This window comes from Vulpes vulpes, chromosome 12, assembly GCF_048418805.1.
Source record: "Vulpes vulpes isolate BD-2025 chromosome 12, VulVul3, whole genome shotgun sequence".
NCBI classification, from domain to species: Eukaryota; Metazoa; Chordata; class Mammalia; order Carnivora; family Canidae; genus Vulpes; species Vulpes vulpes.
The window spans coordinates 24313840-24385227 of NC_132791.1; the positions used below are offsets into that span (position 1 = coordinate 24313840).

The 71388-nt window shown below is 45.8% G+C and overlaps 1 protein-coding gene across 1 annotated transcript; it reads left to right on the forward strand.

Moving 5' to 3' along the window:
• Nucleotides 1-6692: 6692 nt before the first annotated feature.
• On the forward strand, nucleotides 6693-60144 carry B4GALT1 (beta-1,4-galactosyltransferase 1). The gene is made up of 6 exons (XM_026008974.2): nucleotides 6693-7274; nucleotides 36352-36587; nucleotides 51375-51562; nucleotides 54658-54780; nucleotides 57007-57111; nucleotides 57331-60144. The coding sequence occupies exons 1-6, from the start codon at nucleotides 6857-6859 to the stop codon at nucleotides 57461-57463; spliced, it is 1203 nt and encodes a 400-aa protein (XP_025864759.1). The 5' UTR covers nucleotides 6693-6856; the 3' UTR covers nucleotides 57464-60144.
• Nucleotides 60145-71388: the final 11244 nt, after the last annotated feature.

Sequence of the window (71388 nt, forward strand, 5' to 3'; positions counted from 1 at the left end):
GGACAGATTGGAGTGATGCAGTTAAAAGCCAATGAATGCTGGGTTGTTGGGAGCCACTGGGAGTAAGAAGAGGCAAGGAAAGTGTGGAAAGCATTTACGGTGCCGGTAGCAGCGGCTTGAACAGTCTTGAAGTGGTGGTGTTGAGTATTCACCAGCAGTGGTGATCACGGCAGAGCAGGGGTGAGATTGATTATTTTGCAGCCAAAAACCTTGATTGGCACAATGACTGTATTTAAAGGATTCAAGTCAACTTGTAGAGTGTTTGCATTGTTCCAGGGCTCTATCTTCGGCCCACCCTATCGTTTAACATGAATATCAAAAAGTGAATGTTGTGTCAGAAGGCATTGATGAAAGTATGATATTTGGAACTATGAAGGCGATTGATGATCCTGCTCTCTACTGTTGCTTGCACTCCAGCTGGAATGCCGCATCCAGTCCTGGGCACTGGTCTTTTATGAAGGTAATAGGCAGACTGGAACCTAGTCAAAGAAGAATGACCAGAACAGGGCAGGAAATCAACCAAAAAGCATGAAGAATAGTAGAAATGGGAGGTATCACATTCCCTGCCTCTGGAGAAGGGGAATTTGGTGATCTGCATGCTTGGATCTCAGATTTTCTAAGGACCAATGCTTATTTTTACGTCCTTTCTAAGTGGGATTGCCTACTGTGATTTCTGTCCCTATTTTCCATTGTATATTGGATGTATAGGGGGAAAGATAACTTACAGAAAACTTGCCAGTTCAGTACAAGCACTTTTTTGGATTATTTGAGTAAACTTCTCACATGATGTCAATTACCCTCCAAATCTTATATGTATATTTCTAACATAACCACAATACAACCATCAAAATCAGGAAATTGGGCAGTCTGGGTGGCTCAGCAATTTAGTGCCGCCTTCAGCCAATGAAGATCCTGGAGACCCAGGATCGAGTCCCACATCGGGCTCCCTGAATGGAGCCTGATTCTCCCTCTGCCTGTGTCTCTGCCTCTCTCTGTGTGTGTCTTGAATGAATGAATGAATGAATGAATGAATGAATAAATAAATAAAATCAGGAAATTAATGTTGATACAATACTATCACTTTATCCTTAGTCCCCATTCAATTTCACTGGTCATCCCCAAAATATTTTACAGCAGAAGGATCCACTTCAGAATCATGGTATTGCATTTAGGTGTCATTTCTCTTTGGTCGCCTCCAATGGGGAACAGATCCCCAGTCTTTCCTTGACTCTCATGAACTTAACATTTTTTAAGATTTCAAGATTTCAGGATGGTTATTTTCTAGGATGTTTCAATATTTGGGTTTTCCTAATGTTTCCCATTGAAACTGTAAGTATTTTGTGGAGTAGGTACTTTGAAATTATGTAAATATCTTGTTACTCATCAAATGTTCATTCTTTTATTTATATCAGTATGAATTCATGGTTTCTTATTTTGTTCAATTGGCTGTAAACTGTTCCCATCAATATTTATTTTCATGCTCAAATTGTTCCAGATTTGGCCAATGGGAGCTCCTTCAAACTGATTTCTGTGTTCTTTTGACATATTCTCATTATTCTTTGACCCCTTTTTAAAGACTTTTTGGTACATGATTTTCTTCTTTTTTTTAAAAGATTTTATTTACCTATTCATGAGAGACAGAAAGAGAGAGAGGCAGAAACACAACACAGGCAGAGGGAGAAGCAGGCTCCATGCAGGGAGCCCAACGTGGGACTCGATCCCGGGTCCCCAGGATCATGACCTGAGCTGAAGGCAGTGCTAAACCACTGAGCCACCCAGGCTGCCCGGTACATGATTTTCTAGGCTCATCTTGTAATATCCCTGGTCCATTCCTGAAATCAGCCTTTTCTCCAAGAATACCTAGCTCCTTTTATTAGATAATGATAGATAGTGTTAGATATGCTCATTGCTATTGGGAAGTTTCTGCTCCCAGCACTTCTCCCAGGAATTTACTCATATTTACATGTAAATATATACACACACCCCTATATTTATTTCATTATCTATCTATATTTTTGTCTATCTATATATTGAAAATCATGAATTCACACCAATTTCTCATACATATATATCAGTATATATACTGATATATACTGATATACTCAGATATATATATGTATATGTATATGTATATACATATGTATATGTATATATAGTTACTTTTAACCAGTCTCCCTGGGTTTAACAATCCTTTTATCCCACTTGGGCTCTAACACCCTGTACTAGGCTGCCCTAATTCACAGAAACCCCTAGTACCCTAATACTCCATGTAGGTCCTCATTACTCTGCTTGGGCTTTGACACCCTGCACTAGGCTTCCATCCTCCCCACTCATCACTCCACCCTTTCTCTTTATTGGTTGGGCTTTGACACACTGTATGGTGTTTAGACTCCTACCTTGCTTATCCCTACCTAATGGTTTTTGGACTGATTTGCTCAGGGAGAGGAAGAGGAAAGGGAAGAAGGGAATTTGCTTTTTTTGATTTTGAGGAACATATCTGGACCTGATTGAGATGATGAAATTCTATACCTGGAGCCTGATCTGAAGTCTTAACAGGCTGAGCCTTTGGGGGATCTAGGAGGAGATTAATGTATTCTACATGTGGAAAGAATGTAAATAATGTGTGACCACTGGGCCAACTACAGTGGATTAAAAAAGATGGCTGCAGATTCTTTACTCCTCCACCCAACAAGAGGAGGACACATCTACTCCCTTAGAATCTAGCCTGCTCAATGAATTGTTTTAACTAAAATACCCAAATAAGTGATGCTTAAGGCTGGGCCTTATGGGATCCACATCTTCTTACCTTGTCTTGAAATGCCCCTTTTCAGAATGTACCCTACAGTTTGGGAGGAAACCCAAGTAGCTGTGTGAAAGGCCTTTATAGAGAGGTCCAAAAGGAGGAGAACCAAGACTCCTGACCCATGATCATTCTAAGCCAACCTCTAGCCCGCACAAACTGCCAGTCATGTGAGTGAAGCCATTTTGGAATTTCCAACTGTGCCAGTGCCTCAGATGACACCATGTGAAGCAGAACTGCTAGTCAACCCACACAATTGTGAGAAAGAAATTGTTGAAGATATGAATTTCTGGGGTGCTATCTTAGGCAGAAATAGATAACTGAAATAACAGTCTACCATGTGCCAGGCACTATTCCGTGTCCTTCTAATTTACTAAGGTGAAAGAGAAACGTAAACTGACAGGTGCAGATAAGGGTGCTGTGAAAGGGCAGAGCAAATACCACTAACCAGTTGAAGGCAGCCTGCAGGGAGAACCAGAGACCTGGGTGACTCTGCTTTGAACAGACAAACTACAAAACCCAGATCCCCGTTTTTGGCCAGTCAGCACTTCAACTTCCTCTCCCAGTTATCTTCTCTGATGGGGTTAGCTTCTACTTGACAAAGTGGGATGTGGAAAGAGGTAGAGAAGGTTGCCTTGGGTCTGTTTCTCATACCAGTTCATGTTTGGACAGCTGGACAATATTGCTTTGATGGCTTCTGACCTTCTGAATCTTTCTGAAGCAAAAAATTTACACATTGTAGGTACCTCTAGATGGGGGTGGAGGTACTGATAACGTGGGTGAGAGGGTCATTGGCTCTGCATGTTCCCAAGGAATAGACAGCAAGTGTTTCTTTTCCTTGCTTCCTGGCCATAAAGAGGGTCATGGAATAAGTCTGTGACCCCTAACCTCCTTCCCCTCCACCCTGTCTCCTGGCAACTACCTGGACACATACAGGATATATCTTCATCTTCCCCGCCTCTCAGTTTTCAGATGGGGGATTTAGACCCATCCTCCCTCACTGGCCAGGTCTTTTCCTTTAGGCATAGGCTGTTGGGGTCAGCTTCACACTTCACCAATTCCCTGGTGAACAACTCTTAACTTATGTGCTTAAAATAACTTAGTTGGATGGGGTGCTGGGTGGCTCATTCCATTGAGCATCCAACTCTTGATCTCCGCTCAGGTCATGAGATTGAGCCCCATGTCAGGCTCAGTGTTGGGCATGGAGTCTGCTTAAGATTCTCTTTCTCCCTCTGCTCCACCTGCCCCCCCCCCCATGCACCCTCTGAATACATACATACATACATACATACATACATAATTAATTAAAATAACTTAGCAGGATGCCTGGGTAGCTCAGTTAGTTAAGCATCTGACTCTTGATTTGGCTCAGGTCATGATCTCAGGGTAGTGAGATTGACCCCTGTATCAAGCTCTGTGCTGGCTGTGGAGCCTATTTAAGATTTTCTCTCCCTCCCCCTCTACTCCCCACCCACTTTGATCCGAGCACACTCACATGTGCTCTCTCTCTCTCTCAAAATAAAATAACTTAGCAATAGTTCTTCCTTTGTCCCCTTCCCACATAATCAAGATGATCATAAGCATTCATTAAACAGGCAGTTTAACAAATATTTATTTACTCAGTGCCAGCTATGTACTAGTTTAGTTTGAGGAGCTGAGGATACAGTAGTGAAGAAGAGAGAACGTTTCTGGACTCATGGAGCTGATTTTCTAATAAAAGAGACAGACAACAAATAAATATATTGTGTTGGGTAGTGATGCATGCTCTGAAAAAATCAAACAGGTTAAATAGATTTGGGTGGGAGATTATTCTACATAGGGGTAGTCTGAGAAGACCACTCTCTTAAGGTGACATTTGAGAGATCTGAATTAAATACGAGGGATGAGCATTTCAAACTAAGTGAATAGCAAGTACAAAGCCCTGTGGCAGGAAGAAATAAGAAAATTCAGAAAATAGCAATCAGGTTAGTGTGGCTAAAGCAGGTAGAGAGCATGGTAGAGAATGATAGATGTGGGTGGGGAAGACAGGAACCAATTAGATAGGGCTTCTATACATTTGGATTTTTGTTCTGAATAAAATGGCATGCTCTGATTTATGCTTACGAAGATCTTCCTAGATGCTGAGATGAGATGAGGGAGGGGCCATGGAGGAGGTGAAAGCAGGGTGACCAGTTAGAAAGCTAACCATTATAACTCAGGACAAGATGATGGTAGCTTGGTCCAAGATAGTTATGAGAGGATTAGTAAGTGGTTAATTCTCATGATTTAAGTGTAGCACTGAGAAGACTTGCTGAGGGACTGGAAATGGCATTTGATCATTAGAGAAGCACATCAAGGACACCTTTTAGGTTTGGGGCTCGAGGAACTGGATGAACAATGGTGCCATTCTCTGAGGTCGGTTAAGAGTGAGAGTGTAGTATAGGGAGTAGGTTGTCAGGGGCAGGATGTATTGACTTTGAGATACTGCTAAGATAGGCACTTGAGAATAAGTCTGGAGATGTAGGCCGGAGATAGAAATTCTACAGTCATCAGTGAACAGATGATTATAAATTACTCTTAGGGAATGTGTAGATAGAAAAGAGCCTCATGTGCTATGTTCCGAGGCCTTCCACAACAGGGGAAGACAGACATTTTGTATCATTAATATACAGACACCATAAGTCACTCCTAGGGAGTCCATACAGACAGAAAAGAGCATCGTGGACTATGGCCTGGGACCTTCAACAACTGGGGAAGAGGAGAAGACTACGAGGAAGACAGGAGTGACCAGTGAAGCGAGGAAGATCAGGAAAGCCTGGTATCCTAGGAAGCCAAGTGAGGAAAGTATTCTCTACGATCAAGAGTCAACTCCTGAGTCTCAGTTTCCTCACCTGTGAAATGGGGACAGTAAAAGTGCCTACTTCAAAGTGTTGTTAGGATTGAGACAATGAATTATAAAGCAGTTAAGCTTGTGCTTGACTGGCATACAGTTAACTCTCAAGCTATGTGATCTTAGGTAAGCTTCTTAACCTTCCCGAGCCTTGAACTCTGTAAAATAGGGGCCATTCCTGCTTCCTGGGATTGTGTCTGAGCTCACGCAAATTGTAAACAAAGCCGGCTGCTCTCCTGCAGGCCAGCCTGGGAGTCGCTGAGGCTCTCTGCCACCCTCCCACTCAAAGCACGGATCCTCGAGGGGCGGGCGGGATGCACCTCAAACCGAGCTGGGCGGGCCCCCGCGGTGCCCTGGGCTGGGCTGTCCCAGGCTGAGCCGGACGCGCGGAGACTCGCGCCCTCGGCGCCCCGCGGGGTGCGCGTGAGCCGCGCCTCCTGCTGGCCCCCACCGTGGTGGACGGGCCTGGCGCCGCCGGAGCCGGGGTACAGGACGCCCCAGAGAATCCCTCCGCGGCGGCCCCGCTCCTGGGCGTCGAAGGCCGTTTCCTGGACAACCTCGTCCCCCACCCCGCTTCCGGACCCAACCCGGCCTGCCCGGCCTGCCCGGGCTGCGACGCCGTCGCGGCCCCCAGCCCGTCAAGTCAGCGACCCGCCGGCTTCCTGCGCCGCCGCGCCGCGGGCCCAGGCCCACTGCCCAAGCCCGTCAGCACAGCAGGAAGCGGCGGCGCCTCTCGAGGGCCGCCAGGAGGAGGAGGAGGGGGTGGCGGCGGCCGAGCGCACACGCCGAGGGCTGGGGAGCCGGAGCGCGCAGCGCCGAGCGGGGCGGGAGGGCGCCGGCCGGCCGGGGAGCCGACTCCGCCCCCCGCAGCCCCCCGCCGCGGCCCCGCGCGCGCCCCGCGGCTCCGCCCCCGGAGGCCCCGCCCCCCGCCCCGGCCCGAAGCCCGGCTCCGACCGGCGGCCCCGCCCCCGCCCCGCCCCGCCCGCGCCGCGGGCGCACTTCTAGTCGTTGGGCGGCCGCGCGGGCCGGAGTCTCGGCGTTCCGCCGCCTGCCAGCGGGCGCTGCGTTCCCCCGCGGCCCCGCGGCCCCTCCCCCAGAGCCGCGGTCGGGCAGCCTGGCCGGCGGCCCGCGGGCGGGCCGCCCCTCCCCGCCGTAGCCCACCCGCCTCTTAAAGCGGCGGCGGGAAGATGAGGTTTCGGGAGCCGCTCCTGGGCGGCAGCGCCGCGATGCCGGGCGCGTCCCTGCAGCGGGCCTGCCGCCTGCTCGTGGCCGTCTGCGCGCTGCATCTTGGCGCCACCCTCGTCTACTACTTGGCCGGCCGCGACTTGAGCCGCCTGCCTCAGCTGGTCGGGGTCCCCACGCCGCTGCAGGGCGGCTCCAACGGCGCCGCCGCCATCGAGCAGCCCTCCGGGGAGCTCCGGCCCCGAGGGGCCCCGCCGCTGCCGCCTCGGGACGCGTCCTCCGAGCTGCGCTCGGGTCGCGACTCCAGCCCAGGCGAGGACGCCGGCCCCCGCCCCGGCTCGGCGAGCAACTGGACGTCGGCCCCGGCGCCCGCCACCACGGCGCTGCCGCTGCTCGCATGCCCCGAGGAGTCCCCACTGCTCGGTGAGTCCTCGGGGACTTTCCCGAATTTCCTCGGCAGGGTCCCTGGACGTTCGCCCGTGCGCTTTCCCGGGCTCTCCCGCCTCCCAGTTCCGGACCGCGGCGCCTCATCCCAGCCGAGGTCCCGGGCTGGGTGAGGGGAGAGGGTGGGAGCCGAGTCCTTTTGGATTCACGTTGAAGCCTGGGGTGGGGGTGGTACGAGGAAGCCGCAGGCCCCTCGGGCCCCAGAACCGGGGAAGGCCTTGGAGACTTCCGTGCCCCGGCCCACGCCTCAAGGAGTTTTGCAGTTTGGGTTTGCTTAGGGCTTGGAGCCGCCCTCGCCCTGCCGCCTCTGGGAGGGACCGGGAGGCAGCTCAGGGTGACCCACTCCAGTCTGGGAAACTGATGATGAGGCCTCCAGCGCGGAAGGAAGTTGACCTTCCAGTTCGCATCTAGCTCACATATCTGGCCTTCCCGTACAGCCGCTCTCTCCTGAGCGTGGGTGAACTTTTCCTGAGCTTTTGGGCAAATGTGTTGTTTGTTAACGTCTGGTGTCTCCTCAGTTAAATGCGGGTGTGTGTGTGGGGGAAATAAATGGAACCTCTGTCAGGATTGTTTTGGAAGATTAGATGCAACAGTATAAACAGGCATTTACGTTAATGAAGGTAAGCCCTTGGTAAACTCTGTGCAGATCCCTGCCCCTAAGTGAGCCTGAGCGAGCTGAACCCTCCCGAGGACTGAGGGAGTTTGTGGGAGCAGAGCCTGTGTAGTAGGGGCTTGGAGGGCAAAACTGTAACCAGTTCACACCGACTTGTCCCTTCCAGGGAGAAGCGTGGAGTCTCAGGTATCTTGCCCAGATAATCGGAAGGGTGGCCACCAGCCTCTGTGTCAGCATATGCGGGGAGCTTGAGTTGGTGGGTTTTGCATTCCTCCTGTTTGGAGGAGGCTGAGCCCATCCCCTCCGGCAGGATGTTTCCTGGACCTGTGTAATCCACAGGCAGTCAGGCTCAAGGCAGCCACAGGTTGTTCTCCAGATTATCATACAGGTGGCTGCTCATTTTAAATGCCAGTTTGTAGAGATTCTGGTACTGAGTAAGGGGCCCTGGCAGGAGGGCAGGCATCCTGCCAATAGGAACTCTGTCACCTTCCCGTAAAACCCTGGCAGAGCAGGCCTTCTATGTGTCTTGCTCAATTTGTCCAATAATTGCTTCAATATTTTCATATCAAGTTTGGGAAGAAGAACATGGAATTGGTCAGACATGAATTGTGGAAATAAGGGGACTTTTTTTTTTTTTTTTTTTTAAACAGAAAATTGAATCCCTTTGAACTTGGTCTAGGAAGCAGACTAGTCCTAGAAAATAAAGTTTAGGGATCCCTGGGTGGCACAGCGGTTTGGCGCCTGCCTTTGGCCCAGGGCGCGATCCTGGAGACCCAGGATCGAATCCCACATCAGGCTCCCGGTGCATGGAGCCTGCTTCCCCCTCTGCCTATGTCTCTGCCTCTCTCTCTCTCTGTGACTATCATAAATAAATAAAAATTAAAAAAAAAAAAAGAAAGTTTAAACTATTTGCTAAGTGTCTGGTCTCAGGCATCTTACAGAGTGTGTCAGAGTCTTTTTCTCGTATGTAAAATGGGGTTGTTGGTGCTTAACTCCCAGGGTTATTTTTAGGACTAAATGAGATTATGTACTTTAAGAACATGGCAAATGGGACTTGGGACTTAAAGTTCCATTTTCTCAGACTCCCAAAGAGATGGCTCTGAACACCAGAGAGAGAAAGAGGGAAGAGAGAGGTAAGTTCCCAGAACCCAGAGAGGCCAGTTTTTTTTTTTTTTTCTCTTTAATTGTTCCCTTTATGTTTATGCAGAAAAAAATAAATAACCAAATTAAAGTGCCCCAAAGTTCATTAGATAGATATTTGAGGTATATATATATATATATAAGGTCTTCTCAATGAAGCGTGAGAACCCGTGGTGCTTTGTTTTTGTTTTGTAATGGCGTTCCTCATGATTGGTGACCAGTTACTGGTATTTCTGAGCTGAATTTTGAATTGGCAGCAAGAAGGGACTTCCTGAGAGATAATATTTGGAGGGCGAGGAGAGAGACCCTGGGCATGCTCTAGCTTGGCCACTTAGTGTGACATGCATGGGATCGTGATGTTTGGGCTGCTGCTGCTGCTGTGGAGGAACCATAAAGTGAAAGCTTTTTTTTTTTTTTTTTTTTTCATTTTAATCAAGCCCTCAGTTTTGAGTGCTTAGGTGCAGCCCACCGAATGGGGGCTCCTGGCTGAGAGGGGTCCTTGAAGCTGAAAGTCTCTTTAGGAGTGTGTGGGTTGAGGGGAGTTGAACCGATCTGTTCATCTGGGCAGGTGTCAACCAAAGCCCTTGCGGGGTGGTTTTGAGGTTGATGGGAGAAAGCATCGGTGGGGTTTAGAACTGTGGCCTTTTCACTACTTGTGGTTCCTTTCCACGACTTGGCTCTACTTTCTGGTGTCCAGGGGTCTGGGCCAGATACTGTGATAAGCTCCTATGTGGTACGTGGAGGGTAATGAGCATGCCCTTCCCTGAAGGAGCCAGGCACCAGACTAGGCTGTTGATGGGCCACTGTTGGATCCCTTTTGGGTTGTCAGAGCCTTGGGATAGACTTCAGATATACTTGGGTTTGAATCCTGCCTCTGTTTACTCTATCTGTGTGATGTAAGGCAGGTTGCAGTGTTTAGAGTCATTGTAGGACTTGCCTCAGGATCCCCCATGGGGTAGTGTGAGGCCTTCAGGACTAGGGACTGCAGAGGGGACATGGGCCTTTCCTGAGAATTCCTACAAGTTCTCAGGGGAGTTCTCTCAGAAAGCTCAGGCCTGTAGGCACTGTCCTCTTGGCCCTCAGGCTGTGGCATCTAGTTCACTGAACATGATCATGAGGCTCCCTTTCCTGGCTGTCTGGGTATGTCTGAGGCGTAGTCAACCCGGGAGGAGCAGTGGTCTTACATTTTCTTTTCTTTTCCTGGAATGTTCGCCTCTGCTCAGATTTGGTGGCAGCTTAATGTGACTTAACTGGTACTGGTAGTGGAACTGCCAGCCCAGAGAGGGTCTAGGTGGGGGGCGGGCAGTATCTCAGGTTGGACTGGTTAAGGTGGACAAGACTGACCTAGGGGCTCAAATGGGGCCTGGTACAGCTGACACAGTCCCCTCAAGGGTGCATAGGGTGTGTGTGTGGGGGGGTGGGGTGAGTAGTCCTATATTGCTTAAACCCAGAGTCTTCCCTTGCCCACCTCTGCTTTAAAGAGATCCTCTTCATTTGTTCAGACGAGGACTATGATCTATAGATGGGCACCAGAGAGTCATGGGCTCCTGGGCCAGCAGACAGCCACCATAGGTAGCCAGGGTCCTGGGAAAGCATTTGTCCATGAGTCAACTTGCCCAGCTTTTGTGGGAGCTGTCAACCAAGCCTCTGTTGTGGTTTGTGCCCTTGGGAAAACAAAGCACTTTCTGCGTCTCTCCTGGGCTCTCAGCTCTCAGGTGTTTTTCCACCAGCACGCTGTCCCCTTTTACTCCCTTCTCCCATATGCACACATGTGGATGTGAGCAGGCTGCCCAGGACAGAATGTACTTGAGGACATCTGTCCTAGCCTTAGCTCGGGGAAGAGCTCTCTCTCTCCCTTTTGGGGATGAGTTTTGGAGCCTCATCACTTCCTGGCTTGGAGTAGAGCCTCATCCTCAGGGTGGTGTGAGGCATGGGGAGCCTCCCCTTGTCCAGATCTTTAAGCTTTGGGAAATTAGATAGCTAGTATTTTAAACCAGTTTGTCCTGTTGTTTTACCTTGGGAAAATAGTTTGTTGGCAAATAGAAAGATATGCCTTCTTGTCTAACAGTCTTGAGATTGAGAAATACCCTCTATGACTGTTGGGTTTGCTTTCTTCCACTCAGCCTGATGGTGGCAGGAGTGATTCCTGCCTGTTGCCATCTATCCCAGACTCTAAGCAAGCATGGAAGCCTCCACCTCCTTGGGGCATGGGGAGCAGGAGTCAAATGTGGGATTGTATTCAAACTGCAGCATCTTGGACCCATAGCATCCCAGGATGGGACTTTCTAGTTCCCTGTCCCCATCTCTCATTGTGCTGGGGCTGGAATTTGGATCCTGATTCCCAGCCCAGTGCTCTTCCTTGAGGCTATTGCCCAGTAGACACCTAGGGTAGAGGCTCAGAGCAGGCTACTATGACCTAGAATTTGGGAGGATCCTTGCTAGGTATGTCTGTGTGTCCACCTGAAAGGTCTTATGTGGCACCTGGCCTGGCTGGACTTCCTTGCTGGCTAAGGCATCTGGTAGCTTCATTCATTTATTTCCAACAATGTGCCTGTGTTGTGCTTGGTACTAGACCTGCAAAGAGGAAGATGACAAAATGCCTCCTTTCGGAACTCACAGTCCAGGCAGCGGAGGCATATTGAACTGTACTGATGTCATTTAGGAAACTAAAATATGTATGTTTAGTCTCTCCTGTCCATCCTACCTTTTCTTTCTTTTTTCGGAAACCCAGAGTTGGTATCAAAGTTCTTCAGTCCTGGTTTTGGTTGTTCCTCTAATTTCTGAAGCCTTACTTAGCTCTGCTGAGTAATCCGTACCTTGCTGCTTTATAATGACTGTAATGAGACATCAGCAGTCATATGGTCTTTGTGTAGCAACAGGGTAGGGATTTCCAGGCTGAGACTAGACTAATTTATGGGTTAGGAACGATGGGACAGTTAATGTTCAGGCTGTTCCTGCCTTTCTGTGGATTTCACCCTGGGGACCTTCTGGGCTTTGGGGGCAGGTCTGGGAGCTTATCCTCTTTGGGCTGAGCTGGGCTCTGGGTGTGTAAGAAAGGGGCCCAGTTGTCCTGTGGTCAAGTTGAACCTAGTGATTTCTCCCCTGCTTGCATACCAAGTGCCCTATGCCATCTTCACTATTCAGTGTTCCCTGCCGGCTCCTGACGACAAGAAGCAGAGATTGGAATTCTGCTTGTAATTGTATCCACCTGGAAATTCCAGTTGTTCTTATCCAGTTTAGTAGCAATCCATTTGTTTTAGGACAAGTGGTCTGCCCTTGTGGCTTAAATCCCCTGAGTACTGGCACTGTGGCCATTTTCCACTTGGCCCTGGCACTACCCAGGGTAGTCTAGGCAATGAGATCATTGTAAAGGCCAGCCAGCCAGACCCTAACTCCTGAGGAAGTTAATAAAGCCTGGGATTGTAAGGGTTCCTGGGCACCGGACTGTGGCTGTGATTGTAAAGGCCCCAGTTATGGAGGTCTGTGTTTACCTGGGCCCACTCAGGTTACATGCTTGGGGAGAGATTGCAGATCCTCTCGTAAAGGTCAGAACCTCTGGGTTCAAAGGTCATGGTGGCTTAAAGTTGGATAGAGTCTGTTTGGGAGCTGGTTCTGAGTGGACGTGGCCTAAAGGGATTCGTCCTTAGAAGGCAGAAGGGCTGAGTCACACGCTCAGTGTTTCAGGTTCCACTTTCCAGCCTGGCCTCAGCCCGCCCCTTCCCTACACAAATGAAGGCCAGGAGATATATAATTGGCTGTTGCTGAATTCTTTGGCAGTGATTTTAATGTCTGGTCTGGGTGTGTTGTGTAGCTGCTTCCCTTTCCCCTCTGCCACCTCTCCAAAGCCCCTCACAAAGCCCAGAGAGAGAACGATTTGCTTCCCTGGAATGCTACAGCTAGGGCTCTGGGTCTTTGCTTTTCCCTGTTTTTTTTTTTTTTTTTTTTTTGAGAAGTGGGTAATCTCTCCCCCCCCTTTTTTTTTTTTTTGGTAAAAGGTAATGCAGGCTTATTGAAAATAAGTTAAAAGAGGTAGGAAAGCACACCTATATTCCTTTCACCTAGAGGAAACAGGTTGGTGAATCTCCTGCTAGATCTCCTGCTAGTCTTTTTCATGTACGTACTTAAGAATACAGATGAACAGATAGATTGGTATAAATATAGATAGCCTAGTATCCAGCATTTGTCACTTAAGATTTTTTCTCATGAGCTTGGTCCTACACCTTTAAAAGCCTGTGTCGTGTCATTCTGTCAAACCAAAAGCTGTGTCGTGTCATTCTGTCAACTGAATATGCTGTAACTTGAACACACACATGTAGTTTTTGTTTTTTCTTAGTGGCCCTCTGAGGCTTCTGCATAGAACATTGCACTTTCTGGATTGTTTGGCTAGTAGAGCTTTCTAAAAAGGGGGAATAAAGGGTGAACGCTTTTTTGGGAAGAGCTAGGTTTTAAAACCAGTCTTACTAAAAGATAGACCCATTCAAAATTACAGGTTTACTTAGTGCTGGCGGAGGAGTATCATTTATTGCTGAATGAAGTATATGTCTAGAATTCTGATTAAAAAGGAAACTAGGTACAGGAAATGCCTAGGGCAGGGGCAGTGGGCCAAAGCTGTAGGACAGACACTTGAGCAGAAATCTGTTGTCAACAGAAGCAATGGGGATGATGCCCCAGGAGTCAGCTTTTTCAGTAACTTCTCCATTTGTCTCCTTAGCAGCCAAGTCCCTAGGCCTGGCTTATGTGGACTGTGGTGCTAGGGAAACACCAGCCTGTTAGCTCAGTGCAGTTGACATGAAGAACTATTTCCACAAGCTGGCAACTCAGACTGTGAAACAGACAGCATAGCATTCCCACCTCCAGGGAGTTCTGAGATCTGGGGAGGGGCTGTGAAGTGAGAACCTATATGCTTCTAGGACTTGCTTTTGAGAGAGCCTCAGAGACCATTAGAGCCCAGCATGCTCAGTCGGGGACTCTTTCAGGTGGTTTGAGCTATCTGGACTCAGGCTAGTAGGCCAGGTTCTTCCCAAGGTGTCATTCTGCTTTGAAGTTATCCCACTTTGATTGGCCTCACCGGATCTCCATTCTCCTCTTTTGAGGGACACTTTGGCTTTGGGAATCTGCCAGGGGTCATTTGGAACAGAGCCTGGGGTTCTAAGGGGAGGCTATGCTGAGGAAAGGGGCAGGGTCATGTCAGACTGGCATGACCAGTAAGGTAGGAGGTCAGGTTCCTTCCTGCCCTACCACATGGGTCAGGAGGTCATGGGGAGGGGCCCTGATAAGGGGGTTCAATAATTGGCTGGCCCCAGTGACAGGGTACATTTTCAAAATGCCTTTCAAAGTTTCTTCCTGTTTTGCATAATGTCCTTTTGCCTTTTGAAATCCTGAAAGTGCAGAGCTGTCATTAGTGTTTCAGGACACCACCACCGCCAGCTTGAAAAAAAACAGGATAGGACTCTACATTAAGGGTGGGCTTCAGGGAAACTGGGATTTGCATTATAGGAGCTTGGTGACTTGGCATTGAGGTGTTAGGTAGCTCCTGGCATTCAGATGAATATGAAGGCAGCCTGGGCAGGGTCCCTGCCTGACTGAAAATGGGTGGACCTGAGTCTTCACGCCAAGTCCGGAAGAGCCCTAAGGAAGAAGGTGAATGAAGACTGATTTGCTCACTCAGCAAGCTTTTGTTAGTAACCACACTCCCTGAGCATGGGAGATAGACATGGACAAGGGCTGGTTCCCACTCAGCAGTGGGCAGACCCTGACAATAGCGTGTAGTCAGAGAGAGGAAATATGGGTGCCCCCAGGGCACTGAGGAGGTGCAGAGAGCCAGATGGGTGATCTGGGCCAGGTCCAGAGCCAAAATGAAGGGCCTCTCTTCCAACACTGATTTTAGCATCCTTGTCTCCCTCAGTGTGTTTGCAGTCTCCCTGGTTGGGAAGAGCAGGGGTCTACTGCTAAGTGTAGCCCGTCATTTCTTCTGGTTGCTGTGACATGGGAAGAAGGCCGTGGCTGAAGTCCCAGCTCCTGCACACAGTCACCAGCAGGGCAGGAGAGGACGGGAAGTGGGAGGCAGAGTGAAAGGAAGATAATGAGAGAGAGAGAGAGAGAGAGAGAGAGAAGCTGGTGTAATGGGGACCATGCTGCATAGAGGAGAGCTGAAGATAGCTAAACCTATCTTCAGGGCCCGAAGGAAAGAAGGTGAGGGAGAGAAAGCTACAGAATGAGGGGGTTCTTGGTCTCAGGCAGTTAGGGGCAAACCTCAAAGGCCACCAGTGTGAGAATTCCAAGATCTGGTCCTCCTAACTCATTACATCATTTTGGGCAAGTCCCAACTCTGGGGGCCCCTCTTTCCCTCTGTGAAGTTTGAGCAGGCTGGACCTGTTGGCTTTGAGTGTCTTCCTTCTCTTCCTCCTAAAGTCTAGGTTGGTATGGGGGGAAATCCTGGTCACATCTGCAACACAAAAGACCTCTGAAATTCCCTGTGAAGCTCACTACCCACTGCCCATTTCAGGGATCTCCTGGTGAAACTTCTGTTGAGAATTTTGTCTTCTCTAAGGAGGCACAGATGTTTTAGCAAGATGAATGGCCTTTGAAATGGCATAGGGGATGTTTCTTTTCATCACTGTAGCTGTTTCATATGGGAGAGATGTTTTTCTTTCTGTGCCTCAGTGGTCTCCCCTGTGAAATAGGGTAACAATAGTGTCTGCCTCATTGTGAGGTGGGTTGGTAGGCATAAAAGGACCTAAAATAATGCCTAATACTGAATAAGCTCTGAATTTATGTTATCTATTATTGGTAGCACTAATAGTTATTATTTGTGATGATTTTGGTTTTTGCTTTGTAGGATTTCTTCATGTTTTTAGTTGAAAATACATCACCACATTAAATGTTTAAAAAAATATGCTTCTGTTTACTATGTAACCAAACATGTGCCTACCGCTGTAACAAAACTTGACAATACTTTCTAAGTGCATACATACTTTACTCTGTTGTAATTGTAGTGTGAAACTATTTTAGCATTCTGTTAATTTCATTCGACTCTTATCTTAAACTGTTATGTTATTCATAATTATCCTAATTATCTTTTCCGAGCTGCTATCTAAAATTCTTATGGAGGGGCGCCTGGGTGACTCAGAGGGTTAAGCATCCGACTCTTGATTTCAGTTCAGGTCATGATCTCAGGGTCATAAGATGGAGCCCTGTTGGGGCTCCCTGCATACTGGCGAGTCTGCTTGAGATTTTTTCCTTCTACGCCTCTCCTCTCAAGTAAATAAATAAATAAATCTTTAAAAAAAATTAAATCCCTGTGGCTGTTCCCTTAGCATTCAACATTCCAGGTTTTTCTGTCATAGTCTTTTTAAAAATATATATATCATAGATCATGTTGAACATTTTTGCTTATGTTTAGCTCTTTGCTTCAGTTGAATTATTTCCTTGGAATAAATTTGGAATAAATTTCTAGAGAGGAATTCTTAGGCCAGAGGAGATTGTCACCTTTATGACATTGGTTCACATTGCTAGTTTCCTTTCCAGAAAGGTTGGAATAATCCACAGGCCCTAAACTTTAAATTTCTGGACTAGGGGTATTAGCTTTTAAAGAATATAGATACCTAGGGAAGGTCAGATCTATCTGGAGTCTCATATTTACACTCCCGGCTTGTGTGTGTGTGTGTGTGTGTGTGTGTGTGTGTGTGTGAAGCTCCTTGTGTAGGGCACTACTGCCATGTTTGATATGGGCTCTTCCTATAGGCAGGCTATTGCATCTGGGCTGTCCCTGCTGAGGTGTATCCACAAAGGAGCCTTACCTGGTGGCTCTTTGAACACCTACCTCATGTGCCTTTGCCAAAGAATTAGCTTACACAAGATAAGAAATTGTCCTTCTTCCTTTATTTGTGAAGCCAAACCTGTAGAATAGAGGCAGACCCTCGCTTTAAAAGGCTGCCTTAAAAATGGTGTTGATCTAAAACTTTGCCTGGAAGTACCACATGCACCTATCCAGAAAAGCCATGTTAAGGTTCTGATGGGCTAACCCATGTGGATCTCCTCCAGTCTGATTGAGGGGATTCAGAAATGAGGCCCAAAGGAAGAAAGACTTACATTATATCAGGCAAAAATAAGTTGATCAGTAGCTATGAATTGCCAGTTCTGCCTTTATGGCCACCCCCTTCACATACCTTTTTTGTAGATGAACAGGTGCCTGCTGACGTTCATAAGTAGTAGAATGACTTTAGAACCAGTGATTTCAGTGACCAGAGGTTTACAAATTAAGCAGATGGGGTGCATTCAACTTGTGACAGCTGTTCCTTTCATCATAGCCACTCTTGTCCTCTTCTGCTGCATTCCACAGCAGTCAGCTGCGATTTAACACTTTAACACCGTACTCCCTGGAGCCATGTGTAGTCAGGCTAGAGCTCTTATCTAGCATATTGTTCCTGGGGTGCCCAGGGCAATACTTTCTTCCTTTGTAAAATGGGGAGATAGTTCTTACTTCAAGGGGTTGGTAAGAAAATTGAATGAGATGAGGTATGTGTTGATATCAGTGCTCTGTCTTTTGTTCAATGTCTAACCCTATTCCCTTGGGTGCAGAAGACCTATAATCAATATAGTAGGGTGCAGAGTAAAATTTCATCCAAATGCAGGTTTGTTTGTTTTTTCATCTGCCCTGAGGCAATTAAGTGGCTCAGGGAGAGAGGTGTGAGTATGTAACCACAACCGGAAGACAAGGTTTAGCCTGCTTAGAGACCAGAGTCTCCACTAAAGAGACCTACCCCAGGCCACAAGGAGGCCTCCGTCTTGTTGCATCTACAACACTGGGAGCTTGGAGTGTGTGTTGCCATGTGTCAGATGTGCCAGGATTCAGTGGTGTTCCACAGCCTGCCCTTCTCCAGGTGGACATTTTTCATCAGTGTCCTGGGGAGAGGCCATCATAGGATATAAATAGGTGAATGGAGGGAGCATTGGATGTTTCGTGGAGTCTCAAGAGGTGAGAAGAGATGTGTTAAGAAGAGTGGGAGTTGGGGGAGGGGGCAGCCTGGGGTGCCGAGTGACTTGGGGTTGGTGTGTTATTAGAAAGACTTAGTCTGTAGATAGCATGTCTTGTAAAAGAAAGTAAGAAATATTGATCTGTAGTTTTTTTTTTTCAGTTTTTTAAAAGTATATTAAAGATTGAAGAGAGAGAGTGCACACACGTGCACCAGCTAGGGGCTAGGGGAGGGGTAAAGGGAGGGAGGGAGGGAGGGGGAGAGAGAGAGAGAGAGAGAGAAAGTGAGTGTTGAGAGAGAAAGAGAAAACCCCAAAGCAGACTCCCCACTGAGCTTGGAGTCTGACCCTGGGCTTGATCCCTATGATGTTGACCTGAGCCGAAATCAAGAGTCAGGATGCTTAACTCACTGAGCCACCCAGGTACCTCACAGCTTTATTTTATATAATTGATAAATATCAATGATTTATAGTTTTCTTATTGTGATATCTTTGTCCAGTGTTGGTATCGAGGTGGTACTGCCTCAAGAATGAGCAGGGGAGTGTTCCCTCCTCTTCCAGTTTTAGAGAGAGTTTATCAAGGATTCGTATTCTTCAGATGTCTATAGAATTCACCATGAGCCATCTGAGCCTGGGCATTTCTTTGTGGGATGTTATTTGATTACTAATTCAATTTCTTGTTGCATGTCTATTTAGATTTTCTGTTTATTCTTGAGTCAGTTTTGGTAATTTGTGTCTTCCTAGAGATTTGTCTCCTTTATCTAAGCCACCTAATTCATTGGCATACAGTCGTTCACAGTATTCCCCTGGGATCCCTTTTATTTCTCTGAGGTTGGTAGGGGTGTTTCCTCTTTTATTCTGGTTTTGGTAATCTGAGTCTTTGCTCCTTTTTTCTAGCCAGAAGTATGTCGTTTTTGTTGATCTTTTCAAGGAACGAACTTTTGGTTCACTGATCTTCTCTATTGTTTTTCTGTTCTCTATTTCATTAATTTCTGCTCTAATCTTTATTATTTTGTTCCTTCTGCTTGCTTTTGTTTGCTCCTCTTTTTCCAGTGTCTTAAGGTGGAAAGTTAGGTTGTTGATTTGAGATCTAAAGGTCATGTAATTTTAATATTTTATTAGATGCTATCAAATTGCCCTCCAATTCATGCTCGTCAACATTGTTTGAGAAGTGCCTGTTTCCCACATCTATGCCAGTTATCAATCTTTTCTATTTGCCATCGATGATCAAACATATCTTGCTTTAATTAGTTTCTTTGATTACTGATGATGTTGAACAAACTTTCATGTGTTTGTTCATTAGCCATTTGTTTATCTTCTCTAAATTACTTGTTAATACTTTTACCTGTTTTTTTTTTTTTTTTTTAAGATTTATTTGTGAGAGAGAGAGCACGTACTTGTGTGTGAGTGAGCAGGGGAAGGGGCAGAGGGAGAGGGAGAGAGTCTCCAACTGACTCTGTGCTGAGTGTGGAGCCCAACGTGGGGCTTGATCTCACGACCCTGAGATCATGACCTGAGCTGAAACCAAGAGTCGGACAGGACACTTAACCTACTGAGCCACCCATTTTTCTATTAGTTTTTAAAACATGTTTGTAGGATATAACTCCTTTATTATATATTATTTGTAAATATGGTCTGTTACCTATATTTTAACTTTTTTTTTCTGGTATCTTTGACCATACAGAAATTTCAAATTTTTTTTGTATTTAAATCTGTCTTTTTCTTTATGGCTTCAGGTTGTTTTTACACTCAGGAAGGTCTTCATCCCAAGATTATAAATTTTTTCTATTAGTTGGTTCTTTAACATTATAGTTCTTGTCTGTGATTCTAAGCTGGTTCTTTAACATTTTAGTTCTTGTCTGTGACCATAAAAGATGAACAGAATCACTGTTTAACCTTCATGTGTTGCAAGAAACCTTATATTGTACCTAAAAGGCCCTTTGAGGTCTCAGCCTCTTCCAAATCTGGTAGATTCAGGGAAAAAGGCAAAGTAATATTTAATATCTGTTTTATTGCTAAGCATTGTGATGAGTATATACAGGTGACTCTTGAACAACATGGAGGTTAGTAGGGGTGTTGAACCCCCACCCCCTGTGCTATTGAAAATCCACGAATAACTTCTAATTCTCCAAAATTTAACTACTTTTAGCCTCTTGTTCACTGGAAGCCTTACCGATAACATATATGATGAACATGTATTTCATATGTTATATGTATTATATACTATATTCTTACCATAAAATAAGCTAGAGAAAAAAGATCATTTGTTAAGAAAATCATAAGGAAAATACATTTATGGTATGGTACTGCAAAAAACCTCTGTATAAGTGGACCCATGCCGTTCAAACCCGTGTTTAAGGGTGAACTGTATATGTGTTACCTCATTTACTGCCTGAAAAGAACACGTTATTATTCTTGTTCCTTAGAGGGGGAAATTGGAACTGATTGCATCCAAAGTCATCCTGGTACCAGAAAGGTATTATCAGCAATGTGTGGCTAGCTGACTGCCCAGATGGCCTATAGGGCAGCAGCCTCTCCATAGTTGAATGTCTGGTTTTATTTATTTATTTATTTATTTATTTATTTACTTACTTACTTACTTACTTACTTACTTACTTACTTACTTACCTACTTATGAGAGACACACAGAGAGAGGCAGAGAGAGAAGCAGGCTCCATGCAGGAAGCCCGATGTGGGACTCAATCCTGGGACCCCAGGATCATGCCCTGGGCCAAAGGGAGGTGCTCAACTGTTGAGCCACCCAGGCGTCCCAAGGCCTGGTTTTAGATGGAGAGAGGATGTATTTGTAACCAGCACTGAAGTTCCAGAAATTGAGTTAGGGCTCCAGAAGTGATCAGAGGGGCAGCTGACTCATGAATAAAGCTCCCATGAGACTTATTTACATGCTGGAATACTACATTGCTGCTTTATTGGGAAGATTAGAATTGTTGTCAGGTGGTTTAGAGTTCTCTGGCTGCTGGCAGTAGTACAAGACAAGCCATAGTATAATCAAATCAGACAGCTGGTAAGTCAGAAGTCAGAGCAGAAAAATGAATTATACTCTAATGTTGGATGGTGTCTGGCTCTTATGGCTCATGAATCCATCCCTACAGCATAGCAGACCTTTTTTCAGGGACTAGAGTTTAGTCTATTGTCAGGGCTTTTTCTCCCTTGTACAGCCCTGGAAGGACACATCCAGTTCCATTTTCACACTCTCTTTTTTGTTTCCTTCTTTCCTGTCTTTCCATCTAGCCATCAGACTTTATTTCATGGCCTGTTATCATCACCGACTCTCCTGCCTTATTTTCTTTGTTCTATTTTATTCTCATTCCTATCTCCATTTCCTAGCCCCACCATGAGCAACCATTGTAATATGTTTAATGTATATCTGGTTTTCTCTTGCCAAATTGGAGCTGCTGCTTTATATATCTATATATACACACTTTTAATTAAAAATAATTTTTTAGATTAATGTACAGTAAAGTTGGCCTTTTTTGGCATGTAGTTCTATGAACTGTAACACCGTGTATATTTGTATAACCACCACCATGATAAGGATTCAGAATAGTTTCATCACCCAAAAAATCCCCCTTGAAATCACATTTTCCTCCCACCCTTAGCCTCTGGTAACCACTGATCTATTCTCCATTACCAGTGTTGTATCCTTTTGAGAGTGTTATAAATATGTATCATACAATATATGTTCATGGATTTTTATTTTATTTTTTTAAGTTTATTTAAATTCCAGTTAGTTAACATACAGTGTTATGTTAGTTCTAGGTGTGCAATATAGTGATTAAACACTTTCATACATTGCCCCGTGCTCATCATGACAAGTTCATTCTTTAATCCCCATCCCCTATTTATTTAACCCATCCTCCACCCACTTTCCCTCTGGTAACCATCACTTCTCTATAGTTAAGAGTCTGTTTCTTGGTTTGCCACCCCCGCCCGCCTCTTTTTTCCCCCTTTGCTCATTTGTTTCTTAAATTCCATATATGAATAAAATCATATGGTATTTGTCTTTCTCTGACTTAATTCACTTAGCATAGTACTCTCTAGTTCTACCCACATTGTTGCAAATGGCAAGATTTCATGCTTTTTGATGGCTAGTATTCCATTATATATGTATATATGGAATAATTTATTCATCAGTTGATGGACACTTTGGCAGTTTCCATAATTTGGCTATTGTATATAATGCAGCTGTAAACATTGGGGTGCATGTATCCCTTTGAATTAGTATTTTTCTACTCTTTAGGTAAATACCTAGTAGTACAATTGCTGGATTGATGGGTAGTCTATTTTTAACTTTTTGAGGAACCTCCATACTGTTTTCCAGAGTGGCTGTACCAGTTTGCATTCCCACCAACAGGGCTAGAGGGTTCTCCTTTCTCTACATCCTTGACAACACCTGTTGTTTCTTGTGTTGTTGATTTTAGCCATTCTGATAGGTCTGAGGTGATATCTCATTGTCATTTTGATTTGTATTTCCCTGATAATGAGTGATTTTGAGGATCTTTTCATGTGTCTGTTGGCTGTACCTGTATTTTTAACTTATGTAAGGTGTATTATTTTGTTGTTTATTCTGATTCTAATTTTTTTACCCAGTTCCGTTTTTAATTTTTTAAAAGCTTGACATAATTTCAAACTTAAAGAAAAGTTGCTAGAATTATACAGAAAATTTCTGGATATCCTCTTGGTTCCCCTGAGTTCATTCCCCAAATATCCTTTCACTATAGTTGCAGTTGCTTTTATTTCTCCTCTTTCTCTCTCTTCATGTATATATGTGTGTCATAGGTTGTGAACTGTGCCCCTTTACCACTAAATATTCAGCATGTATTTTCTAAAAAACAATAATTTTTTTGTATAACCATAGTATAATAATCAAAATCAGGAAATCAACATAGAAAAATTCCTGTTATCTCATTGCAGACTTTATGAAGATTTTTGTCAGTTGTCCCCAGAATGTCCTTATTGAAGACCATGCATTGTATTCAGTTGTCATGTCTCTTTAGGCTCTTAATCTGGAACAATGCCCAGGTTTTCTATTATATGATACTGACATTGTTGAAGAGTATAGGCCAGTTATTTTGTAGAAGGACCCTCAATTCGGATCTGATTTTTCTTTGTGATGAGGTTCAGGTTATGTGTTTCTGACAAGAATAACATTCAAGTGATTCTAAGTTCTAATTTTTAGTGCCTCATGTCTGGATGGAAACCTGTTATCAGTTTCCTTCTTACTAGCAGTGTGAACTTTGGTCATTTCATTATGGTGGTGTTTGCTATTTCTCCATTATTAAGTTTATTATTTTGCCGCCTTTAATTAAGAAGTATCTTAAAGGCATTTGCTTGAAATTATATAAATATCTGGTTATTCTTCAAGCATGCATCCACTAGTTTTTAGCATCTATTGATGATTCTTACCTGAATCAGTTCTTATTATGGTGGTTGGTGATCCCATTCTATCATTCCTTCTGTATTTATTACTTGGTATTTTCCTGAAAGGAAGAGCTTTCCCTTCTACCCTATTCATATATGAGTTCAGACTTAGGGATTCTTACTTTATTCAATAGCTCATAATCCTTTACTAACATTATTTATTTTTTAAATTTTTTTAAAGATTCTGTTTATTCATGAGACACACACACACACAGAGAGAGAGAGAGAGAGAAAGAGAGAGAAAGAGAGGCAGAGACAGGCAGAGGGAGAAGCAGGCTCCACCATGCAGGGAGCCTGACATGGGAATTGATTCCGGGTCTCCAGGATCAGGCCCTGGGCTGAAGGTGGCACTAAACCGTTGAGCCACTGGGGCTGCCCCTCATTATTTATTTTGATGCTCAGATTATCCCAGATTGGCCAGTGAGATCCTCTTCAGGCTGGCTCCTGTCTTTTTGACATATCCCATCATTCTTTGAGCACTTTCTTTTAGGCACAGCAAGATGATGATCCAAGCTACTTTTGTTCATTCCCTGACTCAGCCCTGGAATCAGCAATTTCTCCAACAAGCCCTGGTTCTTTTTAGTAAAGAATGGTATTTAGAAACCAAGAACTGGGCCCCAGGCATTCACCCTTGTATTTATTTATTTATTTATTTATTTATTTATTTATTTATTTATTTAAAGATTTATTTATTTGAGAGAGAGAATGCGTGCATGAGAGAGAGTAGGGGGAAGGGCAGAGGGAGAGAGAGAATCCAAGCAGACTCCCCACTTAGCATGGAGCCCTCTGTGGTGCCTCAGTCTTATGACCCATAACATCATGACCTGAGCTGAAACCAAGAGTTGGTATGCTTAACTGACTGAACCACCCAGGTGCCCCTCACCCTTGTTTTTAAGGTCCATCCATGTTGCTATGTGTATATACGTCTAGTGTCCATGGTGTTCATCTCAATTTTCTTTCTCCTGTAAGGATAGTTTCCCACACTGCCTCCAACACTATCTTCACAAATACTTTTGTAAGGAACAGCCTTTTCTACATGTCCTTGATGGACCTGTGGGTATGTATTGATGCAGGAGTGCCAGATACCACTCCAGAATGGCCACTCATCATATACATTTCCACTGGTCTCTACTTCCAACAAATACTCGGCATTAACTAGCTTCCTAATTTTTGGCCAAGTGTATCAATATCCTGGGATAGGTCTCATTTTAACTTGCTTTTCTCTGATGACAAATGCTCCTATGCTTGATGACCTATTGAGTTTCTTCTTTGGTAAATTGCTTGTTCATTTTTTATTTATTTATTTATTTTTTATTTATTTATGATAGTCACAGAGAGAGAGAGAGAGGCAGAGACACAGGCAGAGGGAGAAGCAGGCTCCATGCACCGGGAGCCCGATGTGGGATTCGATCCCGGGTCTCCAGGATCGCGCCCTGGGCCAAAGGCAGGCGCCAAACCGCTGCGCCACCCAGGGATCCCAAATTGCTTGTTCATGATAATCATTAACCAGTTTTTTCTGTGGGGTTCTTACATTTTTCTTGATGATGTGCAGGAGTTCCTTATACATCCTAGGTAATAATCCCTTGCTGGTCCCAGACATTGCAGATTCTGGATTGAATCTGTCCTCTCTGTTCACTTTGCCTGTGCTATCCTTTTTTGAATACAAACCCTTTGTTTCCTGTTTGTGAGGTCTCTCAGCAGCACTTCATTTTCTAGAACTATGTTCATACCCTTTGTTCCTCCACAGTGTAAGTGTGCTAGCATAGCTGATCTCAGCCAATTCTCTTCAACAAAGTCTATCTTTATGATGACTTAGAGTCTTACTGAGTTGTATCAAGAATGACTTTACCTTTAGAGTGTGAGGCCTGTATGTAATTATTAGTCCTGTATTTATTCGGCAATTATATGCTGTAGGCCTATTCTGTGTTAGGCAGTCTGCTCTTACTGAAAAGGTTCAGAGGTTGTGAACCTAGCCTGCCCGTGGCTTTTCAGAGGTAGAGTAGGGATTTGAGCCTCTTCTTACCATACTGCTTCCCTCGGAAACTGAATTTGATTCCTGTCCCACTGTGTGTCAGATTTTTATATCTAACAAATGGCCTAGGAAAGTGGAGAGCAAAGTGTTCTCCCCCAGCATCCTGAGGAGGGTAAACTAATAAGAAGAATGGAGGCAAATGTGTCTCTTGCCATCCTAGGCCCAGAGTCCTCAAGTGGTAGGCTCTGAGCTACCTGTTGGTGACTGGTGAGTGGCTCCAGGCTGAGAGTGGAGGTCCCAATGGAAGCAGGAAGATGGCCTCGGTCTGGAGAGGGAGGTCATAAAATAACCCCAGGCCTAAATCATTCTAATCCTTTTTGAGACACTCATATCTTCTCTTGCAGAAGTGCTGTAGTTCTTTTTAAGTTTTTTTTGTTTGTTTGTTTGTTTTTTTTTTTTTATTTATGATAGTCACAGAGAGAGAGAGAGAAAGGCAGAGACATAGGCAGAGGGAGAAGCAGGCTCCATGCACCGGGAGCCCGATGTGGGATTTGACTTTTTTTTTTTTTTTTTTTTTTTTTATGATAGTCACAGAGAGAGAGAGAGAGAAAGGCAGAGACATAGGCAGAGGGAGAAGCAGGCTCCATGCACCGGGAGCCCGATGTGGGATTCGATCCCGGGTCTCCAGGATCGTGCCCTGGGCCAAAGGCAGGCGCCAAACCGCTGCACCACCCAGGGATCCCGAAGTGCTGTAGTTCTAAGATGAGAGAGAGAGATGCCCTAAGATCTTCCTGGAGCTAACAGAATTTCCAGGCAAATTGGCTTCCCAAGCCTTTCCTGGTAGTGGTAACTGTGGGCAGGAACAGTTTCCAGAATTTCCACAAATTCCAGAGGAGGGAGGGAGAGAAGCCAAAGGGAGAAGAGCTGAGTGAGGAGGAAATCTGCCTTTGGGCCAGGACCAAACAAAGCAGAAAATCCTCCTAGGACAGATTTTCCCTGGAGGTCAACACTGGGAAGCCTGTTTACTGACTGGGCTTTAAAAGCCTGTGGTCCCCAGCACAGTTTCTTGACCTCAGTATCTCTGTGGTTTCACCATGGATGGAAACTTTCTCTTGGGTCACCCCAGGACAGAAGTGTACTGTTATACCCCCCAGTTCCAGGGCCTTCCCAAGGTGTCCTTGCTTCTCCTACCCCACTAAGTTCTGGAGCCATGACCATGTATGATATAGAAATGTACTTGAGAAGGGTTTAGATCAGTCAGGTCAAATAAGATTCACTTTTATGCCACCTTGGATCAGTTGGTGGCTCCCTGGAACCCTAGATTAAGAGGGATTCTGAAGCAGTCTCGGCATAGCATAGAGAGCGAGTGGAGGGACGTGTGTCTTGAGATTTGCTGTCTGCTGCCTAGGCACATTCATGAACATCAGAAGCCTAAAGGATTAATGAGGGCAAGATAAGGATGATTTTTTTTTTTTTTTTTAATAAAAAGCACTTTTATTATTTGGTAAGGACAAGCCTTCCCTTTATGTAAGATAAAATCCTGGATGGACCCCTGATGTTAAAATTACCCCCTATCAGGTTATACCCTGATACCTAAGTGATGGTGACTTTTTTTAAATAACCAGTTGAGGTATCATTTGCATTATCATACATAAAATCCACCTATTTTAAGTGTGTAATTCAGTTATATTTACTAACTTGACAGAGCTATGAATCCGTCACCATAATTTAGTTTTAGAAATTTCCATCACCCAATAAGACCCCTTAACCCATTTACACTTAATCTCCTTTCTAAACCCTGGCAAATTCAGAAAATAGCAATTAGATTAGTGTGGCTAAAGCAGGCAGAGAACATGGTAGAGAATGATAGATGTGGGTGGGGAAGAAAGACAGGAACCAATTAGATAGGGCTTCTACACATTTGGATTTTTGTTCTGAATAAAATGGCATGCTCTGATTTATGCTTAGAAAGATCTTCCTAGATGCTGTTTTGTCCTATAGATTGCCTTTTATGGATATTTACCTTCCAAACTAGGGTCTTTCCCTGAAATTTTTGACAGTCTCTTAAGGATGGCTTTTTTTTTTTTTTTGCCATTCCGGAGTATCCTTGAGAAAGTGCCAATCCCTCTGTCCTTCATTTTACCTCATGCACAGCCTTGGGGTTGAAATGTAATCCTTAAACAAATTTTTTTTCTACCTTATTATTCATTTTTTCCTCTCGTTTATTTTTTTAAAGCTCTATGTGGGGCATTAACTCATGGCTCTGAAATCAGGACTTGTATGCTATACCAACTGAGCCAGCCAGGTGCCCTGAAACTTAATTCTTAAGGTCCCTGTAGCTCTGACCTGCCAGGACTCTCTGGGGTTCTGGTGTGAGGTAGATCCTGACCCTTCAGGGTGGTGGAATCGGACTCGGGCTTTGTTTCCTTAGGGTTAGGTCTTGATACTTCTGGTGACAGAATCCTGGACTGAGTGACCACTCAAGGCTTTTCTGGTGATCTCATGACCCACGTCAGACTGAGTTTTGGGGTTATTCTCTCAAGGAATAAATGGTATTTGGTGAAGAGCCTGTTTTCATGTGGCTGTGTGAGGTTTAGATGAGGAAATGCAATGTTTTCATTAGGTTAGGCTGTCCACTGCCACAAAGTCTGAAATTATAGGCCTAGAACCTGGAGGAAACTCATTTTAAAATTGAAGGTGAGGAAAAAAAAAAAATTGAAGGTGAGGGCTGTGCCTCTAGATCATGAATCAGTTGCTATAGCTGGACACAAAAAGGCATATTTAGAGCCCAGGAAAGCGAGTGTTTGGGGGTGTGGTTGCCTTGGTCATAGATGCACAATTAGGACCACAATCTAGATTCTCGAACATCAAAAGCCAGATGGTTCCCAGCCCTGTTAGTTCTGCTTCTTTGGACTCATAGTTGAACAAGTGCTGTGTGGGTCAACATACATTTGTGACTCCTACTCCACCAGAAACTGTCCCAAGTACAGAGAAGAATGGGACACAACCCTTGCCCTCAAGGAAAGGAGGGTCTAATGAAGGGAGTGGGTAGATAGACTGGCGCCCTAACCCCACAGGACTCCACTGTAGGCTTATAAAGTTTGTAATGTTGGTGTTAAAGGGTGTTGTGGGCAGGTAGAGTGGAGACTGACTGGTCCAAGGGGAAAACTTGGAAGAGGGGATGACATTTGGCTTGAACTTTGAATTGTTCCCTTACCTCTTTCACAAGGGTTTTTGGCATAGCTTATAAGGGTACATACTGTAAAAAGGACAGATATAAATAAAATCAAAAGAAGAGAAAATGTGACTTACAAAGATAAAGCCTGGGGAAGAGTTAAAATGTAGATATTCACACCTTCTGGCCCAACATAATTATTACATCTGTCCCTTTGCAAAAGCCAAAAGTAAAACATGTTCTGTTATATGATAAGTATTGTCAGAGAGCAGAAATATATGGTAGTTCCTGAGTATAGATTGTTTTTCTTGGTACCTACTCTTTTTTTTAACCTAAAAATAAATTTATTTATTTTTATTTTTTATTTTTTAGAGATAGTGTGAGACACAGGGCACATATGTACTCAGGTGGGGGTGTGGATGTTGGGCAGAGGCAGAGGGAGAATCCCAAGCAGGCTCCGTGCCCAGCTCTTCAGAGCCCAACTCAGGGTGATCTCACAACCCTGAGATCATGACCTGAGCTGAAATCAGGAGTCAGACATCCAACCAACTGAGCCCCCCAGGCATCCCTCTTGGTACCTACTCTTAAAGAGCTTTGTGGGGGTGGGAGGGTGGTGGTGGTTAATGAGTCAGCCTGTAAAACCACCGTTTCTCAAAAAGTATAGGTCCAAGGACCTGCATTAAAGTTATCTAAAGTGCTTGTTAAAATGGCAGAGTCCTGGTCCCCAGTCCCAGACTTACCAAATCGTGAGCTCTGAGGAGTAGGATCCGGGAATCTGCAGTTTTATGTACTTTCCCAAATGATTCCTCTTGCACTCCACAGTTTGAACCTCTGCAATAGAAGGAAACCTCACCAGCATTTTGAAAGCCAGTACAATTGCAAGTAAGAGTACTTGACCTCGGGGTGCCTGGGTGACTCAGCTGGAAGATCACACAATTGTTAATCTCGGGGTTGTCACACTGGGTGTAGAGATTACTAAAATAATAATAATAATAATAATAATAATAATAATAATAATAACTTTAAACATTAACTTAAAAAAAAAGTACTTGGTCTTTGTTTGAAGATTGGGTAGGAATTTAATGAGGGAAGAGAGCAGAGTGCAAAGAAAGGGCAGTTTCACTGATGTGGATGGTTCGTTGATGGCCACGTCACTTTCAGGTGATATTTTGGCAGACCTACAAAGTGTGACAGTTCAGGGACATGGGAGGACCACTTCTAAGCACAGATAGAGGAGTATCAAATGGATGCCACTGTTCTTGATTAGTCCAGCTTCCTCTTGGCCCACCTGGGCTCTGCTCTGCAAACCTCCTCAGGCAGGCTCCTTTATTCTTTGAGCAATACTTTTGTTTTTTTTCTGTACCCCCAAGTGCAGGGTTCTGAGACCACAAATGTGTTCTGCTTCCTGCTGAGAAAGCGTTTCCGTCTCTGGGGTCTAATGGTGGCTTGGATGGTGAGTTGGCAGAAAGAGCAGTGGGTGTTGAAATTGTATTGAGTGTATGGTATGCTGGAGACATAATCAAGTCAGCATGAGTACTAAATTATTCCTCTTTTCTGGTCACTGAGTTGTATGTTTTAAAATCTTTATTTTTCTATTTTTTATTTCTTTTAAAGATTTTTTTATTTATTCATGAAAGACACACACACAGACACACACACACACACACACACAGAGAGAGAGAGAGAGGCAGAGACACAGGCAGAGGGAGAAACAGGCTCCATGCAGGGAGCCCGATGCGGGACTCGATCCCTGGACTCCAGGATCATGCCCTGGGCAGAAGGCAGGCGCTAAACCACTGAGCCACCCAGGGATCCCCTGAAATCTTTATTTTGGAAGATACTTGGTTTTTGGGGAGGGGATGAAGGAGGGGGTGTCACACTTCCTGTCCTTGGGTTATATTTTGAAATATTTATTATTTAATTTTATTTATTTATTTTTTTTATTATTTAATTTTAAAGATAGACCAAAGGTATAAAGAAAAAAAAACACCATGAAATAAATCATTTCCAGTACTTTTGAAGCCTTTGTGAGCTAGATTTTAAAATTAAATGAGTAATGGTTACCATGGGACTTGAGAAATCTCTTCTGGTGGCTCTCTGTTGCCACATTTCCTTGAAGTGTATTGAAAGTCTCTTGGCTGTTTGTATCAGCAGCAGGTAAGCAGGGAGAAGAGCTGTATGCTGTCCACTCAGGTAAGATTTGTCGGCATACTCTGTGTCCATAACAACCAAGTGGGCACAACTTTTGCATGATGAGTCTTCTCTGAGAGGAGATGATTCTGTGCAAAGCTTTCTTAGACTCTCTTCCCTGGTATACCAGATACTCTTTCCTCTGTGCCATTTCAGTTGTTCTCACCACTGTCATCCTCACCAGTTTGCTGGTCTCCCTCCCGTCTGAGAGCAAAGAGCTCTGTATGCCTGGCGCCAGCCTGGCCTTGTGCAGAGGATGGTGCTTTTAATTTCTAGTCTGAGGAGCCATAGGGAGGCCCAGGAGTTCATGAGACCACTGTAGACAGCTGTTACCCCAAGCCTGGGGATTTGGTAGGACCCAGTTTCCAGTGTGTTATCTGACCTTCAGAAGATCGGTACAGAGAAAAACAGCCTACCCACATGATCCTGTGAACAGCACTGTTGTTGACGGGGAGATGGTTTGAAGAGGCACTATGTCATGCTGTCAGGGCTGAGGCCTCTCCGAGGAAGACATGCCAGTATCCCAACTTGAGAGCTGCAGAACTTTGGGCACTGCCTGGTCTCACAGTTTCTAAATATTTGAATTTCATTACCCAGGAAAGTTTCTTTTTTTTTTTTTTTTTTAAAGATTTTTATTTATTTATTTTATTTATTCATTTATGAGAGACACAGAGAGAGAGAGAGAGAGGCAGAGACACAGGCAGAGGGAGAAGCAGGCCCCATGCTGGGAACCCGATGTGGGACTCGATCCCGGGTCTCCAGGATCACGCCCTGGGCAGAAGGCAGGCGCTAAACCGCTGAGCCACCCAGGGATCCCCCCCAGGAAAGTTTCAAAAGAAACTTAGGAACCTTGATCCTGGGCTGTTGAGCATGGATTTTTAAAAAATTAAAATAAATCGATTTAGTTTAATAATCCACCATGATTTCATAAAAGGACATTTTAACATTTAAAGAGCCAGAAGCACCTGACAGGAAGCAAGGGCATTCCCACTGATTACATTTAGCTTTATGAAGAACACATTGTCTTTACTTTTACCATTTGTGGCAGGCTGGTGAACATTGTCATGACCTAGCATCACGTCAAAGATTGTATCCTGAGCCACTGGCCAGTCAGCTGGGAAGTGGTGACTAGATGTTCAAGGCTGTTTTGCTGAGGATAGAGGAATGAACTAGTGGCTCAGCCAGCGTGAAAGTGAGACAGGGAATCCGTGCTGGGTTGGCTCTAGATTAGCAGGGCTTTGATGGAGGGGCACGCGTGTGTTTGGGTTTGCCGTGCCGGGCAAGGGAGCAGTGGAATTTGTCTGAGTTGAGCTCACACATTGAAGTTATTGAGCGCCTTACACGCAAGGCCGTGACCTGGACTCCCAGCCGAGAGGCCCACGTGGCGGGGCTTTAGCCGGGGGAGCCGAGGACAGGCTCACATCTGCTCAGCTGCTTACGTAACCCTGCTTCCAGCTCCCAGAGCCAAGAAAACACACAAGCCAGCCCAGCAGGGCCTAGGGCCTGTGGTAGCACACACCATGCGCTGCACAGCAAGGGAGCCTTGGCTCAGCATGAGGACTGTCATGAAGCCCTCAGCCCTCTGCTTCCTCCCCTCGCCCCTCTCTGAGGCCCCTGGCAGTGGCTCTGAGCTCTGATAGCGGCTCGTTGTGGCTCTGAGCATAGCTGGTCACTGCCCTCCTGGAGTCTGAACTCTGGATTTTCTCACTGGGACAGAGCCAGGCATGCCGTGGAAGACTGCCCTTGCAGCATGGCAGGGGGTGTGCAGGGCACTCAGGGAGGTCTCCTGACTGGCACTGGACCCAGGAGGCATTTGGCTCCAGGTCTGCAGCCGCTGTTGACCAATCTCAGGAATGAGACACGGGGCCCTTAGGGCTGTGGAGGCTTCAGAGAAAGCAGGTGGGGAAAGAATTGCTACAGATAGCAGGATTGGGGATCAGGGTGCTCTGGATGTGTTGCAGACACGATGGGTGTTGTGAGAAGTGCCCAGAGAGGAGCTGGAGAGTGAGAAGAGGCTGTTCAGTAATAAAGCTCTGCATGAAGCCATTGGAAGTCCCTTAGACAGCTTTGAACCAGGGTAGTTTTCATTTAGGTCAGCAGGGAGCTTCTTGAAGTGAGGATGGGTCTTGACTCTCCCATCACCCGCCTCCCCCGCTGGGCACACAATCTGGCACACAAAAGGTGTCCAGAAAGTGCTGATTAAAACAAATTGGAAGTGACTTTGACATACCATAGGAAAAGTTGGCATTAAACACTTCAAAAAAGAGTCTGGTTTGGCACTTGAGTAGGCTCCCATGGATTGTCACATGCTGTTGACGCCTCCTGTGTATGTGAGTGAGTGAGTGTGCTGGGTTTGGGGAAGGGGAGAGGGAATAGAAGATGGATCATCTAGGTTATCAGCTCCCAGAGTCTGGTGGACAGTGGTGTCAGTTGCCAAGGAAACCCTGGAGCGGTGCCAGGTTTGACTACAGGTGGTGAAGGTGGTGGCGATGCATTAGTCAGGGGTGTGTGTGTGTGTGTGTGTGTGTGTGTGTGTGTGTGTGTGTGTGTAGGAGTGTTGAATAAAAGTTCTTTTGGTGCTGGTTGGGTTCCAATCCCTGCAATCTACAGATGGGAAACTGGTATCCTGAGAATGGGTAGTACTTGCCTAAAGATTATCCAGCAAGTCACTGGTAGAGCTGAATCAGGGCCCAGGCAGCCTTTCTCCTGTCAAGGAAACTACCTTAGGACTACCTTTTAGGAATCCTCAAGTGGCCAAAACCAAGATGCTTTCCAACCCACAGATGTCTGCTCTAGGGAGGTTGGGGAGACCATATGTGAATTCCTGTCTTCTGAGTTGGTTTTAGAAAGTGTGTGGTAGGGTGACAGTCCAGATGCCTCTTAGGTTCCCGAAAATGGAGTTATGTTTAGCAGCATCTTCAGTAGGTAGGGTGGGGCTGTATGTGTGTGTGTGTGTGGGGGGGTGTTGCAGATGTTGTGGGGCCCTCTGAAGTGAGGAGAGCCCAGTAATCTTCTTTTCATGTTCTTTTCAGTTCACAAGTGCACTGTGCTGCAGGGCCTCTTCTTTTCAGTTCACAAGTGCACTGTGCTGCAGGGCCTCCCAGAAGCTTTGCCGGGGCGAAGCAGCCCAGGCCTAGTGGCCTTTGTGGGGAAGGGCTACCTCCACGAAAGCCACAAAGCTTGTGAAGATGAGAGGTCCAGCTCCCTGTTGCCCTAGCACCCCGGTTCCTTGGGATTTACCTAGGTCCTTCCCCAAATCAGCCAAGTCATCCCCCAGGGGAGTGGCCTGAGATTCCATATTTTTACGAATTACCTCACATGATACTGATGATGGTTTGAGGAAAACTGGTTCAGGTGACCCCTTACTTAGTCCTGGAGCGTAGTACCTACTCACTTGAGGGCACCCCAGGAAGCTGGAACTGGGTCAGTTGTGTGAAGGACTGATCTGAGAGGCCCCTGTGTCCCTGCGCCAGGGCATCTGCTGTCTGAGCTCTGGTAATGAAGAGAGCAAAAGGATGAAGCCAGATTGGGGCTTTATTAATTTTAAGATTCCGGTCTGTCCTTTCATGCAGAAGTCTGTTGCTAAAGGAAAGAAGGAAGGGCATTTTTGGCAAAGAGAAAAGTGTGGACACAGGCATGGTTTATTGGAATGGGGAGGGAGGTAGAGCTGACTAAAGGGCCTTGTTGCCGCGCTCAGAGGTTTGGCCTTACTTGTCAAAAACTATATAGCCTTTGACCATCACAGGTGTTTTTTTGTTTTGTTTTGTTTTGTTTTGTTTTTGTAGGAAAATGGTCTGATTAGATCTGTGTCTCAGAAGAAAATAAATGGATGGGAATGGGCCCAATGATTATGATCAGCATCAGCACTGGAGGAAGGGAAGGTGTGAGAAGTAGCAGGGGATGCTGAGGAGGAGGAAATAGGGAGTCTGCACCTGCTGAGAAGCAGGAGGAACAAGAGTCATAGCTTACTTCTCTGGGGCTTGTTTCAGGAGGGCGAGTGATCTGTGGCAGACACGGGGTGTTTGGAGCACCACATTCTTGATGAACAAATAGGGCAATGGAGTGATGCATGCCTGGCCTTGGGTGGGTCTCACCAGCATGTTTCAGGTGGATTTGTTTGCAATCTGTGGTCAGCAGTCTCACTTCTATTCTGTAGTTTCCTTTGTCTTTGTGGCCAGTTGGCTTCACAGGTGAAGCTGGTTACACTAGAGTAACAATTCTCAAAATATGTTCCATGGTAGAATGATTTGGTGGGCAAATAAGTTTGGGAAATGGTGGGTTATATAAAGTGAAGGGAGTTTCTTGACTGCACAACTTCTCAGAGCCTTTGGTGTGCCTCATACTTTTCAGAAGCAAGATTAAGTATGCTTATTTGACCAGGGGACATGTTCTTCCATTGAGCGTATTACTGGAATTATTGTTTCCTGCAACCTACTTTGAAAAAGTCTGGCCCACAGGGAATACTGGAGTTCTGGGTTTGAGTATTGGCTCTGTCCCCAATTCTCTCTGCAACCCCAGGCCATCTTTTCCCTGTCCTCACCTTGCATACCACATGAGGGGCGTTCCCCAGTGGAGTGGTGCAGTCCTCTCCTAGTTCCACCTTAGGAAACAGGGACTTCCATGTCTGTATCTGGATCTTAACATTGGCCTCTCCTTCTACTCCTAACCTGTCACTGCCTCACAATCCACCATCCATGTCTCATTGATTTTTCTTCTAAGTCAAGAGCTGTCTTATTAACATATTTCTCTCATCTGGAGCCATATTTTTCCAGGCCAGAAGCTTGGGGTAGGGGACCTCTTTGATTTTTCCTCCTTTCTTCATCCCCTTTGTTACTCTGCCTCCTATATTTACTCAGCATTCTTTTTCAGTGTTCTTTTTAGCTGTTTCTCCTCTTTTTTTCCCCCTCAGTCTGCTCAGGGATCTCAGTTCCTTCAGTACCTATCCTTGAAGTTTTTTTTGTTTTTTGTTTTTGTTTTTTAAATCAGTGCATCAAGTGCCTTCCTGAGACATAGGTTATTCATGCCACTTCTTGCTACCTTCCAATTTGAGGCTGATTCCCATAACACTGTCCTCCCCAACACACACACACACACACACACTCTCTCTCTCTCTCTCCCTCCCCTTTCTCCAACTAGGCTAATTTCAGAGAGTCGATGGAAGTCATTTGTGTAAGGCCACACAGCTGAGCTGGGAGGTGGCAAAGTTAGGTCTCAACCTCAGGATTTCTGAGAAAGTGCTTTCTCATCCATTTTCTCTGATCCTTACAACAACCTTTCAGGAAGTCTGAGCAGCAATCACTCTATTTCCATTTAGAGCTGAGAAACATAGAATCTCAGGGCGTGGGTCCTGGGCAGATGAGTGCTTCATAGGGTGGCCAGCTGTCCAGCTTTGCCTGGTACTGAGGGGTTTCTTGGGATGGTTGATCATGCTAGTGCTGGACATGAGTGCCTTTTCCACAGCCACACTGCCTCCCAGAGGATATGTCTCCCGAGGCTGTGGCCTGGGTGAACCCTGTAGCTTGCTAACTTCTCCTTCCTTCCACCTCTCTAGTCGGCCCTATGGTGATCGAGTTTAACATGCCTGTGGACCTGAAGCTTGTGGAGAAACAGAATCCAGAGGTGAAGGTGGGCGGCCGCTATACCCCCAAGAACTGCATCTCTCCCCACAAGGTGGCCATCATTATTCCATTCCGTAACCGGCAGGAACATCTCAAGTACTGGCTGTATTACTTGCACCCAATCCTACAGCGTCAGCAGTTAGACTACGGCATCTATGTTATCAACCAGGTGAGGTCTGGGAAGATGGAGTGAGGGAGGGAGCATGTGTGTGTGTTTGCACACATGTGAGCACATACATGCACACAAATATGTGAGTAATGGAGTAATGAGGGGTGAGAGAAAGAACATGATACTAGATACGTGGCATTTTATAACCCCACCGCCATCACCCTCCTTAAATGATGCAGATAAGCTAAATACCATACAACTTGCTTGTTGCTGTTAGCTCATTAGGCAAGGGTAATTGCCAGGGTATTTTGTTTTCTTTTTGCTGTTAAGTACCCTTCCAGCAAAACTGAGAGAAAAATGACAATCCTTAGTCTCCCAAAGTAAAGCACTGACTATTTCCTGTCTTTGGGTGTCTGTGTATTTTCCTTTAAAAAGGAAAAACAAAACACCCATTTAAATGTCAGAGTTTTAGGCAGCTTCGAAATGATCTGGTCTGATTGTATCTCCTAGGACATGTGCAGGAGATGGCACCCTTAGATCAGGCCTGAATACCAGCTCCCAGCAAAATGGCTGGCAAAGTCTGATTCGTAGGCCACTGAGTTTCATGTACACTGGGCTGGGTCTGAGAAAAGATACTGCATGTCTGACTCATGTATGTTGACCTTAGCTATATGCTAAGGAAACTAATTTTGAAGACATGCCAGCCTTTATCAGCATGTCCTGGAGAATCAGATTGATCTAAAATGCAGTTTTTATTTTTATTTTTATTTTTATTTTTTTTAATTTTTTTTTAAATTTTATTTATTTATGATAGTCATACAGAGAGAAAGAGAGAGAGGCAGAGACACAGGCAGAGGGAGAAGCAGGCTCCATGCACCGGGAGCCTGATGTGGGATTCGATCCCGGGTCTCCAGGATCGCGCCCTGGGCCAAAGGCAAGCGCCAAACCGCTGCGCCACCCAGGGATCCCTAAAATGCAGTTTTTAAAAAATAACTTTGCTGAATTCTAGTTTGTTGAGAAGCATTATTTTTCTAAGAGTGTAACTCTGGTGTTTTGAGTTAATTCTGAATATCTAAATTTATATTTTTATAGACTATCACCTGCTAGGTGGAATAACACATTTATGCTGTCTGCTTACTAAAGTTCATTGAAATTCATCCAAAGAGATAATACAGTATGCCCAATTCTAAAAGGCCCACTCACTGTCCGTTTCATTTCAAGATAAACTGTGGATCTGCTTGAGGTTGGTAGTTGACAGCTTCTATCAGAGTTAGAAGGACTTTGTATGCCCTTCCTGGGACCAGAGGAAAGATGGAAATAGCAGTGTGTCCATCAGCCATTTCTGAGCACTGTCATGACATAGTGCTGCAAAGAGATTCTAAAGAAGTAAGGTCCCAGTTCTATCTGTCCTGAGGCTTCCTTCCCCACAATGGCAAATAGGACCCTTCCAGGGAATAATCTGTTAAAAATCCCAAATAGCACATGATTGGATGGTGGCTGCCATATGCTTTGGAAGCTCAGAGGAAGGAGAGAGCAATGAGTAACCTTAAAGAACCGGGATATAAACTATGTTCCTAAGGGCTAGAGGGACACCTGGGCATCCCAACTGGAGCCAGTGAACAGGGACTTTAATGCAGAAAGGAGCTTGGCATGTTCCTGGAGATATAGTTGAGCATAGGGGTAGGAAAGCAGCAGAGGTGGTAGGGCCAGGTGCTGGAGCTGAATCTTCAGGGAGGGAAGAGCAGAACAGCCCTGTTAAAAGGAAACTGAAGTTCAAGGTGGGGGAGTAGGTGGCAGGCAATCCCCTTGAGGCTGTTGAGTCCCCTGGCCAAGTGAGGCACAGACCAAGGTCCTGAGAAAATCTGCAGGCAAGGCAGCCAGACAATTGTAGATCATCTTGGAAGAATATTTGACAATGTAAGAGAGAATAGGTAAATGCCCTATACAATCCAAGCATCTTCAATTATTTGTTTAAGAAAACCCGTGTCATCAAGGAACGTTTGATGCCAATGAACACATGTTGATCATGGCAAGATCCAGGAGCATTACTAAAGCAGTGGCGGTGATTTGCCTAGAAGAGGAAGCCACCATCACTAGGAGCTAGTAAGGATCACTAAAAACAAGCCATGCCAGCTATATCTCCTTCTCTCTTTGACAGTTATACCAGTAGATGAGTGATCACTGTATTGTCAGATCTTATTATGCAGAGCATCTGATGGCTTCCCACAAATCTGTCTGACCACAGGGGAAACAACTCTGGGCTAGATAGCATATAAATTAGATTAAAATATACCTTTGAGTAAAGAGGGTAAAGGAATTAGCAGTGATGTAGAGTTTTTGAATTTAGGTGACTGAGGTCAAGGAAGACTGGAGGGAAGGATGGTGATGTAGAGATATGTTATATTTTAGGGGAATGAGAGACTTCCCCATTCAAGTATAAAGTCAGAACAAACACTGGATCGGTGAAATTTAGCCACTATCTTAAATTCCTCACGATTTTAAATTCCTATGGTGTACTATATATAACTGTTTCCCAGGTGTCACACAACAGATTTCTGAATGTTTTATACTAGCTGTATGCCCCTACCTGCCCCAGTCTAAGCTGGGGGGACTAAACAAGCCAGCTTGGACAGTGACACCACTGTGCTGGCTCACGCTAGACCCTGCATAAGACAGGGCTTCTTCCAAAGTGTGCTTTCTGAAAAGGAGCTCTGAAGCCAAATGCATTTGAAAAGTGCTGGATTGAACAACGGGAAGCAGGCTTCATTCCTGCAGAGCATTTAGTGTGCTGGCGTACATTACAGCCTCCAGAGCTACTCAGCACACGGTGTTTTCTGAACTTGGCTGACTGGAGATCTGTTTTCCAAGAACGTCTCAAGCAATGAATGTTCTATGAATGACACTTTGGGGAAAGCAGACCTAAACGAATACCTCCCCGCTACAACCTCTCTAACTTCCCTAGGATACTGAGACCCTTCTCGCCCCATCTCGTCCCACTTGCAACTTAACACTGGAAATATTTTATTTTTAGCTTTCCAAACATATTGATACATTTTTTGCCTCCAGTCTTGTTAGTATCATCATCTCACCACCCTCCCTCCATGTCTTTTTGTTTCTCCATCTTTTCTTTCTTTTCTAAGGGTTAACTTTCCACCTTAGGAAAATATTTTCCTCCTTATCTCTCTTTTCCCCAGCTAATCTTATTTATTCTGCTCCACCCCATCCTGATTATTTGGGAAAATGTGATCTGACTTCCAGATAACTGAATCACGAAGAAACTTGAAGTTTGTTCTAGCTTTCCAGTAAAGAATATCATTTGTATGTATCCATAAAGAGCACATAATAATAAGGTGGTGATAGGAAACCTAATCCTTGAAAGAGGCAGAAGAAGAAATATTTGGAACATGGCCCACCTACAAATTAGGAATTTCCTCTGTTCTTTTTTGTTATATAAAAAAGAGGAAGAAAGAGAGTTGGTCGCATCTGGCTTTGACCTTTGTGTAAATAGGCAGCAGTCAAGCCTCCCATCATCTCTCTGCCTCAGACACCCTGCAGTGGCCTAGGCCCTTCATTCACTGCCTGCCGCATTAAAGATGAGAGAGAGAAAGAATGCTTACAGTAGGAGGGCCTCGGGGACATCTATTCCAAGGGTTCTAACAGGTTTTTGAGAATGGGAACTTCCTGCCTCATTAAAATGTTATGTAATCCCCCATCATATAAGGATACAATGGCGCTATTCTACTTAAAGTAGAGTCCCCATCCCTAACCCTCATTTCCCACTTCAGTCTTTGCTGGGATCTGCCTGGACCCCCAAGGCAGAGGAGGAAACAAGGCTCAGAGAGGAGAAGTGACCGGGAGGAAGTCCCGTAAGTAACAGGAGGGCTGTAGCTCAAAGCCCAGCCCCTGTTACCTAGTGCCCTCTCACTGCATCAGCACTAACTCCACTCTCTAGGTCATTTGGTCCCTTCTTCAAAGTCTTTTTCCAAGCTGGGTATAAGGGCTGGCAGTGAGCTTCAGGCTCCAGCTCTGCCATTTCCCAGGCTCTGTGATCCTAGGCTTGAATTCTTCAGACCTCTGTTTCCTTATTGGTGGGAGTGGGAGGTTTTGGTATTTACACATGAGAGCTGTAAAGCACCTGGTGAACCCTCAGTAAACATTTACTGTTCATGGTATGATTTGTGTTCCTTCTCACCCCTCCTTTCTCCCTGCCTATTTCCCCTGCCCAGTGCTGTTGTGATGAGCTCTTGACTGCTCCCCCTGCCTCCTGCTCCACTCCTTCTCAGTACCGGCCCCAGGACCTTCCCTCCCATTTGTATGGCTTCTGTGGGGTCAGAGGATGGTGGATGATGACAGGAAACGGAATCTCAGGGGACTTAGTGACCATGGCAAGCCTAACAGCTTCTTCTGAGTAGGATTGTGTCTCAAGCTCCGCACACAGGGGTGAGCTTTCATGGGCTTTTGTGGCTCCTGCCTGTCTCCATATCTAGCTGTTAACCACTCACTTTTGGTTTAGGTCCCTCCAATTACCATAACAACTTGCAAAAAACAAAAACAAAACAAAACAAAACAAAAAACCCCAACAAACTTGCAGCTCACAGTAAGTGAGGTGGAGGGGAGTGGGGAAGGCTTTACCAGCGGAGATTACTGTTCATGCTCAGGTCTCCACCACTCCTCCTTCCACCGGTGCTCCAGCCTCACATCAGAGCTCTGGCATGTCCGCCCTCTTGGAGCTGAGGATGGTGCTCTGTGGCACAGATGTCCCACAGTCTAACGCCGGGACCTCAGTGCAGAGGTGGATATCAAGATATGCCATAGCAGATGAGGGAGGGGCATTGTAATTCTTGATACTCAGGAAAGGAAACTGTAAAACCACCTAGGGGGAAAGAAAGGCAGGTTACTACCTGGTAGTAAAAGCCATACAAAAGAAATAGAGGATATTTGTGAGGTTAACGAGCACAAAAATTACCAGACAGATGAGGAATGCAGGCCCAGCCAGTCAGGTGGGTTGGTAATAACTGTGCAGCCCTTTGTCCTGAGTCAGGGCCCAGGAACGGTCTCTCCAATTTTGTTTGTCTATCCTCTGGTGCTTCTGGTCTCACCCAGCTGTCCCAGATTTTCCTATTTCTGACCATGTTACTCCTTAAGCCCTTCAGATGTCCCCACTGCCCACAGCCAAGGTTGTAAAGGGTCCAAAGCCCCAAGCTTGGCATTTAAGACCTGCAGTCCTCCCATGACCTCCCTCTAGTCACTTCCTTGTCAGTCCTTCTTTGGCCACACTTGACACCACAGCCACAACGGACTCTCCATCTACACTGAGACACACTCTGTGTTCCCTTCTTGTGCCTTTGCTTATGCTGCCCCCTCTTCCCCATGTGCCTGTCCTTCCTTCCCCTAGTTGCTTTCTTTCTAGCCACCATTGAACCCCTGCCCCTAGGCCCCCATCCCCTTGCCCCACCTTAGCTCTGTGAAGCCTTGGAGTAGAGCCCACTTCTCCTTCTCTGCTGTTCCCAGGCCAGTCAGTGCTTTCTGGTGAAGGGTGAGGGCTGATTCTGTATGTACATTCCCTCCCTGGCCTGTGGCCTCTAGACCAAAGGCTCCTCAGGTCTGCTACCCTCTGTCTCTCTGACAGCTCCATGCACAGTCCAGTGCTTAGTCAGGGTTTGGAGCTAGAAGCTGATCCCTATCATCCTTGCCCATTTACAGAGCACCCATTCCTAGGACCCCTTGCTCCTCGTTCTCTGGTGAGATCTGTTCCTCTTGGAAATAAAGCCTCCTTTCCCAGGTCAGGTTGTGACCCTTGGGAACCCACCTGCACAACCCTTCCCTGGGGCCTCTCCCCAAAGCTTCCTCCTCCTCACTCATGGGAGCAGGCTGCCTGGGACATTTCCCTCAGGGTGACCTTGCTCTTCAGGAAAAATGCAGAGAATCTACCTTAGCCCTGTGGTTATTGATGGTCATAAAACTTTATGGTCCTTTGGTCCTTTCATGGCCTCATTTCAAATTTTGACCCTACCAGCCGCCCCCCCGCCCCTCGTGAGTACCCTCTTTGTTCCTGCTGAGAGAAAGCTCATGAAGGTAAGCAGCTTGCTCAGGGCCCCCATGATGGCTGGATGGCAGAGCTGGGATTTGGACAGAGATCACCTGAGGACTAAGGAGTGCCTTGGCTTGCTACATTTAGTCCTGAACACACTCATTCCCCTCACTGGGAAACAGCTCCATATCCATTGGCAACACCACTTTGAATCTCAGTGGGTCATGAGAGGTGAGTAGCAGCTTTGGAGTAATAGCCTCAAAACCCCCTGGGAGGCTTGCCCAGTTGTCAGGCTGACAGGTAAATCCTGGTCTGAAAGCCGGGGTGTGCAGTAGACGGGGACCTGCCTGAGGAGTCTTTGACTTCGGAATTTTTTCCTACATGAAGCTAGGATGAATTAGAGTGAATTAGTCACATGGGTCCATCCTGTTATGGAAGAGGACAATTGCCTGGGCCTATGGCCCCCACTAGTTTGATTTCTGTCTTGATTTTGTCCACCATCCTTCTCCTCACCCCCCAATCCCTGCCTTTCATTTTCTCCTGAAGCTGTTGGCACCCAGCTTCACCCCTGAAGCTGCAGACTGATGTGTGCAGGAATGGGGCTCGGGAGTGGTAGAGCCAGTCCCGTCCTGCAGCAGCCCCTTCCTTGAGTGCTTGGATTCTTCTGGATCTGGGGGCCCAGGAGCATTGTGGGAAGGCTAGGAGTGTCTGTGTCCCACCAGAATTTGTGTGCTGTCCCAGTGACTGGTTGTTGCCTTTGCTGTGTGTTTTCTCCACTCCTCCTCGGTGGCTTGGTCCACTCTCCTGGGGAATGTGGCAGAGCACTTACAGGGACCCAGAGCTTGCCAATCGCCTCCCTGGACATGGTTTTTGGAAGTTGTTGTTTTCTCTGCTCACCTGTGATGTCATAAAGGGGAGTGACAGCTTCTTCGGAATTTGCCTTTGCCCTGGAATAGGAGGGTCAGAATGGGCGCCCCCCTTTTCTTCACAGCCTTGACATTGCCTCTTTTCCTTACCTCACTCCCTTGCATCCATCCTTGTCTCTTTTCTTTTTCTTTTTTTTTTTCCCTTCTAGTGGGGGCCTTTTGCTTTTACTTGTTAATCCTGTTTGTAGCAAAGCAAGCTGAAGGAGGAGCTCCTCTCTGTGATCTGCTTCTTACTCTCCACCTACCTCCTCTTCTGTGCCCTCCACCTCCTAGAGAGAGAGAGAGAGAGAGAGAGAGAGAGAGGAGTGCCGGCCTAACTCCTGCTGTGACTGCTGCCGCCGCTGCCACCACTGCTGCCACCCTGGTAATGTCCACACGCCCCAAATCAAACCCGAGCCTGGGCCCTGGGGTCTCCAGGCAAGGTCATAGTCTTTGTGGGCTCACTTGGAAATACTGAGGTCTCTGGAAGCCAGCCTGTTGTGCAGAGGTCTGAGATACAATGCCTTAAAATTAAGCCACAATTGAGCTCATACTGTATATGTATATCCTTTTGTGTCTTGTGTTTTTCTTCAATTCTGTGTCATCAGCATCTTCCCATGTTCTCTCATAGCCTTCATAATCCCCACTGTCCACACTCTCCTACTAGTTAAGCATGTGGCTTCACTGTAATGAACTTAGCCATTCCTCTACTAGAAGGCATTTGGGTAAAAAAAAAAAAAGAATACTAATAATAAATTTAAAAAATTTAAAAAGAAGGCATGTAGGTGATTCCCATTTTCTCACTGGTGTTGATAATACCGTAATGAACATCTCTGACTTGGAAGCTTATTCAGTGCTTGCTTCTTCCACATTTAGAATTGTTTCCCCAGGCTAGATTTTACAACCCAGACTTAGAGGTGCAGAAGCAGTTTAAACATGTTTATGGTCCTTCATATAAGTGGTCAAATTCCTATTTGAAAGAGAAGACTTTATTTTCTAAAATGTTTTCCTAAAGAAAGTCAGATCTCAGGGCCTCAGGGCCTTAGGGCCTCAGGTCCAAGGAAAGAGAAGCACATACTGCTATGGCTCCTGTGGAGCTAGGGTTGAAAAACTCTATTCTCTGTGCTCACCTCACCTAGAATTCCTGCTGGACTGTTCTATTTGCTCACTTCTCTCTGAAGGCAACTTAGGGCTTCTGACCTATGTTCTATCCAGCTGGGGTTAAGGATCTGCTCACTTACCAGTTACTTTGGCAAACAGGGCCACCAACCCCTCAGCTCTCTGGGTGAAGAGCTAAAATATCAGATCCAGGTTTTGTTGAGAGCCCTTTCCAAGCTCGAGGCTACCATATTATTATGGTTAAGAGTCGAGGCCCAACTGCTGTGAAATCATGGGTGAGTGGATATTAGCCTTCCACAAACTCAGCATTTGTATAATCCCAGCAATTCTCCAGGGATCACCTCCCAGCCAGTCTGTCTACTACCCCAGCATCCACACGTAGAGCTGTGGGTCAGTCCTGCCATAGGAGTGCCCAGCCAGAGTTTTCTCTGCTTTCCTGCCACCCACTCAGCCTAGGCTTTTTCTCTTGGTGACTGATTGGGCACAGAAAAACATGCAAGGGGAGTTTGGGCAAACATTTCCACTGACTGTAGACCTGTTTCCAGATCTGTGGGCTTGAAAGCCTGTGGGTTACTGTGGGTATTGAGAAGGGTGTGTGTGTGGCTTTGTGATGGGCCAGGGTATATCTATGGGAGCAAAATTGTCTCTCCCATCACATAGAAATTCTGATTCATTGAGTCTTGGCTTCGGCTTGCTGTTTCCAACCTCATTGTTGCTGTGACTTTTGGAGGAGGGGAGGAGTCAGATGTGGTCAGTCCCTAAGTTGTCATGGTAGGGAGAAGTGTCTTGTATATATACACATGGGCCTAACATCCAGGGAAGGCAGGGTGGTTTAACCAATCCTTTAGATACTGTTAGAACTTGGTCAAGGGAGGCCATGGTCTTTGGCAGCTGGTTATGTGTCTTGCTATTACGAGGAGAAGTCTACTTTCGCCTTAACGACAGTTAAGATTTGCCTAACTGGGGATTTTTTTTTTTTAAGATTTTATTTATTTATTCATGAGAGTCAGAGAGAGACAGAGACAGAGACATAAGTAGAGGGAGAAGCAGGCTCCCCACAAGGAGCCCGATGTGGGACTCAATCCGGGATCCCAGGATTATGCCCTGAACAGAAAGGCAGATGCTCAACTGTTGAGCCACCCAGGCGTCCCTTGCCTGGGGATTAGACTAGACTTTGGTACCTTTTCTAAAAGCCCCATGGGGCAGCCCAGGTAGCTCAGTGGTTTAGCACTGCCTTCAGCCCAGGGCATGATCCTGGAGACCCGGGATCAAGTTCCACATCGGGCTTCCTGCATGGAGCCTGCTTCTCCCTCTGCCTGTGTCTCTGCGTCTCTCTATGTTTCTCATTAATGAATAAATAAAATCTTAAAAAAAAAAAAAAAGCCCCATGAAGGCTGCTTGTGTGTACAGTGCACATGCCCAGGGAGCAGGTGAGGCATGAAATGGAAAAGTGGAGCCCTTGCATTAGCCCTTGGAGGAAAGCATTCTCTACCTGCCCGCCATTACTGCCCATCTCTGATGTATCTCCTATGACTCATGCAACAGCTTCCAACTGGATCTCCCTGCCTTCAGTTGTGAGGTGGGGCACAAGTCCCTCCTTGACACATAGAACAATCTTTGTTTATAATCTTCAAGGGCTCCCTATGGCTTAAATAAAGGACAAAGCCTGAGTACTTTAGTAGAGTTTCCAGGCTCCCTGTCCCTGGCATGATTGAGTCCACATTCACCCTCATGTCTTATTCTGGCTTCCCCATTTGTATTTCTCATAGCTCCTTGAATTCCCCACCCCCCCCCCCCCCCCCCCCCCCCAGCCATTAGAAATGCTGCTTTCTCTTCTAGGAACACTTTTCTCATGCCTCTCTAGTCCCCCAGGATTTGATCAGTGTTTTTACACTCCACGTCACCCCATTACAATTCCCCATTTATAACTCAGAACTACTCAAAAGTAGAGCCTATGTGTTTTTCTTTTCTGTATCCCTATATGCTAAGCATGAAGTAGACATCCAATAAATGACCAGAATAAGTATATGAGATAGAGGGAGAAATATGACCCTCGGTCCTCTTCTGTGTCTGGAGCTGGCTTTTCTCTTCTTTCTTAACTTTTTTTTCTTTCTGATAATCATCTTATTGAGATATAATTATATACCATACAATTCACCTACTTAAAGTACATAATCCAGTGGCTTTTGGTGTATTCAGGAGTTGTGCAGCCATCACCGTAATCAATTTTAGAACGTTTTCATTGCACCCAAAATAAACCCTGTATTTCATAGCTACTAAATCGCTTCATTCCTCCTGGCTTTGGGCAGCCACTAATCTACTTTCTCTCTCTATGGATTTGCGTATTCTGGAGGTTTCATATAAATGAAATGATACAATCTGTTGTCCTTTGTGACTGACTTCTTTAACCTAACATGATGTTTTCAAGGTTCATCCATGTGATAGCATGTATTAGTACTTCATTCTTTTTTATTGTTGAATACTATTGCATTTTAGGGATATACCACATTTTATTTATCCATTCATTAGTTGACAGACATTTGGATTGTTTCTACTTTTTATCTATTTTGAATAATGCTGTTATGAATGTTGTAGAAAGGTTTTTGTGGGACATAAGATTTCCTTTCTCTTGGATATAGATCCAGGAGTGGAATCACTGGATCATATGCTAAGTCTTTGATTATCCATCTAAGGAGCTCCCAGACTGTTTTCTAAGATGGCTGCATCATTTCACATTCCCACTGGCAGTGTATGAGGGTTCTGTTTTCAATGGATATACTACTTTTCTCCTTAGTCTATATGAGGGCTCTAGAGAAAGGTTGTAACAGTCTTACAGAGCTATCTGATGCTTCTTATGACATTTGTTCCTGTCATTCAGATCTGCCAGAAGGGCCCTAGATTTGTTGTGTGAGGTGACTGAGGGCAGCCTTTTCCCCCTTTCTTCTTCCTGAGGAGCTTGACTTCACACCTGTGCCAATCTCCTTACTACTCCAGGCCAGCATGCCTGGCCATACCTAGGTTTCAGTCCTCTCCAGATTGGCATTGTTGGCTTTGCTTGACTGAGTGATACACCCATTTTTAGGTACAGGCCCAGTCATAAAAGGTTTACAGGTTTTTCTATGAGCTTTGACCGGTGAGACAGTTTCTCTGTCCCACCTGTGGGAATGCCATATTATATTTGTCCTCCTTCCTTCTTTCTTCCTATCCTTCCCTTCTGTTAATAGGAGCCAGTTGTCCTTAAAGGAGGGGATATATGTAACTCTTGCCTACCAACATAAGATGAAACCTGCACTAAAACGCTCAGCCTTTCAGAGGGACTTCTGCTGTTAGTGCCCAGTTCTTCTTCATGTGTGACTTCCCAACCATATCATACCTCTAAAGGTCTCTCTGACTTTCTTCTGCTGCTATAGAGATTCTAATTTTGTGAGCCTCTTGGGTCTCCTCCCTGTTTGGGAGCTTTGTATTGCTCAACAAACTTTGCTTTGCTGCCCACCAAAAAAAAAAAAAAAAAAAAGGTGAGGCACAGGCTAACTCACTTGAACCCTAATCCTTTTTAGAACCCCCCACCACCCACCGTCAGAGAAGCAGGATTTGGGAGGGCTTTTGGAGCTGATTGGGAAAGACACACACAAACACCAGAGAAGGGAAAGTCTCCATGTTGGATTTCTGGGAGACAATTTGAAAGATTTGACTATTCAAGATGGATGGGAAGACCTAATCCTATAATAATGATAGTAGCTGATATTTGTTGCCAGGCAATGTGCAAAGGCCTTTTCATGCATTGTCTGATCTAATAAAACATATCTGTTGTCATCCAAATAACCAGATGAGGAAATGGAGACTTAGAGGTGTGATTTACTCGAAGTCATATAGGTAAGAAGCCAAGAAGCTGTCATTCCTGGGATAAAAATGCATGTGTCTGTAATTGGCTTGACTGGACTGTAGTGGTGCTTGATAAATACTTACCTGAGGGAAGGAAGCAGACTCACAGATGCATGTGCCCATTGAGAAGGGGCAGGAATGAGGGCTGATTGTCTTCCCACCCTCTAGACAGGAATGAACACTTCCAGTTAGTGGTGGGGGTTGGCAGACTTGCCAGGGCCCGCCTTTCTTATCGAGGTTACTCAAGGTGTTATACCATTTCACCCAAAGAAGCTTAGAGTTTTCTAGACTCCCAGGAGAGGAAAGAGAAAATTCGTACTTTCCTTATACCATTCTGCTGGTCTGATGTTTCAAAGGGCCCTGGTAGGGAATTAACAACTGTAAAAATGTACACTCCTTTCCCCTCTACCAGAATCATAGAGGTGAGGCCAGGATGAGAGGAGTGACATACAGTGCAGGCTATGCCTGCCTAATTCTAACTGTGGATCAGACACTGAAGTGCCTCATTGAGTCGAAGGAGCTGTTATGCCACATGTGGGGGAAGGGTAGAATAGATCAGCTCAAAAAAAAAAAAAAAAAAAAGAATAGATCAGCTCCTTAGATTTCTCCTCTAGGCTGCCATTGTTCTTGGGGCATGGTGCCAGAGGTATCCATTCATGGTTCCAAATTCCCGGTTTCTGGGAGAGGAAAAATGCTTAGTATAGTCTCAGTCAGATATCTACTTAGCTCAAACGGTGATGGCTAGCAGGCCAGGCCCTGTGGTTTGAGCATGGCCATCAAGAGCTCCCTGCCCCTGTTAGTCGAGAATGTATTAAATGAAGGGAGCTTGGAGTGGCTATCTTCCAGCGTCTACTACACAGGTATGAAAAGGCTTTGTTGGGACACCCTTTCACTTGTCAGAAAAGTGTTCAGTGGGGCTGAATTATGTTTGAAACTATTCAGAGGAAGCTAACATTTAGGATCTTCATGGAGCTAGAGGAGCTAGAGGATGAAAAGTACCAGGTGCAGACACCTCTCTCCATTGTCAGGAGGTAGAAGGGTCTGGGAAGAATGAAGGAAATCTGGGTTGGGATGAAGGTTGTTACAAGATTGTTGAGATGTTTAAAAGCCTGTAAAACACTTGCCCTGAATGTCATATCTCCCAATGAATTTTAGCAATGTGTTGTAATAATAGCAATTAAAACAACTTTATAGTTTATGTCTGGTTTCTAAACTTTAAACTTCTTTTCACCTCAAGACTTGCAGAGGATTAGGTGAAGGCAGGATTCTGAATGACTCTTCAGTGGTGGGTACAACCAAAGATCACAGTGTATGCTGTTGGGCTCAGCCTTCCCCCTTTCACCATGCTTGATTAGAAAGCTTTGTCATGGGCTGAAGAGAGGAGCTCTCTCTTGTATAAAATGTTTCCTTAATTCATTCACTGTTCTCTTGGCTGCTCTTTCTGACTTCCTGGTACTTGTGTTCATTTCTCTCGGTCACCCACCTGAGGTTGGGCATCTGTGGCACCATCCGTATGCCCTATATTCACACAGGCAGCCTTAGCACTAGTGTTCAGATCCTTTCTTGGGGGCCTGGAGAGAGGATATTGGGGATCCCACCTTTGAGAATGTGTAGCCACTGTAGGCCCTTGTGAGATACATTTTTTCCCAAAGTAGAAGGTCCTAGGCCCTGGTCTTGTTGATTCCCAAGAGATATTGGGAGAGAACACTAAATGAGGATTTCAGAGTATTGGGTCCAGCATCAGTTGTGTCACTTTTGTACCTTTGTTTCTTCATGGCATTTTTGGGAGGATTCTGACTGGGATGAGTACATGTATGAAAGGGTTTATGGACTGCTAAGTGTAAGGGTAGCAGTGTTGATACTGTTACTGTCCTTACATGGGGCCGTGAGAATTGGTAAGAGCAGAGAACCATGGTGGTGACCCTGAGAGAGCCTTATGGTTGAAGCTTCCCAGAAGAATTGTCATCTGCCATTATTTGTTGAAATCCATCCTTTGGTCTACTCATCCATCTATCCGTGTGTCCATACATCCATCCAGCAGTTATTTATCGAGCTCTTATTGTAAGCCATGCAGTGTTCTAGGCACTGAGTGAACTAAAAGTTAAAAATTTCAGCTTTTATTGAGCTTATTTATATTCTAGTGAAGGAACTGAAAATAAATAAGTAAATAAAATATGAAGTACCTTTGCACCAACAGACTTGGTGCTTCGGGACTCAGTGGTTGGCCTCCAGAAGCAGGTGTCCTCTTCTCTCTCATACACCCTGTTTCTGTCATAGCCTGTATCACAGTGCTTCCTACCCTACATTGTGAACACAATGAGAGCTAAGATTGATTTGGGTTCATCATATTTCTCTGGTACTTAGTTTAGTGACAGACACCTGGGAAGGCACACAATGTGGTAATCAAACAACAGTCAACCATACCAAGAGAGAAGAAGCGAAAAGTCCAATAGATACCTGTTTCCTGGCTATCTTTATGGTATTAATCTATATGTAGTACATAAATATATGACACATATGTTTAAATGCCTTTCATGTAACAATACTATCTTGAAAATTATCTTCTTTTAGAGCTTCCTTATTTTTTTAAAACAACTCTATCCCATTATTTGGATGTTCCATAATTTATATAACCATTTCCTTAGCAATGCTTATGTAATTGTTTGGAGTCTTTTGTTATAATGAAAATCCATGGTGAGCAAGTTGTTCATATTTGCAAGTCCTACATGATAATTCTTAGAAGTGGGATTGTTGACATGGGGCATGCCATTTGGTATTGATTTATAAAGTGAGAGCAGAGAAACGAGTGGGCTCGTGATCACATGTAGTCCGATAAGTCACCAATCTTTGTCAGTGTTCTGCTCAGTGGCCTCATGATATCTGATATCACTTCTTTTATTTCTGCACTAGGCTGGAGAAACCATGTTCAATCGTGCTAAGCTCCTCAATATTGGCTTTCAAGAGGCCTTGAAGGACTATGACTACAACTGCTTTGTGTTCAGTGACGTGGACCTCATTCCAATGAACGACCATAATGCCTACAGGTGTTTTTCACAGCCACGGCACATTTCTGTAGCAATGGATAAGTTTGGATTTAGGTAAGAGATATTTACTAGAATCTGCAGAAAACATGCTCTGCCCCTACATAAGGACTAGGAGATGCAGCTCCTCCAGCCCAGGAGTTTCTCTGTAGGTTCTAGAGGAGAATCCTTCCCCTGAGAACAGGGTGCTTTTTAAGCCCAAAGTCAGTTATTGTTTGAGGAGGAAAGTGAAATCCAGGAACACACATACCTCTTCATATCCAGGCAAGAAGAGTGTTTATGTTTGGGATGGCTCTAGCCTTTAAGCTCCAAACAGCTGCCATATTTCCTTGCTTTTTTCTGTCCCCTTCCCCACACAGTTTGGGAAGCAAGTTGGAATCATTTGCCCCCAATAAATTCTTGGATTTGGATGCCTTAGCAGATATACCTTGGTGCTTTAAGAAAGAACATGATGCACAGGCTTCTGTTTAAACATTGGGACCCAGACTTTTCCATCAAAATGCCCCTAGTGAGGGTGCCAACTGATGCCTGTCCCCCAAGGGCAGTGGGATAATCCAAAGCATATTGTCATAGGTGGAAAATAGCCTTGTACTTCTTTTTTAATCTTAAAAAATAAATCTGTATTTTGTTCCATAATTATCCATGTTTCTATTTTTTTTTTGAAGTTTTATTTTATTTTTAAATTTGTTTTTTGTTTATTTATGATAGTCACAGAGAGAGAGAGAGAGGCAGAGACACAGGCGGAAGGAGAAGCAGGCTCCATGCACCGGGAGCCTGATGTGGGATTCGATCCCGGGTCTCCAGGATCGCGCCCTGGGCCAAAGGCAGGCGCCAAACCGCTGCGCCACCCAGGGATCCCCCATGTTTCTATTAATATAGAATTGTTTTAAATCACCTATCAGTTGAGTAAACTGACCTTTTGACCTTTCCTTCCCTGTTCTTTTTTTTTTTTTTTTAATTAATTTTTAATGGTGTTCAATTTACCAACATACAGAAAAACACCCAGTGCTCATCCCGTCAAGTGTCCACCTCAGTGCCCGTCACCCATTCCCCTCCAACACCCGCCCTCCTCCCCTTCCACCACCCCTAGTTCGTTTCCCCGAGTTAGGAGTCTTTATGTTCTGTCTCCCTTCCTGATATTTCCCAACATTTCTTTTCCCTTCCTTTATATTCCCTTTCACTATTATTCATATTCCCCAAATGAATGAGAACATACACTGTTTGTCCTTCTCCGATTGACTTATTTCACTCAGCATAATACCCTCCAGTTCCATCCACGTTGAAGCAAATGGTTCCTTCCCTGTTCTAAGTCAGCGTGAAGTTCCACGAAGCTGCTGTAGGTACTCTATGTGCTATGCATCCCTGGCTTAGGTTGATACCCCAGTGTGGCAGTCCTGTGCCAAACAGCAATCCCTTGGTTTAGATACAGATGCTATTCTTCAGATTCATTTTACTCCCATAATTTCATTCTATCCTTCTTTCCTGGGGGGCTGGGGCCCGAGAGATGAAAACAGGGATGCTAAGGGGCACCTGGCTAGCTCAGTTGGTAGAGCATGTGATTCTTGATGTCGGGTTCCCAAATTCAAGCCTTCCATTGGGCATGGAGCCTACTTAATTAAAAAGAAGAAAATATGGACGCTGTGAAGTCCTTTCCCCAGACCTGACCCTAAACTCGCTGTCTTAAAGAAGGGAGAATTTGACTATAAATGTCACCCTGCATCTCCCATCTTTCCTCCCTACCTCTCCTTGTACGTGTATCTTCTCTTTGAGATACACAGGCTCAAACCCTGTCCCCTTCTCTTAGAGCATGGTGGTGATGACATCATTTTTTGCCATAGCACCATGCTTGTTTTACCCAGCACCAGTCAGGCTTGGGGGACAGGCTGTTGGTTAGAGAAAACAGCGCAGACAGTGAAACCGAATCTCATCATCTCAGCTGTACTTTCCCATGAGGTCACCAAGAGTCCTTTTTTGTAAAAACACTGATTGTGAGAAACCATACTGGCCTGGCCACCTAGTTCAAACCCTTCCTTGCTGTCAGGCACAGACTGTAGTATATGGTATGCCCAAAGGTGGATAACTAGGCACCTAGGTGATGACATGTAATTACAGATAGATTACCTTTGACTCATTAAATTGGGCCCCCAGGGTTCTTCGTGGATACTTAACAGTATTGAAAATAATAATTACACTTTTTTTTTTGTATGTTCTATATGGTTTGGCTGACTTTCCCCCTCAAAGTCTGAATTAAAGTTTTCCTTAATTTGTATGATGGGTTTCAGTCTCTTTGGATTCCAGTAAGAGCCCTAGTGTGGTTTAGTGCTGTATACAAGGTCATCACAAAACCACAGCCTCTAAAGGACCCATGGGAAAGCCTTTGCATGGCTTCTGGGCATGACTTGAGTCTTTAACATTTCTCATTGATGCTCCAGCTGCATCCTTCAGGAGCCCATGATTCATTACCACTGAAGTAGTAAAATACAAAAAGGTGGAAAGATGAGAGTCCAGATGCCCTAATGCTTGAAAATGTGTCAAAATAGATTGACCATTATACATTTTGCCAAGTTAGGATGTGGTAGAAATTTCCTAGAAAATTTTACTTTAGCAGATTTTCAGAAATGCTATTTCAACTATTTGGGTCAGTGTTCAAAGTATACCTGTGGAAGAATGAAAGTTAGACTGGTAGATGGGCTGAGGGTGGGAAGGGAGGGCATAACAGAGTGGGCATAGGGAGGCTTTACCACAATCTCAGTTTCCAGGACCTCCTGGATAAGATTTTCCATGCAGGAGCAGGACACATGGAAAGCAAATTCCTGAACGGGGCACAAGAAGTGGGTTTATGCTCTTGTCACTGACTAATTTTCCAGGTAACCACAGAAGCAACACAGTATTCTTAGAGCAAGATTATACTCTTTGATATCTGTGTCTTCTGTAAGATAATCTGAGTCTGATATAAAAACAGAACAAAGAAAACCCTCATAAATCCCCAATTAAAAAGTCCCAGAAAATAAAAATAACTTTAGAAGTGGGTTTATGCTAAAAAAAAAAAAAAAAAAAAAAAAGTGTTTATGCTTTGAGCAGGCTTTATTTTGAAAAGTCAAAACTTAACTAATCACTGGTCTTCTTTGTGTGTGTGTATGTGTTTCCCCCAGCCTACCTTATGTTCAGTATTTTGGAGGTGTCTCTGCTCTCAGTAAAGAACAGTTTCTCACCATCAATGGATTTCCTAATAATTATTGGGGCTGGGGAGGTGAAGATGATGACATTTATAACAGGTAATGGTCACAATTTAGATCTCTCTCTTCCCTGTCTCCCTTCACTTCCAGTTTTTCAATCAGTAGCAGGTTATTCTGCAAGGATTGACCCTTCGGTGGATATAGTCCCCACTTGGCCCATATTCTTAGATGCACCCCGCTGTCAGTGCTCTAGGTGCTGAAGAATGTCTTCAGGAAGATTAGCTTCTGTGATTTTTGCATTAGTCTTGGAACATGCAAAATGAGAACCAAGTGAAGAATTGAGTTTACTTTGATTTATAACACATGCTGTTTTGTCCTGAAGAAGTAAACATGTGTCCTTTGCAAAAATTCGGCATTTCATTGTGGTCCCGCTTGATTATGAAACAAGTTTCTTTGGGCAGGATCCTAAGTTCCTTTACAGAATCTTTGTGTTCTTTGTTTATTTTGGAACATTTTTAACATACACAAAAGAGGACTGAGTAGCATAATGAACTTCTGTGGACCCACCCAGCCCCAACAACCATCTCTCCACTGCCAGCCCTGCCCCATCCACACCCCGGGGCTCCCTGTAAGCTGGTAAGCCTTTATCATATGGATTGTCATGGCAGATAGTTAAAAAAAAAAAATTCCAATGGCATTTGAAACTGCACTCTGCCCAGTTCTCCCTGGCCATGAGGACTTTAGCTCTGTCAGCCACAGATATCTTATCTGCACCTTCTGCCTCTGGGAGCTAGCCTGAGCTTATCAGTGAGCTTGATATCAGAATATACCCTAGCATCTTCCTGAATTGGAGTACATTAAATTTTTTTAAAAGATTTTATTTATTCATGAGAGACACAGAGAGAGAGGCAGAGACATAGGCAGAGGGAGGAGCAGGCTCAGGCTCCCCATGGGGAGCATAATGAGGGACTCGATCCAGGACCCCAGGATGATGCCCTGTGCCGAAGGCAGACACTCAACCACTAAGCAACCCAGGTGCCCTGCAGTACACTAATTTGATCAGTTCACAGAAGGTGTCTGTCAGAGCAGCACCCATGTCAGCTTAATGTGAGAACCTATCATACGACCCAAGTCTTTACTATCAGCCTGGAAGAAAACCTGAGTTTGAGTGTGTACAAATTGATTTACAGGCATCTCCAGCATGCAGAGTGCTGTGTCATACCAGGCCCCAGTGGGGAAGATGCTGAATCCCTGGATAGGGGGTCCAGACAGAAACAAACTTGCTTCCACAGTGCCACCTGGGCAAGCACTGGGCCTTTGGGATGGTGCTCAGGGCTGATGTGACCTCCACAGACCTGAGCGGTTAAGAAGGTTAATGGGAGAGAGCACTGAAGGTGGAGAGACTAGAAGGATGAGTGATTTGTGGAGCAGCTTTCTTGAAAGATAAAGGACTTCACTCTTACACTCTGACTTGCCATGTGCCCGGCACTAGGTCAGCCCTGGGGGAGATGAGGCCAGAAACCTTCAAGTATATCCACAACCAGCTAGTCCTGCCTCTTAACTGACTTGTATTTCTGCTGTCAAGGCTTTGGTTTTGGTCCTCATTCCTTTCCCGCAGACCTCCACAGAATCTTCCATCCTGTTCTGGCTGCCTCTAGTCTTGTTCTCTGCTCTTCATTCTTACAATGATTATCAGAGAGTCTTCCTTTTGGCCAAAAACCTTTGGGGAACGGTGTATTATATCCCTTTCAGACACTGGCACTGATCATTGGGAGGCTAAAAGCTCTGAGAAGGCCTCCATGATTGAGCCTTCCCCCTTCTTTCCAGCCTCATCTCTGGCCACTTCTTACTCCAGACCCTTTCCACCAGTCCCTGGAAGTTTGTGTTCCCTGAGGGCCCTGTGTTTGCTCTCTCTTCCTCTGCCTAAGCTGTCCTGGCTGCCCGAAATCCTCTAGCACACACTCCTTCATCTTCACAGCTGGCTCAGCCTAGTCTTGCTCAGGGAGAGTGAGTGGCTTCTCTTTCTGTGCTCAGCAGCCCTTCCTCCCCTCTTCACCTCCATCCTGACACTGATGGTCCTATGATCTAAGTTTGTGCTATACGATCTATGAGGGCAGACTCCCCCAGTGCCTGGCACAGAACAGTCACCAACACCAACTGCAGAACCAGTGTGAGTTTTAAGCAGTACCACAGTGGGTTGGGGTATGGGCTGAATGAGAATAGTAAACAAGATGGTGGATGGGGTACAAGTCTTATAGCTGGGGCTTTTGGACCCCAGCCTCATGGCAGCTCTACAGTGATGACTTGTCTTTTTACTCCTTTCAGATTAGTTTTTAAAGGTATGTCTGTATCTCGCCCGAATGCTATGGTTGGCAAGTGTCGGATGATCCGCCACTCAAGAGACAAGAAAAATGAACCCAATCCTCAGAGGTGTGTTCTGTGTTCATTTACATTCCTTCTTTCCCCTTTCAAATGGGGTAGGCTACAGGATTGAGGCTCTGGAGAGGGCTCCATGCCTTGACGAAAAGGGAGGGTTCTCTCCATGGGAACGGTAGATTGAGTCGGTGGACATGTGATGAAAGATGTTTAATGTTTTTTTTCTTAAGATTTCTGTTTTGACACCATCCTTTTACCTATTTTTCTTTGTAGGTTTGACCGAATTGCACATACCAAGGAGACAATGCTCTCTGATGGTTTGAACACTCTCACTTACGAGGTCTTGGACAAAGAGAGAAACCCATTGTATACCAAAATCACAGTGGACATCGGGACACCGAGCTAGCATTTTGGTACACTAGTAAGAGACCTGAAAATGGCCAGGGACCTTTGCTGTGCGTCTCTGCCAATCTGCTGGGCTGGTCCCTTTCATTCTTAACAATCAGAGTGATAGGCCTCCTTCATTCATCATTCTGATGCCTTCCCAGATGACCAGGACAAGTGGGATATTTTGCCCCAAACTTGGCTCAGCATGTGACTTCTTAACTCTACAAGGTGTTTGTAAATGTAGAAACCATCAGCCTTTGGGGGACTCTCGGCATGTTCACAGTGTCACCCCAAAGAATCAGTACGCAGCCCCAACTTTGATGACTTTGGGACTCATTCCCAGTGACAAACTGCTAATTAGTTGTGAAATAGGTAAGAATTTCGCTTTAAATTGTGGTATTCTTATTACTTTATGAAAGAATGGAGAGTGCTGCTGAAATCGGATTGGTGTGATGTTTTTTGTTTGCATATTTTAACAGAAAAATACTATCTCAACTATTCTCATTTTACCCCTCCCCCACCTTTTAGTGGTATGCAATTACTATAATCACTGTGTGTGTGTGTGTGTGTGTGTGTGTGTGTGTGTGTGTGTGTGTCTTAGCAAAAGGATTTTAAAACTTGAGCCTTGGACCTTTTGCCCTGCTTATGTGTGAATTCCAAGGCAACATTAGTCATCAGAGCAAAAGCCTTGGGTGTTCTCACATTCAGTGGCCTTTTTCCAGATTGTCTGATTTCTGAATGTAAAGACTTTTTTAAAAAGCAGTTTGTAGTATTTTAAAGAAAGAACAAATCGGGTTCTAATTATGATTTAGCTTGATTCTGTGTTGATCCAGATTTGCATAGCTATTTAGTGTTAAATCACGGCAATTTATTTTTCTGAGCATGCTATATAAACTTGAATTTCCTATGTATTTTTATTGTGGTGTTTTAAGTGTAGGGAGGGACTGAGCATTTTTTTAGGGGGAAAAATATTGTATGCTGTACTGGCTATGAGCAGACCTCTGATTTAGTTGGCAGGCCAGATTTTGTGAAGAACAAAATCATCTTTGGGCCCTTTGAGGGCAAGGCCTCCCTGGCCAGAGTTATCTTGCTAGACCTCTGGGGGAGGCAGAAGCTTAGGCCTGTGAAGCAGAGCTCCCCACCTCCCTCCCCAGGTGGGAGGGGGCCCTAGGCTGTGGAGTTGTAAATGACAGCCATCAGGTTGTTTGTGTCCATTAGTCTGGGGATGGGGAGGAAAGCTCTTTTACAGCCCCTGTGGAGTCAGGGGGCCACCTCCTTTGCTGTGCTGGCCACACTTCCTGGCCTACCTTGCAGGACCCATTCTCCTTCCTCCCCATTTCTTGTTCCTTTGCCTCTTGCCCGTTTCCTAAACCTTGCCTGTGGGACTCAGGGTCAAACAGACTATTCATTCTCCAGCATGAATGTGCCTTTTAATTAGAGATCTAGAAAGAAGTTCAGCTGAACCTTCCCACGCTCCCCGACAACCATTCATGGTGCCTGAAGCCTCCCATTACCCCTCAGGTTTTTCGCCGGTGCTCCCAGTCCAGGGAGGCTGATCCACAGGGGTGACTTCTCCAAACCCATCTCTGCTGGGAGAGGGTTAGCCTCTCCGGGGTGAGATGCACAAGGCAGTTGCTACCACTGGGTGCTCCTGCATTTCAGCCATCTGATCCCAGGGCTGACCCTTCAGCTGGTGGCAGCCCAGAGCCCCCGCCCTTAGTGTGGAGGTTGAGCTAGCGCCCAGCCCCAATCTTACCTGTGCCTTTATTGCTTTGAGCATCTTGAGATGCTAACGTGGTTCTTTTCCAGAAGCCTTTGTGTTGGTTAAAAATTCTTTTCCACTGCAGGAGCAGCTGGGCTATGCAAAGAGTATTCCTTCTGTCAGTTCCCCCCATTCCCTAAAAGAGATGTCAGTGGAACCAGGAATGACCGCACTGAGAGGGAGTGTAGGGAAATGCAAAGAATGAAGGCCTCTTTCTGTCCCCAGATCCTGACTTTTCCGAAGTGCCTTAAGAGAAAACAGACAAATACCCTGGGCGGTAATTTCTTTGTTACTTACTTTACTCTTAAAGAAAATTCTGAGGTTCTGTTTTCCTGGTGCACTTTCCTTTATGTTCCATTGGAATAGTCAAGTATGTGGTTCATTCTCAGAACCAAGGGAAATCCTGCTTTCACCTGTTAACCATTTGCTGACCTTCTGGTGCTCTCGGAGGGGGGCCCACTTGGGTCTAAGGTTAGGCCCGGTTGCTTGCCTGGTTCTTAAGTTGCAGGTGTCCTGTTTCCTCCCTGAGAAGTTCAGGGCTGAGGGTTCAGGGAGCATTTCCTTCGCCTGGAAGTTGTCACCGTGATGTTGTTGTGTGCTGTGTCTTTCTCTGTTTCTGTCCATCTCATTGCTGGTGACCCTGTAAAAGTGGCCTTTGGGAAAGATTAAAAGGAAATGCTGGTGCTGGCTCTCAGTCCAGGCAGGTCTCTGCCCACCTCAGGGCTGGGTGTGGGGGTGCCCCCACTCAGCCAGGAGGGGGCAGCTTTCCTGTCCTAGGGACCTGTTGTGTATTTTGATCTCCTGTGTATGCAAATGTATGAATTTACCATTGTAAAGTGGGGTGAGGGGAAGGTGTCTGACCTTGGTGTTCAAAACAACTGTATTTTTGTCTTTAAAATCCAGTAATATAACGTGAATAAATGACCTTATCTTTGTAACCTCAGGTGGTTTGTTTTCTGATTTAAGGGGTTTGGGCTTTCCCAGGGCTGGAGGGAAGTGACTGGGATTGCCTACTGGGAGGATGAGAAGAAACTAGAGGTCTGCCATCTGCGCCTGCCCCATCATTGCGGGCTGGGCGGCGGGGGGTGGGGTGGGGTGTCTCACTCATCCATGCTCCAAACACCTCCCTGGAATCAGCTGTTTCTGAGGCTTAAAAGAGATGATGTGTCTAAAATAATGCCTGGCACCTCACAGGTGCTTACTACGTAGTAGCTAGTGCCACTTCAAGATAAAATTTTCCCTAGTGATTCTCTGGCCACATTCTGCTTTATTCAACAAATGCCAAGATAGTTCTGAGCTCGGGCTCCAAGCCATTTGCACAAGGTGTTCACAGTGTAACTAAATGGTATTCTACAAAATAAGGTTTCCTGGCAGCCCTGGGAAGTTTATGGAGGTGTTCTGTGGGGTCTAGTTGTGACTCGAGGTTCTGAGACTGTATCTCCCCCAGTGCCTCCTCCTTCTCACTGCCCCCAGGATCAGGCACCAGCAGCCTCCTAGATGATGGCTTGGTTGACTTGGCATCTGGAGGAAACCAGTGGGCAAGAGAGTTCACCCTCACTGTCTGGGCTGACGGAGCTGTGAACATGGAACCAACTGGGGAAACAGGAACAGGAAAGGCAGTGCTTTATAGTGCCCACAGTGCCATTCAGCTGTCCCCACCCATCCTTGTGACTGCTAGAAGGACCCCTAGGGGCTTCAGACCTGGACAGAGGTGGCCCAGGGCTCAGGTCTGACCTTTGAACAGGAGACTCTGGTCTTTTGGACAGAGTGCTGCCTTATGAGTCTTTGCAAGCTGTAAGGTGTGGGTTAAGTGGAGCATCTTCTGTCCCCAAAGATGCACATATCTACATAGATACATACCTACGAACATGCAGAACCACCTGACATGTGCCTATGAGAGACCAGAGTGCCTGGGTTCAAGTCCTACCGTTGCCTCTTCCTGGGGCTGTGATGTGACCTCTCCTCTTCCGGAGATAGCCAGGGCCTCACCGGGGGTGTTTTCCCACCTGCCTTACCTGAACAAAAGTGTTTAGAATGGGAGGATTGGAGAGGAAGGGGGCTTGAACCCCCAGTAGGCTCCAAGGGTGCCAGGTAGGGAAGGAGGCAGGAGGAAGGGGGGGGGGCGCAGACAGGCTCCTGGGGTTGGCCACTTCCTTGAGATGTGCTCTGTCTCTAGTCTCCCACTTCACATGGACCCAGACCAAGTCTGAGCCAGCAGAGCCCAGTAGTTACTAGGTGGATTTGGTGGGCACCAGACCCCCCTACATGGAAGAATGTGAACTGGATGCCAAATCACTGACTTACAAACGTCCTTCAGAGGCAGGACTGTGGTGCCCAGGCTGGTGGGTACTTGTGGAGGTGTATGAGTGGAACCTCTCGAGGCAGGACTGTTTGCTGCTGGTGACAGAGGGAAGCTGTGTGTGGGGAGGATGGGGGAAGAGGTCAAGGAAATGAGAAGATGGCCAAGTTCTAGATGTTGCCAAGTCTTCGCCACACTTGCAGACTCCCCTCCTATCATTTGTTCCAGGAGGTGAGAGTTTGGACATTCCCAGGGGCCCATTTCTTAGAACTGGAACCTCTTAACCCTGTCAGAAAGGAAATGAGGTTTGTCTGGCTGAGCAGGTCATGTCATGCCAGACCAGCCTCATTTCCTTCTCTGGCAGAGTACCCGGGCAGGGAATGTGGCTGTTGCCTTTATCTGGGCTCAGGGAACTGTACCCCGGCTGTGAGGCAGAGGAACCTTCAGGGCATGGTTGTTGTGGGGAGCGATAGGGTCAGTGGACCAGAAACCAGAGGAACGTGACACTCCAAGGACATCTGCCCTTGAGCAAGGTGCTTGCCATGTCACCAGACAGGGAAGGTGGCCAGTTAAAGCCCTATAAACAGCGGTGATTACCTCTGGCTCTTTCTGCCTTCCCACTCACTGTGTAACTCTGGGCAAGTGGAGTCCCCTCTCTGAGCCCTTAGTTTTCGGACTTGCTCTCAGAATCCACCTCTGGTCTCCCCATAGTTTTGCCCTTCCCTCCAGTAGGAAGTGCCCTCATCTTGGGTTTCCTCTTGTTCCTGAGGTTAAACCCTTCATACCACCTTGAAAGAAGTCATTTTATCTCTGAGTTTTTATTTATAAAAATAGTACCCCCACCTGCCCTATACAGCTCAAAACCACACTAAGATATGACCTCACACCAATTAGGATGGCTGTAATAAAAAAAAAAAAAAAGGTAAGTGTTGGTGAGGATGTAGAAAAATTGGAACCACTGTGCACTGCTGGTGGGAATGTAATATAGTGCAGTACTTTTGGAAAATCACATGGTGATTCCTCAAAAAATTAAACAATTGTCATATGATCCAGTAATTTCACTTGAGTATATACCCAAAAGAAATGAAAGCAAGGACTTAAACATCGATGTATCCATGTTCACAGCAGCCTTATTCACAGCTATCAAAAAGATGGAGATGACCCAAGTGTCTATCAACAAATGAATGGATAAACAAAATGTGGTATATACATCCAGTGAAATACCATTCAGCCTTAAAAAAGTAAGGAAATTCTGGGGCACCTGTGTGGTCCAATCAGTTGGACGTCTGACTCTTAGTTTCAGCTCTGGTTGTGATCTCAGGGTTGTGGGACTGGGCTCCGTGTTGGGCTCTCTGCTGGGTGTGGAGTCTACTTGGGAGTCTTTCTCTCTCTCTGCCTCTCCTCTCCTCTCTGTCTCTCTCTGAAATAGATAAATAAAATATTTAATAATAATAAAAAAAAAAGAGGGACGTCTGGATGGCTCAGTGGTTTAGCGCCTGCCTTTGGCTCAGGTAGTGATCCTGGAATCCTGGGATCGAGTCTCATATTGGGCTCCCTGCATGGAGCCTGCTTCTCCCTCTGCCTGTGTCTCTGCCTCTCTCTCTCTCTCTCTGTATCCCTCATGAATAAATACCTAAAATCTTTTTTAAAAAATTCTGACATATGCTACAACATGGAGAAACCTTGAAGACATTATGCTAAATGAAATGAACCAGTTACAAAAAGACAAATCCTACATGACTCCACTATGTGAAATACCTAAGTAATCAAATTCATAGAGACAGAAAGTTGAGTGACGGTTGTCCAGGGCCAGAAGGGAGAGTGAGTAGAGGGAAGAATGGGGAGTAAGTGTTCAATGAGTCCAGAGTTTCCGCTGTAGAAGATAAAAAAGTTCTGAAGATAGATGGTGGTGATAATTTCACAATATGAATGTATCAAATGCCACCAAACTGTGTACTTAAAAGTAGTTAAATTCCATGTTATGTATATTTACTATAGACTGAATGCGTCCCCCCAAAATTCATATTGAAACTTTAACCTGGGCACCTGGGTGGCTGAGTTGGTTAAGCGTCCTGGGATCCAGCCCTGCATTGGACTCTGCTCAGCAGGGAGCCTGCTTCTCCCTCTCCCTGTTGCTGCCACTCCCCCTGATTGTTCTCTCTGTCAAATAAATAAATAAAATCTTAAAAAAAAAAAAAACCCACAGAACTTTATTCCCGATATGATAGTATTTGGAGCTGGGGCCTTTGGGAGGTTTTTAGGTCATGAAGACAGAGCCCTCATGCATAGGATTAATGCCCTTATAAGGGTAGCCCCGGTGGCGCAGCGGTTTGGCGCTGCCTGCAGCCCGGGGCGTGATCCTGGAGACCCTGGATCGAGTCCCATGTCGGGCTCTGTGCATGGAGCCTGCTTCTCGGGGCGTGATCCTGGAGACCCTGGATCGAGTCCCATGTCGGGCTCTGTGCATGGAGCCTGCTTCTCCCTCTGCCTGTGCCTCTGCCTCTCTCTCTCTGTCTCTATGAATAAAATATTTTTTTAAAAAGCCCTTATAAAAGAGACCCAAGGAGGGGTACCGGGGTGGCTCAGTTAAGTGTCAGGTCATGATCTCAGGTTCCTGGGATGGAGCCCCCCCCACCTCATTGGGCTCATGGTAGGAGGAGAACCTGCTTTTTCCTCTGCCCTTCTCCTCTGCTTGTTCTCTCTTGCTATCTCTCAAATAAAAATATTAAAAAACAAACAAAACCCAAAAATACAAGAAGTCCACCAAACCTTCTAAAAAGAGAGAGACCCAGAGAGTTCCCTCATCCCTTCTGTCACGTGAGGTTTTATAGCAAGAAGGTGAGGTGTGCAGTTTGTGCACAGGGAAGCAGCCCCTCACCAGACATTAAATCTGCCAGCACCTTGATCTTAGACTTCCCAGCCTCCAGAACTATGAGAAGTAAATTTCTGTTGTTGATAAGCCATCTAGTCTATATGATTTTTGTTATAGCAGCCTGAAAAGACCAAGCTAGTATATTTTACCACAATTAAAAAAAAAAAATGAAGCAGCTCCCCATAGCCAAACTTGAGTTCATCCTGCTTTGAGAGGTGGCTGAGTATGGTGGTGTGAGTCCAGCATCCACCTGGAGATTTTGAGCATGAAAAGGGCTGGCCCCCTGAGGATCTGCAAACCGTGGGCATTCAGTGTGCTTGCTGAATCCAGCTTGGCGTTCTGCCCCAGATGACTGGCTTTGCAGTTGCTACCTTTGCCCAAGACAAACAGTTTTCCCTAAGGAAGCTAGATGCAGCAGAGCTGTGACATAGGTACGACTATCCCTTAGCCAGGGGGGTTTGGGTGGAGAAGGTGAAGTCTGGACTCTTCTGGTAGGATATCAAGACTAAGGGGCAAGGAGGCGCCTGTTCCCAGAGCACCCCCTTGGTTTCCGTTTACTGTTGGCAGAAACTAGGGTTTGAGGTGGAGACTTTTTAAAGGAAGAAATGATAAGCTGGGAAAGATTACACCTTGGCTTGCAAACAGTCACCTAGACAGGTCCCGTCTAGATGAAGGGGAAAGACCCCCCCAAGGGTCAGGAGGGAGAGCATAACAGGGTTCTGGAGGACAGGAGAGACACTTCAAAGAGATGGTCCTATGACTTGGTGTGGGTGAGGGCAGGAGAACCTCCAGCCTCACGCTGCTATATTGGTACAACCTTTCTGGGAGCAAACAGTAGAAAAGTAAATCCGTTTTTCCCCCAAGATTTATTTATTTAGAATAAAAATCTTGAAAAAATCTTTATAAAAATCTTCCAAGATTTATTTATTTAGAGCCATCATGCATGCATACATGTTTGAGCCAGCTAGGGGAGGGAGAGAAAGAGTCTCCAGCAGATTCCCTCACTGAGCAGGGAGCCCAGTGTGGGGTTCGATGCCACAATCCTAAAATCACAACCTGAGCCAAAATCAAGAGTCAGACGCTCAACCGACTGAACAACCCAGGCACCCTAGTAGAGAAGTAAAAGTAAAAGTGGACCTATCCCTTGACCTTGCAATTCAGCTTCTAGGAATTTATCTAAAGAAAACAGAGCTGTGCACCAAGATGTATGTGCAGCAGCGTTTGCTAGGCCACTGCTTGTAATAGGAACACTTAGAAGCTACCGTCAATGAAGGACTCTGCTAAGTAAAATGAGGTGCATCCAAGCAATTAAATACAGAGTGACCATTGAGAATGATGAAGTGGATCTATATTTATTGATTAGGAAGAGGTATAAAAAAAAAGCAAACTACAGAATGGTATTTCCATATATGGTAGGGAATTATCTAAATAATTTAGTACAGAAATTACTCTGTGATTGTGGGAGCAGATGCATGAGCAATAAAATGAAGAGATGATCTTCCCTTCTCGGCACAGACTACAGCCAGTCTCCCATTTGGGGGTAACAATCTTTAGTGTTTTGGGGGTTGCCTGAGGGCTGAGGGCATTAACAGTGCTGGCCCCATTGAAAGATGAGCTGGATTGTCCCCTGGGGGGTTACATGCCTTCCTTGCAAGTGCCCAGACTTGGAAGGAGGATGGAGGCTTCCTCCCACAGAGGAATGGTGGAGGCCTATGCCCTGTTCCCATGTGGTAGGACATGGCGCTGTGAGGATGTTCAGGGAGGCCAGACAGGAGCTCAGCTTGAACTGATGAGCTTCTGGCTATTCTCTCAGATTTTGAAAAAGGTGGGGCATTCCTTGGCACTCCTGAGTACAGTTGAACGTTCATGCCTTTTATACTTGGGGTTATAAATTTTTTTTAAGATTTTATTTATTTATTCATGAGAATACACAGAAAGGAGAGAGAGAGAGAGAGAGAGAGAGAGAGAGAGAGGCAGAGACACAGGCAGAGGGAGAAGCAGGCTCCATGCAGGGAGCCTGACGTGGGACTTGATCCCAGGTCTCCAGGATCACGCCCTGAGCTGTAGGCGATGCTAAACTGCTGAGCCACAGGGGCGGCCCTATAAAAATGTTAAAGAACAAAAAGAATGGGAGAGGGCATTGTGCCCCAGCTTTAAAGGAGCAAGATTGGCCTCAGGCACCTGATCATGACCCTGTGAGGAGTGTGAGCCTAATGAGGAAGTGAGGGGGTCTCCACTGCCCAGGGATCTTTGGCCCCAGAGTCCAGGAGCTCTGTTGTTGAGGGAGCCGCTGACATCTGGATTTTGACACAGATTTGAGCACGGAGCTATGGAGACTCATGTCCGGTCCAGATGGGAGTGCTGGACAATTGGCCTGTACTCTTGGATCTGGTCCCTGCCTGGAAGACATGAGCCAGAGGAGGGTGGATACCAGGCCTTGGTATGCCTCTGACTTTGAATCCTCATCTGGTAGGGTGTCTAGAGTTGTGGGCTCAGCCTTGCCCCACTCTGCCCAGCTCCATGGGGCTCAGCCAGATGGAGCTGTCTGCATTGCGAAATTTGGACATGGTGGGCTAGGGGATGTTATCCAGCCAGGGACTTGGGCCTTCTAAGTCACTCCGTTTGTGGGAAAGCGCCCTGTTATCTCAGTGACTGCCCTCCTCTGATAACAATAACACAGGAGACAGGCTGGCTTCAAGGTCCCAGCTCTGTAGTTTACAACCTCACCAGAGCCATGTGAGCAGTGAGAGCAGGCAAGGGAGGCTGCAGGTACAAGGCCCTGCCCTTGCCAGCGCACCTAGCACTTTTCTACCTGCTCTGCGGTGCTCACACAATAATCCCCATGACAAGGAACTGAACCTTAGGGAGGTCATGTGACTTGTACAAGGTCACACCGGGTTAGTGTCCACCCCAGCTCTCCTGAGTCCCACTGGCCACTGGACCATGATCCAGCTGTTCATCCAGACTCAGCAGCACTCCCTCCACAGAATAAGTAGAAGGAAGCTAGAGGCTGCAGGCTGAGCGGTGCCCCACCCCAGCAGGAAGGCTGTGGTCCTTACTTCACACCTGGCATCAGCAGCACTGCCAAAGGAAGTGTGGTGTAGTTCGAGGACTGAGCTCAAGAGCATGGTTTTTATTTTGTGCATTTTTCATTTTGTTTTGTTTTCCTTTTACAGTTTAGAGGACTTGGGAATCAAGCATAGCTCATGGCAGCGGCTCCCAGAGCAGGGACATCACTGTGACCACAGTCTGGGAGACACATGAGGTGGTTAACATTGAAGTCATCCATGGGTAACTGGGTGATAGGCAAAGGAGAGCACGTGATGTGATGAGCACTGGGTGTTATACGCAACTGATGAATTATTGAACACTACATCTGAAACTGAGGATGTACTATGTGTTGGTTAATTGAATTTAAATTAAAAAAAAAAAAAAAAGAAATCATCCATGTGGATGCAGGAGGCCTGAGTCATGGGGAGGAAAGAAGACCCCTGAGGGCTGAAGACCCGAGTGGCCCCAAAGAAGTGAGGCTGCTTTCTGCTTCTGGAAGCATCACTTGGGTAAGCAACAACCTGGCTCACTGCCAGCACAGCTCCTTCATGCCCTGCTCAGCAGTGTCCCTGCCTGGGGCTGACACCTGGTGTCAGGAGGATTCACTGAGGTATTGTCCCGAGGCACCTATCCTCCCTCACCATGCAGCCTCTGCCCAAAGGAGGCAGCTGCCCCACCAATCTCAAGTTCTTAGCCGATGGTACCTTTTCTTTCTTTTTTTTTTTAAGATTCTATTTATTTATTCATGAGAGACACAGAGAGGCAGAGACAGACAGAGGCAGAGAGAGAAGCAGGCTCCCTGCGGGGAGCCTGATCCAGGACTAGATCCCAGGGCCCTGGGATCACGACCTGAGACAAAGGCAGTCGTTCAACCCCTGAGCCACTCAGGTGCCCCTAATGGTACCTTCCTAAGTAAAGCCAGGGCAGTGTTTTCATTGGTCTGATGACTCATGATTTTTAGACAGACTGAACCAAGAGTGTTAAGAAACAAGTCTTTGGGTTTGACTTTATCAGACTCCAGACCTCATTGATTCATGTTTCATGTGGTTTGCACTGGATGGAAGCTGACCCAGCCGCAATGAGACCATGGAATAAGGGGGCAAGACTTGCTGCTGAGATCCGAAGAAACTTCCCCCATGACTGGTCTCAGCCCAGAGGCAGCCGGCTGCTCTGCCTCTGCCTCTGGGGCTGGGGTGCACCTTTGCCTCTCACAGGCCTGGGCCTGGTGACTGGTGGGTTTGACTGATGAGTCTGCCCTGCCAGCTGCCCAGGGCCTGTGGGCACTCTCCCCATCTTGGGCCTGCCCTATCTTGCAGGCTCACTGCCCATACCCTCCAGAAGACTGTTCCAGGGCTTTTCTTCATGGGAAATAAAGCCTGCCAAGCCTTTCCCTGGCCTGCCACCAGCTCTGGGGTGAGGACACTGCTGGAGGGGCTTTGCTTGGGGTGGATGCAGGCAGTAGAGGGAGCTAAGGAAACCTTGGACTAGGAGCCCAGTGTTGACTCCATGGGTGACCAAGGCCAGAAACTGGGGAGGGTGTGAGGACCCTTTAGGGCCGCCAGCCACGGTTCTAGGAGAACTCTCCAAGTTGTTTCATTTCTCCAGCTCCTTCTGCTGTTTGAGGTTCCTGCTGGGGTGCTTAAGACTGGACTCAAGGCCAGAAACAAAGGTCTCCTTTGTCGATCCAGGAAACCAGGAAGGGAGGGGCAGCTCTGGGCAATCCTGAGGCACTCCCAGGGGCAAGGCTCACAGGAAGGGAGCTAGGCTTTTGCTGCAAGCCTTCCGGGAGGGCCCTGTTGCTCTTCCTTCTTTAGACTGCCTTATCACCTGGACCAAAGCTGCAAAAACACCAAGTTCAGCTTGCAAAGTGAAACACAAACTTGTCCCAACGGTCTCTCGTGGCCTAGCTCTTGTTTTCTCCCAAACGCTGCTGGAGACAGACCCCAAGGGAATATCAGAGCGTCAGACTCTCACCGTGTCCTGGCAGTGCTCCAGCCCTGAGCATCTGTGCCCAAATGTCAGCCTCCTGCTCCAGTGCCTCAGCTGGTAGCTAACCCAGGGCTGCTCTTTGAAAGGGGACTTGGTACTCAGGCCCAGCTACGATTCACAGGAAGGAGAGAGGCCAACCAGGGGCTTTAGGGCCATCAGACAAAGCCATGCTACCTTCCTGGAAGGCAGCAATCATCTCAATGGACGTAGCCTCTCCTACAGGTGCTCACAGAACTCACAGTTCACAAAGCCCTTCCATAACTTCCAGTCCCGTTGTTCACGACAGCTTTGAGAGGTGACTGGGCCATTGGCAGAATGTAAAGGATATGGACTTAAAATAGGGCCAGATGTATTTGGGTTCAAAAACTTGCCTCTGGGTGCCTGGCTGGCTGAGTTGGAAGACTATGTGACTCTTGATCTCAGGTCATGAGTTTGAGCCTCACGTTGGGTATAGAGATTACTTAAATAAATAAATAAACTTAAGAAAGAAAAGAAAAAAAGACCCGACTTCACCACATAGCCATTGTAGGACACTGGGCAAATTATGTTATTTCTGTACAGATAATCAATTATCCCAGCATCATTTACTGGAAAGGCTGTTCTTTCCCCATTGCTCTGCAGTGCCACCTTTGTCATGAAGCTGATGTCCATACCTGTGAGGGTCTATTTCTGGACTCTTCTGGTGTGTTGCTTTATTTATCTATCCTGTGCAGACCATACTTTTTTTTTTTTTAAGATTTATTTATTTGAGAGAGAGAGAGAGCGAGAGAGCACAAACAAGAGTGGGGGGAGAAGCAAAAGGAGAGAATCTTTAAGCAGACTCCCCATTGAGCATGGAACCTGACTCGGGGCTTGATCCCAGGACCTATGAGATCAAGACCCGAGCCAGAATTAAGAGTTAGATGCTTAACCTAACTGACCCAGCCATCCAGGCACCTCCATACTGTCTTAATTAGTTTACCTTTCAATTAGTCTTATTCCTTTTCTACATAAGTGTCTTGGCTATTCTTGGTTGTTGCATTTCCATATGAATTTTATAATCAGCTTGTCAAGTTCCACCAAAAATCACCACCATCACCCTACTTGTTGAGATTCTGACTGAAATGGATCACTATAAGGAGACTTGATACCTTTGAAACACTGAGCCTTCAATCTATAAACACAGTATAATCCTCTTTTGGCTTAGGTCTTCTTTATATTTAGGGTCTCACATAGTCTTATTATTTTTTCCTAGGTATTTGATATGTTTTCACTGTTATAAATAATAGCCTTTAAAACTTATTTTTCTAGGATGCCTGGGTGGCTCAGTTGGTTAAGCGGCTGCCTTGGGCTCTCATCATGACCCCACAGTCCTGCGATTGAGCTCCACATCATCTGCTCCCTGCTCAACAGGGAGTCTGCTTCTCCCTCTCCTCTTCCCCTGTTTGTGATCTCTCTCTCTCTCATTATCTCCCTCAAATAAATAAATAAAATCTTTTAAAAAAATAAACTAAAATTTCTTTTTCTGCTGTTGCTGATATAAGCAAATGCAATGGATTTTTGTGTATCGACCTTGTTTTCTGTAACCTTCCTAATTAATTCTAATAATTTTTCTATATTCTTCTGTATTTTCTATGTATACTATCCTATCATCTGCAAATGATGTTTCTTCCTTTGCAATCCTTATAACTTTTATTTCTTCCCTCCATTACAATGTTGAATGTAAGTAGTAGAGGTAGGGTTTTTGTCTCCCTTATTTTTGCTTTATTCTTTGCTTATTTGAAATTCACATATGTAAAGGAAAATCTTTACTATTTCACCATTGAGAATGATATTTGCTGGGGATGCCTAGCTGGCTCAGTCAGTAGAGCATGCAACTCTTGATCTTGGGGTGGTGAGTTCAAGCTCAACATTGGGCAAAGAGCTTACTTAAAAAAATTGATGTTAATGTAGGTTTATGTAGTTATTTCTTGCCACATTAAGAAAATACCT

What these genes read in the sequence shown, in the direction of transcription:
- B4GALT1 (XM_026008974.2), top strand. Translation starts at nt 6,857, where the DNA reads ATGAGGTTTCGGGAGCCGCTCCTGGGCGGCAGCGCCGCGATGCCGGGC. An exon ending in CGAGGAGTCCCCACTGCTCG is followed by an intron (nt 7,275 to 36,351) that starts GTGAGTCCTCGG and finishes CCACCTCTCTAG; the next exon opens with TCGGCCCTATGGTGATCGAG. An exon ending in GCATCTATGTTATCAACCAG is followed by an intron (nt 36,588 to 51,374) that starts GTGAGGTCTGGG and finishes TTTCTGCACTAG; the next exon opens with GCTGGAGAAACCATGTTCAA.